This window comes from Wyeomyia smithii, chromosome 1, assembly GCF_029784165.1.
Source record: "Wyeomyia smithii strain HCP4-BCI-WySm-NY-G18 chromosome 1, ASM2978416v1, whole genome shotgun sequence".
In the NCBI taxonomy this organism is placed as follows: domain Eukaryota; kingdom Metazoa; phylum Arthropoda; class Insecta; order Diptera; family Culicidae; genus Wyeomyia; species Wyeomyia smithii.
This window is the reverse complement of record NC_073694.1, coordinates 166,473,162-166,545,250: the sequence shown is the minus strand read 5'-3', so window position 1 is coordinate 166,545,250 and position 72,089 is coordinate 166,473,162. Positions and strand designations below refer to the sequence as shown.

The 72,089-nt window shown below is 38.1% G+C and overlaps 4 protein-coding genes across 4 annotated transcripts; 2 read left to right on the top strand and 2 right to left on the bottom strand.

Annotated features, from left to right (window-relative positions):
• Positions 1–2,409: 2,409 nt before the first annotated feature.
• On the bottom strand, positions 2,410–4,290 carry LOC129728770 (homeobox protein Hmx). Its single transcript, XM_055687229.1, has 3 exons — positions 3,721–4,290; positions 3,016–3,455; positions 2,410–2,936 (listed from the first exon to the last, which is right to left on the bottom strand). The coding sequence occupies exons 1-3, from the start codon at positions 4,211–4,213 to the stop codon at positions 2,568–2,570; spliced, it is 1,302 nt and encodes a 433-aa protein (XP_055543204.1). The 5' UTR covers positions 4,214–4,290; the 3' UTR covers positions 2,410–2,567.
• A 26,443-nt stretch (positions 4,291–30,733) lies between these two features.
• LOC129717337 (protein 60A-like) lies at positions 30,734–31,996 on the top strand. The gene has a single exon (XM_055667207.1). It carries the CDS (start codon positions 30,734–30,736, stop codon positions 31,994–31,996), a length of 1,263 nt encoding a protein of 420 aa, XP_055523182.1.
• A 1,851-nt stretch (positions 31,997–33,847) lies between these two features.
• Positions 33,848–50,852, bottom strand: LOC129728764 (muscle-specific homeobox protein tinman). The gene is made up of 3 exons (XM_055687221.1): positions 50,347–50,852; positions 34,599–35,230; positions 33,848–34,536 (listed from the first exon to the last, which is right to left on the bottom strand). The coding sequence occupies exons 1-3, from the start codon at positions 50,529–50,531 to the stop codon at positions 34,004–34,006; spliced, it is 1,350 nt and encodes a 449-aa protein (XP_055543196.1). The 5' UTR covers positions 50,532–50,852; the 3' UTR covers positions 33,848–34,003.
• Positions 50,853–54,120: 3,268 nt separating this feature from the next.
• Positions 54,121–55,425, top strand: LOC129717336 (uncharacterized). The gene has a single exon (XM_055667206.1). It carries the CDS (start codon positions 54,121–54,123, stop codon positions 55,423–55,425), a length of 1,305 nt encoding a protein of 434 aa, XP_055523181.1.
• The last annotated feature ends 16,664 nt before the right edge of the window (positions 55,426–72,089 follow it).

The window sequence follows — 72,089 nt, the reverse complement described above, 5'->3', positions numbered from 1 at the left end:
TTTTGAAATTTATTTTTTTAGTGTTGAATCTCATATTCAATTTTGAAAATATTTTAATATTTGAAAAAATCTTCGGACCTTTTCAAATGGTAGTACTAATAAATTTGATGAAAAAGCAAAAATACTTAGATCAGTAAGTCTTAAACATTATTGAATCCGGAGAGGGTAATTATTTACGTCGTGTTATTATAGATGTTCTCTAACGGGTCGCGTCTGGGCAGGGAACTCACCCAGAACATCTAGAAAATGCTAGAAAGGAATTACCTAAAACAATGAATATGGGCGCGCGTGTCTGTGTACATTCTTTTTGCACTCAGGTCAGAATGGATGTTTATCAGTGATCTGGATCACAAGCGTGTTATGAAGGCGTCTACGCGAAATCCCAATGCTTTGGTCAGGGATGCGGCTAAAAATTTGAATCTGTCCAAATCTTTCGTTCAGAGAGGACTGAGAGAAGGCTCCAATTCGTGTCGAATTTTTTACAATTCCACAATTTTTAAATCCTGCAACAACTCAAACTCCGCATTTTTGTTGTCTATTACGTTTGAGTGTAAAATTTTGTCTCTGTAAGGCGCATTTTAATGACTATACGGATCCTAAGAATGTGATTATGCATTTCCACATCTTTGTATCCTTAGCAAATTTTATTCCATTACATATGAAGTGAGATTGAATTGTTTGTTCATTTTATTATTTAATTATTTCTTCAATTCATTACTTTCGTAATCGTAGTCCTTACACATTTCCACTGTTCCGGTTTCATACAGTTCATTTTTCCTTATGGTGCTTTCCAGTTTTACTCACCACTAGAATGGCTCTCAGTTTTTGAACGAGTCAGAATCAGACAAGTTCTAGTTTCCATTAGGTTTCTAGCGTTGACATGAATACTTAAAAAAATATTTGGACTGTGGACACTTTCCAACCTCCCCATTCCACCCTAAGTGTCCACGTGGTATATGGACAGTTCCTTATTTATGAAAGATGTCTGGCCTAAAATAAATGTGAAATTTTTCAGATCGATCGGTAGAAATATATTTTCCTGCCCGATTTTTTAGGTTTCCCTACGATTTTAAACGGGAAAATCCACTATTTTAAAACATATTCTCTAGAGATGTCAAGTTGGCTCCTAAAAATATATCGATACATGATATTTGTAGGAAATTTTACTGGGAAATTTTTTTCTGAAGACCGTTTGGCGCCAAAATGCTCGTAGAAAAAGTTATTCTCTTTTAATTAATTGAACATCTGTCGAACGGCTTAACATGAAGTTTTTCTAGCAGCAGCTGCAGATGCAAACTTTCTTACGATGAGAAACCATTTCGCGTACGAGTAGAAAGAGAGAGAGAGAACAATGAATGGATAAAAGAAATAGTATGATGAACAGAAGTAAGAGATGGTTGTAAAAAACAATAAAGAGAATATCAAGCGACATAAATAAAATGTGAGGGACAGATTTAGTGTAAATCGTGAGTAAATTGTTCATAAAACATTAAAAAAATATTTTACAATTACGAGAAGCTCCCACAAATATTTAACACCCAGGCAGCAAAATTTTACTCTGTCAGTGTTCAATCTTTTGGTTCCTGTATTACATGAGTCATTGATTTTATTGCCAATTCGATGATATGAAAGTGTTCGCTCATTCAACCTGAGTTGTTATTATTTACCTAAACATTCAATGTCTCATGATTTTCAATACCAAAAATTCGAGAATTTATGAAAGAAATTCTATGTTCTCAACTGGAATTTGTCTGAAAAAAAAATAGACGGATGAAAAATTATTTTTACTTCTCCAGAATCCGGATAATGTCGTTCGCCCTGTATTTTATATGAAAAATTTGTAAAAACTTCAAAAGAGAAATCGTTTTTTAGTGATCGAAGGCTGTTTAAAAATATATTTCGTATGGAATCAAAAATTTATCCTGCAAAAATATTAGTTTTTTTATGATGTTCTTGTGTTTGATTTTCCTTAATGTCAACTCGAAACATTATCCTCTTTAAATCAAAACAAACGATATTACAATTTATTCATTTAAGATAGTTTTTAGGTGCTCCTTTAAAAAAAATGGTTTGAAAAACCATGAACATGATATTTCAAGACCGTTTCTTTGAAACAAACAAAAAAACGAGTTTCATGAAAATTTATTGCGGCCGAGAAAAGGTAATAAAAAATAGTACGGTAAGAAGAGTAAGCATAAAAATGTAAACATCTTTGTGAACAGTTTGGAAGATCTTCATAAAGGCTAAGAAAAAAGTTCTATTATGAATGAATATTTCAATATTCAGGTCATTTTGTGATCAAGCTAGTACGACAGTTCAGCTCAGAGAAGAAATATAGTTTTTCTGGTTTATCCCTCTTCAAAGTTCAAACAATTGCTACAATATTCACAACAAAATTTATTGCCACATTTGAAACTTAGTAACTAACATCATTCTGGTTCCTGCTCACGCCTAATGCTATGATGTATGTACATTTCACTTTAATTATCTTTCATATCTTTGGTTCACTTCGTTTTTCTATTTTGTCGCATCATTCGAGACTCACTTTAAACAAACGTGTGTCAACTTTAATCGATTTCCACATTTTCACTCTCCTCTTCAACCTCTCCTGCAGACACCATTTCGCATTCGTGATGGCTGCCACTCCGTTCTGCCGTCGATTCTCGTCCGCAGGGGTCATCGGTTATTTTGCGCTCCCGGCCGGTATACGCCATTTCTTCGTCACCGGCTCTGGGATCTCTGATTTCCGCTGGCGACAAACGGCGCTCATGAGCAGCCGTCTGATCGATTGGTGGCGACCGGGTGGAGAAGTTTAGCGGCTGCTTTGAAGTCACAGCCATTGCCATTGCCGGAATAGAAGTGGGCAACTTGCTGGAAGCCGGATAGAAGTAGGAAAATGGCATCGGTGGTACTGGCATCCCGTAAGCCATTTGAATCTATTCAAATGGTAAGAATAAAAAAAATAAATAAAATATTAATTAGGCTGCTCCTATTTTGTTTCCGGAAACTCAATACCTGGTGACGATACACATTGAGGAGCGCTGGATCCAGTCCAGAAGCATAATGCGGTTGACCAGCCAGAACAGCAGCAGCTGCAGCTGCAGGTCCGTAGCTTCCGTCCTCTCGCACCAAAACCTGCACCGGAACTCGCTTGGTGGCGTTCAACAGTGCTGCCTCGTGCTGCTGGATCTGCTTTCGTTTGGTTTTGTAGCGACGATTTTGAAACCAAATTTTCACTTGAGTCTCGGTAAGCCGCAAATTCTTCGCCAGTTCGGATCGCTCCGGTCCGGAAAGATAGCGCTGCTGAGCGAAACGGCGCTCCAACTCGAACACCTGAGCGTGGCTGAAAGCAGCTCGAGAGCGCTTTTTCCTAGTGGCAGCCGGCAAGTCGTCCGCCGCCAGCATGCCGTTATGCAGTGAAAGGTGATTTCCGTACGGCGAAGGCGAATCACAATCTGTTCAGGTAAAGGACAATAAATTGACTATAAAAGGATTGTTTTTTTTTTTTTTTGAAAGGCTTCTTCTCTTGTATAGTTGCATGACAAACACGAATGAATCTGCTTTCCACGCCAACCGGGAAACGTTTTATTATTCACCGCGAAAATTTGTCACGTGCCTCCGTCCATTAAAACCATTATTCACCGTGCGCTAAAAGCCTTCTTTTAACCACTTGAATTGCCTGCATTACACTAATTGTTTACTCCACATTACTATGGTTACCTGATTCGTTCTCGGCCGAGCGTCTCATATCCAAGGGGCTGTCATTTCGACCGTTCTTCATCCGAAAGCATTCGCTGCTCGATTCACTTCTAGACTTTTCGTAGCGATCCCCATCGCAGTCACCCAACTCACTATGGCACCTGGACCCCAAACGTTGGTCACAACGTTCCGCAGGAACCATGAAACAGTCCAGCGATCCTCGTCGCAACGACGGATGTAGATTTCCCAAATTGAATCCATTAGTGTTGTTATTGTTGTTGTTATGGTAGTAGCCCGACATGTTTAACTTTCCATAGAATTCACCGTGATCCACCGAAGATCCACTTTTATAGTATCTCATTCTTCCAAGCTCACTTAATTCTTCCTCGTTTCCGGACGACTCAACCGAGCTTCGTCTTTCACTGTCACCGCGTCGGGACCTAGTCAGGATGTCGTTGATAGAGAACGGAGTCGAGGCGATCGATTTCGTCGCCGTTGATGTTTGCAAACTCATCCTTTAACACCAGTTTCACGCCAGCACATCCACGAGACACGAGTGGAGTAAGAAAACACAACCGCACTTAACGAGCTTCCAAGTGGAAATGATGAATTTTCCGCTTTTCCAACCGTAATCGTCACAATCCTCATACGACGTAGGGAAAACCCGAAAATAGAACCAGTTCGCTCGAACTCACCACCCTCCGCGAGCACGTGTGTTTCAGTCGGATTTACTGTAATGTAACAAGTGGCTGGAAAAAGCGAACGTGCGAGCAGGCAAGCAAGAGAAAGAGACTGTTAGAGAGGGCAGAAGTTATTCACCACCAGAACGGGCACTTTGCTGCTGCTTCGTCTGGGTCTGGAGGAAGCGAAGTGAGTGGGGAAGAGCAAAAGAATAAACAGCCTCTTGATTGGATAAGAGGCCGTACCGTGATTGGTTGGGGCGCTCCTGCTTCTTCATTATCATTTTCGCTTTTCGTCGCTTGCTGACACTGAACCCGTAGAGTGAGTGTGGTGAATTTTAACTCACCTATTGTTGTGTGAATTGCGTGGAAAGTATTGCGGTTTAGTAAGGGGTGAATAAGTTGGATTTTTTTCTACTTTATCTGCTTTCATCTGCCTGAGGCGCAATAATCCCTCAAAACAGCAATTGTTCTGTGCGTTTCGCTCATCAGAAAGCATATTGTGTTTGGCCACTCTCGCATCGAATGAAGCAAGCGCCTACTTCAGATGACCACTTTGTTCTCACTTACCGACGGCGATGCGTCCGTCCGTCTATCCGATGGGATGCTAATTCCTTTCAGTGGCAGTCGGCGTGCAGCAATTGCAGTCAACGAGATAATTGAGGATTCATTTAAATCCCTATTGTTGGCAGCATTGTTCGCGTTGGCTTACACGCTGGTGACTGGTGTGGTGACAGAGTAACACTATCGAGACGTGACGAATAATATTGTTTAGCCTGCGGCTTGAAGTTCTCACAATTCTTTACGTTGCTTGCTGGTTTCGGGCGGGGTGATGAAAGCAGGTTATCAGGACAAGAAAGCGATTATGACGGGGTACTGTGGAATATTGTTACTGCTAATTATTCGGGGGTAAATTGGCGTGTGTTGCGGATGTAATCACTTACGTTGTACTTCCCATTGGTGGCAATTGTTTGCCTTGAATGTAATTGTCATACAATTATTCGTTTATCACCCGTTCTTTCAATAATTAAGACTACGTGCTATAAAAAACCTCATTTGTTTCCCACAAAAAAGCGGCGAAAACTTATGTCAAACACAAAAACTTTGGTGTTGTACCGTCTCAGACAAATTTGTAGTGAAATTAAAATGATTCGTTCAGTTAGAATCCAGAGTCACTGCTCGTTCTACAACAGTGCTCCTAGTGATCGTGTCTGACAAGTTTTGACAACAGGTTTGTTTTAAAAAAGTTTTTTCAGGTTCATTCCAATTACAAAAAAAGGATGCATTGATTTTGAATTTGATTATGTTCAAAATATTAATAAAGAATTAATAATTTGAAAAAAAAAAAACATTAGGGCGTAGATTAAACACCTTTTTACAAATTTAACGTCATTTTGTTTTAATTTATAATTTCATTAGTTTTTTAAGACTGAGGCGAATGACCACCGGTTGAACCCCAACAAAAATAAATAAATAAATAAATAAATAAATAGTTTTTTAAGAATAATGTAATAAATGAATTTTTGCGTTTCGGATTAGTAGTACTTGTAAATGTTTCTAACAATAAAGAAGCAAATTTCAGTAGCCTTTACAGGTCAAAATAAAGTATATCTATGGTACAATGAAAATAGTCAAATAATCAGCAGCTATAATATAGTGTTCCTCATGTCAAGACCTCAAAAAATAATTTCATAGAACTTTGTTTAATGACATGTTTCTTATTATCAGTACCCTGTAAATTTGTTAATTTTTCAATTATTTAATTCAATTATCAAGTTTAACAAAGATTTGGTGCTTCGGTATTTGATCGTAATATTAAAAATGTATAGGTTGAAAAAAAAAATAAAGACCACGTGTACAGTTATATTGTGTGAAAAAATTTACTTCGTCTACTGATGTTGAAGAATACCAGAACTTGTACAGAGTTTTTTTTTTTTCAAACCCCGAGCCTAACGTGATCACTTGAATAATGATAGTTACTCAAGTGATCACGACTCCCGTCAAGTGTCTATGGTGAGCTCCAGTCTCCAACCTGGTAAGTTTCATTCACTTACGGTCCTCAAGTGGGTCGCTAGCGCTGTTGTTGACATTGATTCGGAATGCGACACATCGCAGTAATGGTTTTCTATCAAGCGATGAGCTGCGAAGATAATAGTTTCAATCTGGCTTCCCCTAAGCAGGAGTACTATGAATAATTCTCATTGTGTTCCTATCCCCCTCGGCCAACCCACCAGGCCAATGGGAAAATCTTCGCTCCTGTGATAATTGATCTCTTCTTTATGCGAGCGATTTACTGCCGAAGCGTAAACAACGAAGAACGCCCTACCCAGCAGTGCATTCAAGTCGGGAGTAGTTTTTATGAGCTGCTAAAGATTGTCTTACAATCCGATAAAACCCATAACGGGAAGAAGGAAAAACAAGTGCGGAAAAGTGTTTACATTATGAATCAATACCAGCTAGCGGCGACGGCAGGCGTCGTGGGCTCTTTTATCGAAATATGATTCGTTTCGGGATGCGGGACATTAATCACGCGCTAGCATTTTGTTGTTTGAACTGGCGCTGCTTTTGATTCAATTAAGCGAAGTGATCACTCATCTGGTGCTTGCGGATCGGGCGCTACAATGGCACTTGCTAGAGACTGTTTCTGATCCCGTGCTGTGCGATGTGGGTCCATTGAAGGATCAAGTTTCATTAGATACACTTGACTTCGAGGAAAGCTAACATTCTGTGCTTTTAGGAGTTTGGTAAAGTACTTTTGGGTGAAAGGTGAACCAGCAGACTAACTGAGCTAATGTGCGAGAAAAGCAATGACACCAGAATGGCAGATATCGGCAGTTGAATTGAAGAGTGCCACAAATTAAAAATTGGCAGTTGTAGCCTTTGAATGGCAAGTGATGCTAAATACTATTAAGTTTCATCCCACAAAGACCCGTTTCAAATATCACCAAAAACCAGATTTATAAATAGATGCGTTTCAAAAGAGATGAAAATTACGGTTTCAACTCGTACATCTTGTTTATTATATGCACATAATAGACCCAAATAGGTGCTATGAAAATAGAAAGGATTAAAATTCGAGGTTTTCGTGAAAATGAAAAAAAAAAATTTAATGTATTATGTGTTGTTTGTCTGTATTATGTGTTGTACCGAAAAGTATTGATAATGGAGATTTCATATAACCACATTTTTTTATTTACCACATGAGAACGTATATAGTCATTTTTCAAGGCAATTCTTGTTTTTATCCCGCGTTCATTTAGAGGATTTCCACAGTTATTGCTTTGTTGCGATTCAGTTAGGATTTTTCATTTTTCACGCAGACCAAAATTTCATATTATTTATCATCTTACTCTCTTTATACCCCGTTCACACTACACCGCATATCACCTGATATCAGGCGACTCACCTGGTATCCCATACAATCGAGCTGTTATCGGATATCATCTCGGCTACATGATATCGCGGATATCATGTTCGAAAACCAATAGAAACCAGATTTGCAGCAGCTGGCAACACGGCCAAAAGACATTTGACGCAACCCTACAAATTCCGCAACTCGCGTTGCATGCGAAAAAGAAAGAAGTAAATATTTTTGCTTTTGTCATCAAAATTCATTCAGCGTCGGAGGCTCGACAAAAACAGACGTGCAAATTGGTCGTTCCGTTATAACTCGGTCTGTGTGTACGAATAGCCAAAGTCATTATTTCACTGTCAAAATACTTGGTTCCCGTGCTTTCGCTCTCGTTCGAACAAGCATAGTCGAGCCATCGCCAAGGCATTGGAAAAAACCAAATTAAATTTTACACTTTTCACATGCGGCACATTACAATGAATAACTTCTACATATATTTATTTTTTTTTATGGGAAAACCACCGAAATTTACTAATTACCGTAACGGTTCAAAAGCACGATGCGACCGTTCATTACTGTGTTGCCAACCTTAATCACAACACAACTAAGGCAGTTCACGCAGCTTCGCAAATCGATGCCGATTTCGCTGAGTTTTTTTACAGTTATTCCTTTTTGATACAAAGGTCTCTTTATGATATCAGTTATTTTTGTAGACTAGCGACTGCTGTTTCAAAAGGACCTATCCAAAATGGTGACTGATGGATAAATAAAAAGTAATTCAAGAGCAAGATCGCGCCAAATGACCGATGGTCGAATATCGACCATTTTTGATTTGAATGAAACTTTGCACACGTATTTGGCTCAGCAAACTGAGCATTTTTCACAGATGGAGAGATTTTTTACACCCATGAGTTACATTCTGAAAGGGCGTATGCCTTTTGGCAAAGGTTTTATTCGAAGCATTGTAGCCCAGAAACCGTTGGTTCTATAGAAAAACTGTCTGAGAATGAGTTGTAGGGGATTAAAAATGCACCATAAAAAATATACACTGTACAAAATAAATTTTTTTTGACCCAAAAAATTAAAAATAAACATTAAATTTCAATTTAAAAAATAAGAGTTGAATTTTTTTTTATTTTTTTTTTTAAAGAACTTGACGTTAATACGCAACTTAAAAAAAAAGTCCAGGATGGAGAAATGCAAAATAATTTTTTTATGGTAGATTAATTTTTTTATAAAAATTCTAATTTAAACATTTTTCAAAATATTTGTAAACTGATGATTTTAAAAGATGCAGAAAGTCATGTTGAATCAAAAAGCTCTTGGTAGTTAACATTCTTAAGGCATTGGTTTTCGAGTTATTTCTAATTTAAGCTCGAAAAATTATAATTACTTAAGAAAATACATGGTTCTCCAGCGAAAACCATACGTTCATTGGAATGCTTGATCAAAAATATACAATTTTTTCTTTGACAACAAAACGATTGGATAAATAACTCAAGCACTGTACCTTATCCTACCTACACGTTCCCCCTTGCCGAATGTTTTATAAAAAATATGTTTGTCGTGCAACACTACCTACTTGTTTACTAATAATAACTGTTTGTAAAGTACGCAACCAATAACTACTGGGTTACCTATAATATCTTTTTTCGTAAATAAATACGATTGCACTTCTCCAGATGTGTTAGTAACAGTTTGCATTTTGTGAAGATGAATAAAGTGAAAATGGAATACACCAAGTCCAAATGCTGTAAACCCTTTCCTGATCATCGGTGCTCATCAAGCTTACGCAAATTAAACGAAAACGTTATTGCAAAATTAAAAATATTGAACAGTCAAGCTCATATTAATACGTCTTTATCAATTTGTGATTCGTGTAGTTATTGGAATGATAGTCAAGCCACCCTTCGTTGTTTACCATTCAGAATCTGGAACACTTAAGAATATCAGCTTCATCATAATATCGGAAGTACTTTAACATGATACTGTTGCGGTTCAGGTGTTCATTGCCAAATTAATGAGTTTTTTGAAAACAACAATAGAAGTGAAAAAAGTGATATTAATGTCTGATGGAGCTGCCTCACAATATAAAAATAGAAAAAACTTTGCAAGTCTTTGCAAGTTCAAAACAAAATATAACGTCGATGCAGAGTGGCATTTTTTGCGACTTCTGATGTTAAAGGCCCATGCGATGCAATTGGTGGCATATTAAAACGAATGGCAGGAAATGCAAGTTTAGCTAAAGAACATGAACATCCCAGTACAAGCGCAAAAGAATTGTATGATTGGTCTAATCAGAACAGTAATAAAAATTCATCAAAAATGTCATTTAGTTGGGTATCATATGAAGAATATGAACAAGGAGTAACAGAATGGAGCAATATTTTCAAAAAATCTATAATAATAGCTGCCACACAAAAGTATTACTCTTTTGTTCCGATTTCAGAAAATAAGATACAAACGAAGCTGTTTTTAAAAGATGACGAATCATTTACTTATGATGTATATAAAATATAAAGTGAAACTAGTTCTGTAAAGTATCTATGTCATAAAAAAATATGTTCCTAAGATAATAAAACTCGAAAATAAATATTTGATTCTTATATGTATTTATATCGCTTAGAACATTTAACTCTTTTCTTGAGAACCGTTCGCCCAATCGTTTTGTTGTCAAAAAATGAATTGTATATTTTTGATCAAGCATGTCAATGAACGTATGGTTTGCGCTGGAGAACCATGGGCAAATTAAGAAAAACGTGTATTTTCTTAAATAATTATAATTTTTCGAGCTTAAATTAGAAATAACTCGAAAATCAATGCCTTTAGAATGTTTACTACCAAAAGCTTTTTGATTCAAAATGACTCTCAGCATCTTTTAAAATCATCAGAATACAAATATTTTGAAAAATGTTTGAATTAGAATTTTCATAAAAAAATTAATCTACCATAAAAAAATTATTTTTCATTTTTCCATCCTGGACTTTTTTTTTAAAGTTGCGTAGTAACGTCAAATTTCTTTAAAAAAAATTAAAAAAAATTTAACTCTTTTTTTTTAAATTGAAATTCAATGTTTATTTTTAATTTTTTTGGGTCAAAAAAAATATTTTTTTTGTACAGTGTATATTTTTTTTATGATGCATTTTCGATTCGCTACAACTCATTCTCAGATAATTTTTCTATACAACCAATGGTTTCTGGCCTACAATGCTTCGAATAAAACCTATGCCAAAAGGCATACGCCCTTTTAGAATGTAACTCAAGGGTGTAGAAAATCTCTCCACCTGTGAAAAATGCTCAGTTTGCTAAGCCAAATACGTGTGCAAAGTTTCATTTAAATCAAAAATGGTCGATTAAATTTTCGCGTATTTCCAGGCGATTTGAAATGATTTTGCTCTCAAACAAAACACAACACAGAGAAATGTTCTTTTAACAAAATTACCTGAAATGAACGGATCTACAAGTTTACCAAAGAATATGTACAGAAATTTCAAAAATTGATAGAATAAATCCACCAAACTGTTTCTGTGCATAATTTTCGAATAATTAATTAAAAGTGAATAAGTTCAATTGATTTTTATGCTGTTTCGAAAAAAAGTATATATCCAGTATTTTTTCACAATAAAGTACAATATTTGTTCCTACAAATGGTGCCAGAAGATATTTTCCATGTTTGCCACAAACGGAGATATAAATTTTTGAAAACGGCCTATTTTCAAAATTGAAACGTTTATAACTCTAGATAAACATTTCAAAAGGTCTTATCTGCTTTCATCGTTTTTCCGAAGCGTCTTCTCATTTTGGTAATGGTTTAGCTTCAGTAACTCTCCCAAGCGTAGTTTTCGTTCAGAAAGCTAGAGTGATCCCTCCGCTATCAGCTTGCGCAAATAACATGTCATAAAAGATGTTTAATAAGTTGTGGTGATTGAATGAAAGTGATCGATCAAAATTCTATCAAAGCAGATAGGATTTTTTGAAATGTTTCTCTAGAACTCTTCCAACTCTTCCAACCAATTCTTACTCACCGATCTCCAGAAGCAAGGTATTATGGTTTTTTTTTGTTACCGGTAAGGACAACCGCTATTGGTCAACCGGTTTCGGATTTACGGCAGAAACAAATTCCTGAAACATAATAGCCATGATCATTGCAGTACTTAGAACGACAAGCAGGCCTGTCCCGGTTGTGTTCCGGATTAAACTGTTTTTCTAACAGAAGTTTTGGTTTATTTTAATTCGTTTTGACTTCTTCGAGATAATCAGTATAACATAATTTTTTATTAAGTATATAACAAACGCCGACTAACAGTCTAAAGACAATTTTTAATATTTTTCGACGTCACATGTATTATGTACATTATATTATATAGAAACTCACTGTTATATACTGAGATATTAAAAATTTAAATTAATTAGCTCGATCATCCGGAGCGAAATGTTTGCCAAAACTCTGAACAATCAAGTCCAACTTGTAAGTAATTCTGCAAATAAAAATGTTATTTATTTCATTTCGCCGATTTAAGGACCACCCAAATTTTCATTCGCACATAAATAAAGGACTAACTATGAGAAACATTGGTGGAACCCATTGTGGTCCCCGTGGTTCTATGGTTAGCGATGTCGGTCGGCTAGCTATCCCACACGGTTGTGATGTCGGGTTCGATTTCCGATCATGTCGAGGAGCTTTTCGAGCTGGAAATTTTCTCGAGTCAGCACTGGAGCACGGTGTATCGTTAAACTTATCCTACAACATGCAAAATGTGCCGAAAACAATATCGATAACGAATTCTCTCAATTAATCTAGTTGATCGAGACCGTATAAGCCCCCCAGGCTAGTGTGCGATATTGTTGTATGAGAAACAAATTCTTATGAGAAACTATGGATCTAAAACCACAAATATATGCATATATTTTTCTTAGAACCGCAATTTTATTACCTACAACTTTACTTAAGACACTATTTTAATCAAACAAGCCGTTTTTTTGATACAGGGTATTAGTATACGAGCTCGACGTGAAGACTCCTAATATTTTTGACGTCGCTCGGTTGCACGCCGACCAATTGTTGTAAACGTTCGCCGTGTTCTTCTGCAGCTAAGACAACAACCATGGCTGGTAGCAGTAATGTATTGCATGCAAGCCCACATTTTGCTGTGTTGGTTCAGGGCAAAATGGCGCTGCTGTTTCCTTCACTAGTATACAAGTGGGTGAGGTCTGCGCTAGGAAATATAGGAAATGCAAGAAGGAATTGATTGAAATATGTAGGTGTCTAATTAAATATATTCTTAGGGTGTTTGTAAATTCTGGTGAGATGTAATTTTACTGGAGATCAAAATTTGCAATATTTCCCGATTTCCTTAGGAATGGAATATTTGAAACCCCCCCCCCCTCCCCTCTCCCAGCTGACCACGTGGAATGTGGATGTACCCCAATGGATCGGAAATATAATATAATAAATACTTGTGACTGATAATTTTAATGAAATAACCCACCTTTGAGCGATTGATGTAGTTCGGATTCAATGGTAGTTTCTTTGCTACAATGTATGGCTGAGCCTTTATGAATGAAATATATCAGTTTTTTTAGATCAGTGAGGTGCGGGGCTAACACTGATTTGTTTATTATTCAATCTGAGCACTCAGTAGAATCTGAAGAGTCACTAGTATTAACATCATTGCCCGTGTACGAACATTTCACTCGCAACATTTGCATTACTACGAACGAAAAATGTTTGACCGTTTTTTTTATATTTCATGCAAAGTAGGAGTCATTGGATACCAAGGTTAAAGCCGAATGTAGAGCTAAGCAGTTTTAACCCTCTAGTGCCCAATGTCGCCATTTGGCGGGCTTCAGTCGAAGTTCCGAAAAGCTTCAATAAATACTTAAAAAGTGTTTATAATGGTTTATAATGATTTTACCGAAGTCCGTTTAGAAATTAATTTGGGCACTAGAGGGTTAAGGACGTAATCTGTTAACTTTGATGTATATATGTCTTGGAACTAACGCAAAAACACTGCCGGAAGCTGAAAAATTGAAATTTTTCGATGATTTTCAAAATGATGTATCTCACGAGTTCGGATTGGTTCGGATATTCTAATACTACCAGTTTGACCAGAAACATACAGGCTTTCATTTGCAATTTTTTTTTTGTTCACACAACATTTATTTGACACGGCACAATACAAATCAATGTTTTACGGAGCCAATTTAGTCTAATGCCTTATGGTCTAAAATATCTTATAAGCTAAAGGCAAATTTTTTATCCTCGCTGCCGACTACGAGCTGGAACTAAATCTATTACTAAAACTAGCATGGTTTTTGCCTTTCTCCTAGAAAGGTATAGCAATCACTTGCAAAACCGAAAGTATAAAAGTGCTCCAAAAGGCCAAATGGCATATATCACTCGACTCAGCTCGACGAACTGAGCATTTTCTGTATGTGTGTGTGTGTGTGTGTGTGTGTGTGTGTGTGTGTGTGTGTGTGTGTGTGTGTGTGTGTGTATGTGCAGATTTTTATTCTCACTCACTTTTCTCAGAGATGGCTCGACCGATTTTCATGAAATTAATTGCAAATGAAAGGTCTTGTTGTCCCATAAGAACCTATTAAATTTTATTGTAATCGGATTTTTAGTTTAGAGGTTATGTATCAAAATGAGATAATCACGCAACACCATTATCTCGAAAACTACACAACCGATTTGAACAAAATCGGTTTCAAATGAACGGGCTACCTTAAAAACCCTTAACTTTTGAACTTTATGAAGATTGAATTTGTGGTTCAAAAGTTATGAAAAAAAAACGTGTTCTGAAGACTGTTTAATCTCACTCATGTTTCTCAGAGATGGCTGGACCGATTTTCATAGAATCAATGTCAAATGGAAGGTCTAGTTGCCCCATAAGACCCTATTGATTTGTTTTGCAATCGGACTATTACTTTGCCTGTTATGTTTAAAAATGTGAAATCAGGCTATGAAAAGGAACATATTCCGAAGACTACTTGGACTCACTCACTTTTCTCAAAGATGGCTGAACCGATTTCCACAAAATTAGTGTCAAATGAAATGTGTAGCTGCCTCATAACACCCTATTGAATTTTACTGTAAGCGGACTGTAACTTCGTCTGTAATGTATCGAAATGTGAAAATCACGAAACTTCATTATCTCAGAAACTACACAACCGATTTCAACAATATCGATATAAAATGAACGAGCTAGTTAAGGGGTAACTGATGAGTTATGATTGAACACGTGGTTTAAAAGTTTGGCTGCCCTATACGTTCCAATTTCATTTAATTATAATCGAACTTAAGCAACCGTTATGTATTAAATTGTTAATAAAACAACGGTAGTCTATTATCTCAAAGATTACATGACTTATTTGAACATAACTAGTGTCATACGAACGAGTCATCTCTCGAACTTACAAATAACAAACTTCATAACAATTTGATATGTGGCTCAAAAGTTATGGAAAGCGAAGAAATTTAAAGACTATTGAAAACTATACCTGCTTTGATCGATATATGTGGCCTCAACATAATTTAAATGTGGTATCGTACTATTTGAACGTTCCAATTTAATTGATTCCTTGCGATGTGGTAATAGTCTGCAAATGCACGTCGAATCGTCAAATAACAAATCGTTTGAAATGATTGGGTTTATCGAAATGACAATATCCTCGACTTTTGGCTTCTGTACATCGTCTTAAGTCTGAGTATATTCATATTGGGTGGTATTCGGTCATTTTTAGCAGATTTTCTGGCATCAATCTGACACCGGAAATACCCATATTGGGAGGTATTTAGTTACTTTGGTTGTTTTCCAGAAACTAAAAGTGGTCATCTTTAAATTCAAAATGGTGTCCAGGGTCAAATGTTTAGAGCATCATCTCGATTACAGAAATATTCATATTGAGTATTATTCAGTCATTTTCGACTGTTTCCCAAAAGTTGCCATTTAGCAATTCAAAATGGTGCCTGAGGTTAATTGTTAGCTCATTGCATCATTCTAGTTCCAGATATACTCATATTGGATGGTATTTGGTTATTTTAGGCTGTTTTTCACAAAATAGAAGTCGCCATCTTGGATTTCAAAATGATATTTGAGATAATTTCTAGCCTCTGAGCGTCATTCTGGTTGAAGAAACACCCATATTGGGTGTTATTCGATCATTTTCGGCTGTTTCCCAGGAATCGGAAGTCGCCAACCTAGAATCCAAAATGGGATGTGTGGTCGATTTCAGCTGCTATGTATCATTCTAGATCCGGAGATACTCATGTCAGACGGAAATCGGCCATTTTTGGCTGTTTTCCAGAAACCAGAAGTTGCCATCCTACAATTCATAGTGGTGTTCTTGCAACATGCTGGCTCCGGAGATACTCATATTGGGTGGTATTTGGTCCCTTTGGGCTGTTTTTCAGAAACCAAAAGTCGTCATTTTGAACTTTAAAATTGCCTGTGAAATCAAGTTCTGTCATCTGGGCGTAATTCTGGTTCCGAAAACATTCATATTGAATGGTATCTGGTCATTTCCGGCTGTTTGCCAGACACCGGAAGTCACCATCCTAAAATTCAAGATTTTGTCTGTGATCAATTTTTAGCTTCTGTGCATCTTTCTGGTTCCGGAGATACTCATATTTAATGGGAATCGTCCATTTTAGGCTGATTTCCAGAAACCGGAAGTTGCTAGCTTACAATCCAAAATGTTGCCTAAGGTCGAATATGGAACATATTTTTTACCACTAAAACATTCACCTTCCAAATTTCTCGAGATGTGCAGAAATTTGTGTTTCATTTGTATGGCATCCCTCCCTTCCAAAAGAAGGAGGGGTGTCAAAACATTATGGACATATTTTTTACCCCTTAAAACATCTACATGCCAAATTCGGTTTCATTTGCTTGGTTTGTTCTTGAGTTGTGCAGAAATTTATGTTTCATTTGTATGGGACCCCTCCCTTCCAGAAAAGGGAGGGGTCTCAAACTATCATGGGAACCTTTATCGGCACCAAAAACCCCTACATACAAATTTTCACGCCGATCGGTTTGGTAATTTTCGAGCTTATATGGATCAGACAGACAGACAGACCGGAATGCGTTCTTCCAAATATATTAAATACCAATATAGTTCACTTACGTGAAATTATGAAGACAAATTGAAAATGACAGAAGCGTTAGTCACCTTTTCGACCGCTAGGTGCGCGACTTCCGATTTTGTTCTACACGACATGCGAAAAAGAGTATCTTTTGACAATAATATTACCCTAATGAATACACTGAAAAAAATGCACATTTTATTGTGAAGTGGACTCGGCCGAATATTTTATAATAATAAAGTTCGCCTATGTATGAGGCAATCCATGGGTGGTGTTCCACGGTTTGTACGTTTGTCGACCTCCGACAATATTTTGAGTTCTAAAATGGCGACTTCCGGTGACTGGAAAACTGCCGAAAATGACCAAATACCATCTAATATGGGTGTTTTTTTAACCAGAATGACGCTCAGAGGCCAGAAATTGTCTCCAAATGCCATTTTGAAATCCAATATGGCGACTTCCGGTTCCTAAACAACAGTGGCAAAAGACCAATTAACACTCATTATGAGTATTTCCGGGATTGTTATGATGCACTGAAGCTACAAATCGACCTCAGATAACATTATGAATTGTGAAATGACGACTTCCGGTGAATGGGGAACTGCCGAAAATGACCAAATACCACGATGTCGGTCGGCTAGCTCTCCCACACGGTTGTGATATCGGGTTCGATTACCGATCGAGTCGAGGATCTTTTCGAGCTGGAAATTTTCACGACTCAGCACTGGGGCACGGTGTATCGTTGTACTTATCCTACACATACAAAATGAGCCAAAACAATATCGATAACGAATTCTCTCAACTAATCTAGTTGATCGAGACCGCTATTAGCCCCAAGGCTAAGCGTGCGATATTGTTGTATGGGAATTTCTTCAACCGGCCGATTTCCATCCAATATGAGATGCTTCGATACCAGAATGATACACAGGAGCTAGAATCGACCACAGACACCATTTTGAATTCTAAGATGGTGGCTTCCGGTTTCTGTAAAACAGCCGAAAATGACTAAATAACACCTATTATTGGTGTTTCTTAAACCAGAATGAAGCACAGGGGCCAGAAATTGTCTCCAAATGGCATTTTAAAATCCAGGGTGTTGACTTCCGGTTTCTGTAAAATAGCCGAAAGGGACCAAATACCACCCAATATGAGAGTTTCTTTAACCAGAATGATGCATGGAGCTAAAAATTGACCTCAGACACCATTTTGAATTGTAAGATGGCAACTTCTGGGAAACAGCCGAATACTACTGCATATGAATATTTCCGTAATCGAAATAATGTATAGAAGCCAAACATTGACCCTGGACACCATCTTGAATTCGAAGATGACCACTTTCAGTTTCTGGAAAACAACGAAAATAACTGAATACCACCCAATATGAGTGTTTTCGGAATAGAGGTGATGTACTAAAGGCAAAAGTCGAGGATGTTGTCATTCCGATAAAACCAATAATTTCAAACGATATAAACAAATCGCAAGAAATCAATGAATTTTGAATGTTGAAAATTATTAAATTAAACACAAAAATAGGCGGGACGAAATTTGCCGGGTCAGATAGTAAATACATAAATATGCTGGTTAAATCAAAGCTGCAAGTGATGAATACGAAGATTAGAACTCGAGAGCAAAAAATTCGGAGGAATAAAAAAACAAAAAAATACTTTCAAAACGAAGAAAACTAAACATTAAATAATAGTTTTTGCATAACAGTTGTTATCACTAATTATGTTTGTTTTGTTGAATATTTTTTATATATAATTTAATAAAGCTTTCAAACCAATTACAACATTATATGTATCAATACTTAAATTGTTAAATTGATAGAACATTCAAGTGTTATCTAAGCTAAAAGTTGCACAACAACCATATACGGCTATTGACAACCATCGTGCGGTTTCTCTTTTTATCTTTTTCACGAGGTAATTGAAATATTCATTTAATTGTACACTTCGTGGCCTGATTATTGAGCTTGAGCTTGACGGCCGCACATTTCGTAGTTGCTTCCCGTGATGGATCTGAGCTAGTGAAGTAACCTGTGTGGAACCACGTATATAGCAACTTGGGACTAGTTTACCATTTACACGTCGTGGCCTGATTATTTAAATATTTCTTCTTACATACAAACAATATACGCACGAAATCTGCAACATATTTTTTTCTGTGAAAGTATGAAATTGAGTCAACTAAATCTAAAATTGAGTAAATTCAGTTTCGTGTGTGAGAACGTCACACGCTCACAGAAATTCAACAACAATGCACAGTGGTACAGTAAGGCGATTTTGTGGTTTTAGAGTAAAATTTTTTTCTAAGAACTAGTTTCTTATATTTAGTCTATTTTTTATGTGCAAATGGAAATTAGGGTGGTCCTGAAATCGACTAAATGAAAAAACTAACTTTTTATTTGCATAAATATATGTATACATTCATCGGCACAGTTGTAGATCAACTAATTTTAAGCATCGGTATTTCTTCACAATATTTATACAATATTTGTTCTTTCAAATGATACCAAAAAATATTATTTATGTTTGCCCAAAACGGAGACATCAATATATCAAAAGGGCCAATTTTTAAAATAGAAATAGTGAAAACTGTTCATCTGTACAATATATCAACAATGTTTTTTCGTCAAAATTGGCGTATCTTTGATTAAAGTTACCGAAGAAAACTTTGTTTTCAAATTGGAATTGAAAAAATAGAGCGAAAAGACTGTTTTTGGAAACCAAATTTCATGTCTACAAAAATGTTTTTTTTTAAAGTTACTTAGAATTAGTTGGTCTACAAGTTTGCCAAAGAATGTTTACAATTATTTATGCGAATAAAAACAAGTTAGTTTGTTTTTATTTCGTTGATTTTAGGACCACCCTAATTTTCATTCGCACATAAATAGAGGACTATGCATAAGAAACAACTTTTTACAAAACCTAAGGCTTTAAACCGCAAACCAAAATCGCAACGAAAAGCTTATGTCCGCCTAAATTGCCTTACTGTACCACTGTGCAATGAGTTTAGCTACCTTTTTTACCACAAGAGGGGGGGGTTCCCTGTCTGTCTTCACGGGAATATATGGGAAACTCGAGAGTGAACTATATTGTTATTTTATAATATTTGGTTTTTCTATGTATAGATTACAACATCAATATTTTTTAAGAGTGAATATACATTTATTGGATTGAAGCGTTCATGTAAATCTAATTTTACAAATAGAAGTTTGAATGAGAAAGGCTGGGTCTGACCGCTAGGTGGATTAATTTAGGTTTTTTTTATCCAAGATTCGTTTCGCTGTTAAATGGGCACCTTGATGCTCTTCAAATAGCTGTAAACAAGTAGCATGTATGGCAAGTTTCGCTGAGCGAGGATATCACGAACTGGCACATAGGGCTGTATTCCTCGAGCCTTGAGGGTATCCAAAAGGAGAGATCTGGCGCCGCGGAATTCAGCACACACCCAAACCACGTGTTCAATGTCTTGATACCGCGATCCACAAACGTAATGATTACTGCTCGCCAGCCCAACACGCAGGAGATGTGCATCTAACCCGTAGTGGTTGGACATAATCCGAGGCATCATGCGAATGAAATCTCGTCCTACATCCAACCCACGAAACCAAGGTTTGGTGGAAACCTTGGGGATGATGCTGTGTAGCCACCTCCCCAGTTCTCACTTATCCCACGAGGCCTGCCAGTTGATAAGTGTATTCTGACGTGAAAATTTTAAAATCTCATTGTAGGCAATTGGTCTGTTGTAAATATCACCGTTTGTTGCGCTCACCTTGGCCAAAGTGTCCGCTTTCTCATTGCCCGGAATGGAACAATGAGAAGGGACCCACACTAAGGTAATCTGAGAAGATTTTTCGGATAAAGCACTCAGATGTTCCCGTATTTTCCCCAGGAAATACGGAGAGTGCCTTACATCCTTCATCGATCGGAGAGCCTCAATAGAACTGAGACTGTCCGTAAAGATAAAGTAATGGTCCGTGGGCATTTTTTCAATAATCCCTATGGTATACTGAATTGCAGCCAATTCTGCGACGTAAACAGAAGCAGGATTATCGAGCTTGTAGGAGGCGGTAAAATTATTGTTGAAGATACCGAAGCCAGTGGACCCGTTGAGAAGTGATCCATCAGTATAAAACGCATTGTCGCAGTTGATGTTTTGCCTTTCTCCTAGAAAGGTATAGCAATCACTTGCAAAACCGAAGATATGAAAGTGCTCCAAAGGGCCGAATGGCATATATCACTCGACTCAGTTCGACGAACTGAGCATTTTCTGTATGTGTGTGTTTGTGTTTGTGTGTGTGTGTGTGTGTGTGTGTGTGTGTGTGTGTGTGTATGTGAAGATTTTTATTTTAACTCACTTTTCTCTAGGGTTTGCAATCCCGGGAACGATTTCCGGGGAATTGCCTTTTCCCGGGATTCCCGGATCCCGGGAATAGGAATATTGATTCCCGGGATCCCGGGATTCCCGAGCTCCTCGGAAAATTTTCCATACAATATTGGAATAAAACTAAATATCGTATCGAAACACGAAACTTACGTCGTAGAAGTGTAGAGCAGCTTCATAGTGTGCATTATACGAAGCATATATTTGCTTGAAACGACGATCAATATTTGCTTGCCGTGAAATATCAAATTATTTGCTTAATTTATTTGTCAAAAATATATGTTGTCTTATTCAGTAAACGATAAATTAAGAAATATTTTCTACGTCTCATGTCTTTTTTTGCTAGGGACTAAGCTACTACTACTAAGCGGATAGTTGCTTGATTTTTATTTGTTTATTGACAAACAATTTTGAAACCTGGAAATTGATAAAAAAAATTAAAACCCGTAAATCAATGCGACCAGAAATAAATAAATAATAAAACTCAGTCAGTGTAACTTGGGTCGTGGCTGCGATTTCACATTATTTACGAAGGCATTCAAATGCTCTAAAATCTGGCTGCCAAACATTCAGCTTTATCTTCAACAAACTAAAAGTATTGGACTCTTCAGTTTCTAATGAAATGTAGCAAGAGCTGGCATCGGTGATTTAGAAGTATTTTAGAAATCAGACACCAGCGGTGATTCAGCGATTTTAAGCAAAGTTTTACAGAAGGGAACTACATGATTTGGGCCTAACGTAAAATTGTCAGCGGAACTGAGGCGATTGATAGACGATTGTTCGAGAATTTCTGGAATGAACTTGAATAATTTTTGTTCTTCAATTGATAATTAAATTGTAAACGATTGTTTGAAACTTTTTATTAATAAACTTTATTTGAAATCTCATTTTTGCTAAGGATTTTTTCCTTTCCCGGAAATTCCCGGGAAATGAGATTTTTCATTCCCGTTTCCCGGGAAATCTATTCTCAGGAATATTGCAAACCCTACTTTTCTCAGAGACGGCTGGACCGATTTTAATGAAATTATATGCAAATGAAAGTTCTAGTTGCCCCATAAGACCATATTCAATTTCATTGTAATTGGATTTTTATTTTAGAGGTTATGTTTAAAAATGTAAAATCACGAAACATCGATATCTCAGAAACCACACAACCGATTTCAATAAAATTGGTATCAAATGAACGGGCTATCTTGAAAACCCTTAAACTTTGAATTTTATATAGATTGAACATGTGGTTCAAAAGTTATGAAAAGAAACGTCTTCTGAAAACTGTTTAATTTCACTCATGTTTCTCAGAGATGGCTGGACCGATTTCCACAAAATCATTGTCATTTGGAAGGTCTAGTTACCCCTTAAGACCCCATTGATATTTTGCAATCGGACTATTACTTTGCCTGTTATGTTTAAAAATGTGAAATCTAGCTATGAAAAAAAAAACAGACCGAAGACAACTTGAACTCACTCACTTTTCTCAGAGATGGCTGAACCGATTTTCACGAAATTAGTGTCAAATGAAAGGTCTAGCTAACTCATAACACCCTATTGAATTTTACTGTAATCGAACTGTAACTTCGTCTGTAATGTACCGAATTGTGAAAATCCCGAAACTTCATTATCTCAGAAAGTACACAACCGATTTGATCAATAGTATTATCAGATGAACGGGCTAGTTAAGGGTTTACTGATGAATTATGATTTAACACGTTGTTTCAAAGTTTGGCTGCCCTATACGTTCCCAATTCATTTGATTATAATCGAACTAAGCAACCGTTATGTATTAAATTGTTAATAAAACAACGAAAGTCTATTATCTCAAAGATTACACGACTTATTTGAACATAACTAGTGTCATACGAACGAGTCAACTCTCAAACTTACAAATAACAAACTTCATAACAATTTTATATGTGGTTCAAAAGTTATGGAAAGAAAAGAAATTCAAAGGCTTTTTAAAACTATACCTGCTTTGATCAATATATGTGGCCTCAATATAATTTAAATGTGGTATCGTACCATTTGAATGTTCCCGGTATCGCTCGAGATTGAATTGTTCGAAATTAAGAGTCATTTCTTTTATTTAGCTATTTCTTGAGCATTTACATCACGTTAAATTTCATATTTTATACTTCAATTACAACATAATTATTTTAGAACCCAAAAAGTGAATACACATTTATTGGATTGAAGCGTTCATGTAAATCTACTTTCACAAATAATAAGTTTGAATGAGAAAGGCTGGGTCTGACCGCTAGGTGGATTAATTTAGGTTTTTATATTTGTTATAAAATATTTTAGGGATCTGCTGCACGCGTAAATGATCCGGGATTCCACGAGTTTCTTCCATCATGGATGTATCGAAAAACACAGTAGAAACAGAAGTATCTAACAAGTTGACACGATTGGAGGTGTATGAGGAAGGATTTATACTTTGAGACATGTGATTGAAATACACAGTCATGAAACGGGTTTGAGAATTAGGTTCAACTAGCCTATCGAAATTTTCAATTACCAAGGGGTTCAAAACCTCACATTTGATGAGAATACGAGTAGTTAGATCCCAAAAGCGGTCTTTCAATGGAAGAACGCCCGCCAAAACTTCAAAAACTCTTCGTATGGGTCGAATGCATGCAACCTAAAGCAATACGCAAACAACGATACTGCAATCGTTCCAGCTTGATTAAATGGGTGTTTGCAGCGGAGCGGAAGCAGAAACACCCGTACTCAAGCACCGACAATATCGTTGTTTGGTAAAGCCTTATAAGGTCTCCTGGGTGGGCGCCCCACCATGATCCAGTTATTGTCCGGAGAAAATTTACTCGCTGTTGACACTTTTTCATCAGATACCTCACGTGACAACCCCAGGTGCCTTTAGAGTCGAACCAGACACCAGGATATTTATATACCAAAACCTGAGAAATCGTTTCACCCATTAACTGTAAGTGGAGCTGAGCAGGCTCGCGCTTCCTAGAAAAAACTACTATCTCAGTCTTCTCCGGAGAGAATTCGATACCTAGCTGTAAAGCCCAAGCAGACAAATTGTCCAAGGTATCTTGCAATGGTCCTTGCAAATCGGCAGCTTTGGCTCCTGTAACAGAAATCACGCTGTCGTCTGCAAGTTGTCTTATCGTGCATAAATTTGCCAGACATGCGTCAATGTCATTCACATAAAAATTGTAAAGAAGGGGGCTTAAGCATGAGCCCTGGGGCTAATGCGAAAAGTTGCCAAATCACCATGCGTAAAATGCATATGCTTTTCGGACAACAAATTATGCAAAAAGTTGTTTAAAATTGGTGAAAATCCTTGTCGGTGAAGTTTGCCCGAAAGAATGTCAATAGAAACGGAATCAAAAGCCCCCTTAATGTCCAAGAACACAGATGCCATTTGTTCTTTGCGAGCATATGCTAGCTAAATATCTGTAGAAAGCAACGCAAGACAATCATTCGTTCCTTTGGCACGGACGGAAGCCAAATTCGACCCAATGGTCTAAAAGACGGAGTATCATTTTTTCCATCAATTTCCGGATACAAGATAGCATTGCAATCGGCCTATAAGAGTTGTGATCAGAAGCTGGTATTCCCGGTTTTTCGATGGCGATCACCTTCACTTACCTCCAATCTTGTGGTACAATATTCTGCTCCAGGAACTTATTGAATAAATTCAATAAGCGCCTCTTGGCAATGCCGGGTAGATTCTTCAACAGGTTTAATTTGATTCTATCTAACCCAGGTGCGTTATTGTTACAGGACAGGAGGGCAACTGAAAATTCTGCCATCGTAAAAGGTGATTCTATCGCGTCGTGGCCCGGAGACGTACCGCGAACAATGTTTTGCGCAGGAACAGAGTCCGGACATACTTTCCTGGCAAAATCAAATATCCACCGGCTTGAAGACTCCTCGCTTTCGTTGAACGTTATACGATTTCGCATTCTTCGGGCTGTGTTCCAAAGAGTGCTCATCGATGTCTCCCTCGACGTTTTGTTAACGAACCGACGCCAATATCCGCGTTTCTTTGCTCGGACCAAGCTTTTAAACTTGGTTTCAAGCTCCAAATACCGCTTAAAGTAGGCGGGTTCACGTTTCACCCGAAAGAAGGCCTTAATCGCGTCGGATTTTTCTGTGTAGACATCGGAGCACTCTTTGTCCCACCACGGAGTGGGAGGCCGTTCTTTGATCGTCACGCCAGGATTTTTTTTTCGTTTGGGCTTGCAACGCGGCGTCGAGAATCAAGCCCGCGAGGAGGTTGTATTCTTCAAGCGGTGGGTGATGTGGGTGATCGACTCGACAGCTTCTGATATCATTTCCTCGTATAATTTCCAATCGATATTCCGTGTGAGGTCATACGGAATATCAACTGATCGCGTGCGAGTTGGACCGTTATCAATTGAAATTTAAATAGGCAAATGATCGCTACCGTGGGGATCAAGGACTTCTTAATCCCTAGAAGTACTCCTCCGTAAGGGGTGTCTCGGTCAAGGCGAATTATATTAAAATCATGGAAGTTAAGATCTACATTTGAAGTGAGCCAAGTTTCACAGAGAGAAAATGCATCGCATTTATGTTTATTAATTAAAACTTCAAATGAATCAATTTTGGGGATGATACTTCTACAATTCCACTGTAAAATAGAGATAGAATCCTTCATCTCAGCCGATGAATTAGCCATCGAAGGATACCATCGCTGCAAGGAGGGGCCATTTAGCAGTCAACTGCTTCAAAAACGTTTTAACTGTTGTTAGAAATGCCAGCAGAAGACTTTTAAGAGGATCAGTTATGTTGAAAATTTCAAAAATCCAGTCCACAATATCTGAAAACTTCAGCAGTCCAGATTCTGGCTGAATCTTGGACGAAAAAAAAGGAACAGTTGGGTTTTTTGATGTTCCTGGAAGTGCCGGAAACTCCTTACTTGAATTCAGTTTTGCCAATCCCGGAGGAGTTTGCTTCGGATTTTCTACAGCACTTTTTTGTTTCTTAGTATCAGTCACTTCAGATGGAGACCTTCTCTGTCTTTTCCTAGGAAGCCTAGGGGAAGAAAGGTTTTTTCTCTTCCTAGATTTCCCGGGTTCAACAAAAGAAGGTTCCCCAACTGAATCGTCAGAATCAGACTCATCGGATGACAAGACCTCAAAAAGATTCGGGGAAACCAGTTTGGTGGCAGCGGCCTCTTTGAGCATTTCTGCGAAAGTGCGCTTAGAGCGCTCTTTCAGAGACCGCTTGATTTTCTCTTGGCGCTGTTTGTACGCGGGACATGCAGACAGCTCATGCGGAGTCAGCCCACAATAAAGGCATTTTTCAGCACCCTTATTACAGGCGTCATCCGCATGTTGCTCTCCGCACTTGCCCGCACAAAACACGTTGCTTTGGCCCAACCGTTTGCACTTTAGGCAATTCATTACCCGCGGTACAAACAAGCGCACGGGTAGACGCACCTTGTCCACGAGCATATAGCTCGGCAGAGCAGACCCGGCGAAAGTCACGCGAAAAGAGTCTGAAGGGGTGTAAGTTTTTACACCCTTGTCGAGCGATACTGAATGCAATTGCTTACATTCAAGTATCTTGGCAGGTTCAAGGCTATAATCCTTGAAAAGGCCTTTTCCAGCCTTTAACAGGTCCTCGACAGTCAGACTCGATTCGCTGACCACACCGTCAATCTCTACTACGCGAGCTGGAATGTACACATGGTACTCCCGCGTGAAGAGCTCACAAGCAGCAATCTCGTTTGCTTGCTTGAGGTCGGACACCAAAACACGCAGCTTATTCGGGCGTACTTTTGTAATTTCAGTCACGGCTGTAAACCATGCCAGATCTTTACAGATTTGCATTGTGTTCAATGCTTTCACTTTCGGCCGGAAAAATACAGCCCCAATACCAGCTTCGCCCTCCGGATACTGCTTAAGCCGATGGGTAGCTTCCTGCGGGGCTCCATTTTTAACCCTTGGAACCTTGTATCCGGGAGGGCTAGGCGGTGGAACGAGCGGGTTTTCATCCCCGCGTTCGTCGTCCATGTTGGACGCGTGAGCCAAACACGCAAAATGCCAATCAGCAAATATTATTGTAGAAAAAAACCAATAAAAAAAACTACTTAGCTTCTGCAGCCGCTCTCCACCACAATCAGCGCACGGGCGATGCCAATCTCTCCTTGCTGCTTCCTTCCTTGGTTGTCCGATCGACCAATACAGCCAAACGGCCGAGCGCCGGCTACCGAATTTCTTCAGGCAGCGACACAACGCACGGGCTATTGTTGACTTCTTCTTCTTTTTGCTGTCTTTAACAGCGACGACGGCAACGAGCAGCAGAGCACAATGCACGGTGACCTTGAAGGCGAATTACTGGTCGGCACTATCGAGATCGAAATAAAATTGCGACCGAACACGACGAGACCACAACTCGGAATGATCTCATTTGCAATTGACTGTTTACATTGAAACTCATTGATACTTGACTTACTTCATATAATATGACATATAAAAAAGCTCATTTACAGCATTTTTGTGTTTATTAAAATGTTCCCTGGCAATATCGAAACTGTTTATTAGTCTTTTAAGTTTTAAGATTGATTATACTAACCTTCTTTGACAATAACCATAGTTGATTTGATGATAAATCACTACGTTGCACTTGATAGTTTTGAAAAAAAACAGTGAACGGTACGGGAGCATCGAATGCAACAAGAAAAAACTAAAATTTCATCGATTTCAACCAGCTGTAACAAAGGTTAACAATACTTCCTGATGCTCATAAGCTGTCGAAAGATTCAGTAGATATTACACTTCAAAATGAGACTATGCAGAACATGGTTATTGAACTTTTGCTTTTTTGACTTTTGATCAGGTTTTTACTTGATTTACTCCTTATTCGACATTTAGATTTCGGCAGCCGCTTTGCGACTATTCATTTTGTTTTCATTTTTAGAATCCGGATTCTGATTCTCTGCTTTGCAACTATAAGAGTGGTTTCTTAATTGTTAACTAATATGTATTCAGGTTTTGGGCGTTCAACTTCAAATATTTGGGCTTTGCGCAAATATTTGAAGTTGAAAGCACAAATTTTATTTTTCTATCTTTAATAAATTACGGTTTCTCTAGTTTATTCTGTTTCGGTTATGATTTTTTACCTTATTTCTGATGTTATTTTCGAATTCTTAAAACTTGGTTTTTCATATCGACTGATTATCGGTTTAGAAAGCTCCTTATTCCTTATTGAAACTTTCAGGCTCCATTTGCTGTATCTGCTGTAAATCTGTAAATCCATTTGTTGTAATCTGCTGTAAACCTGCGATTTCAATTTTAGAATGGTGGCTTTTAGTTTTAGACTTTTGATCTTCGGTAAAGTGACCAGCGTCCCGCGTTTCAACAAAATGTTCCGCGTAGAAAAACGTGCCGCGGAATATCCCGGAATAACCACTAGATATAACACTTCACTGGGACGGTTGTCAGTATATAGTTTTTTTTTATGCCAAATGTCTTAGAAATGCATGAAACGTTGGGATCTACTACTATCTAAAAAAAAAATGGAAAAATTTGACTTGAGCTGAGGCCAATGGAGAGTTTTCTAGTTTAAAAATTCCTAAGACTCAGAGAACCGATTTTTGTCGATTTTTTTTATAGATTGCACCAGATCTCGACGTTTTATGCATTTCTGAAACAAGGCTGATACAAATTTCGAATTCTTTTATGTCCAAGGTTATCAAAGTTAGCAGAGGGAGTGGCAAAAAATAAATAACACCGAGACGAAAAAAAAATCTTTGATCAAAGTTTGTGTGCAAGTTATGACGTTTGTAACTTGCACTCAAAAATACGTTGAAAAATAACACTATATTATTATTATTTATTTCGCTTGCCTTTCGACGACACTCTCGCTGTCACCTGACTTGTTTGTTGCTAAATTAAGCATTTATGCTGTCGGAAAACCAAGAAAAAGAACAAAACGGTTTGAGCTTTTTTTTCTTCCCCTTCCAATATTCAAGATTTTTGAAAGGGTGGGGGGGGGGGGGGGGGGTGGGTGACATAAAATGAAAATAAAATTTGTAACGGCCCAATTGGCATAAAAAATTCTATACTGAACATTTCATGAACTTTAGCAGTCAAAAAGTATGAGTAAATTGTTCAAGAATATGAAAGATTTGAAACTTATTGCTAAACGAAATTCAAAGATCAAATTTTTCCCATACAAGTCATTACCACCATACTATGCAGAAATAAACTGTTGTCCCGCGTTTAAGCTCCAACTATCTGGTCACTTTATTCTTCGGAATCAACTTGCGGCTTCCGAAATGTTAGTTCAGAATACTTTTGACTTTCAGCTTTTCTGCTTTGGATTTTCTGCTTCCTTATTTGATGCTCAATCATTGAATTTTAAGGTTTTGGTCTTTCGCTTTTAAAATTCTGCTTTAGATGTGTTTTTCGACTTGATTCTTTCTTCGGTATTCAGAGTTTAGCTCAGTCTCCTGATTACAGGTTTATATTTCCAGCGTTTGAAATTTAGAAGAACATTGCATGTAGTTTTGTTATTTTGATAAATGTCAAAAAGTAGTAAACAACAAGAGAATATAAAAATTTTAAAAATTAGGAAGAGGTTATTGCTTTCGCAGATATTTTATCTTGAATATAAACAGTAAATTTTGCGAACTTAATGTAGAAGAGCGATGACTCTGGAGTTACATTACGAAAGCTTTATTTTTTTGTCTAACAACTACATTCACGAATTCGGAAAAAAGGCACTGAACTGAAAAACCAGAATTCAACATTTCATTTTTAAAACTTTTAAGTAAGTCTTCTTCAAATTCCGCTTCATAGATCATAAATGTTGACTCTCAACTTTTGGTTTTCCATTTAGAAAATGTCTCGTATTTTTTTGGTTTCTGGATTTAGTTTTAGATTGGAGATTTGCAGTTTTAGATTCTAAGCATGTACATTTTATCCGGATTTTCGATTTCTTCGATGATCGAGAAATGAAGACCTGGGACCAAATGTTTTTGGTCCCAGGTCTTCATTTTTTTTTACTTTGAGCTTTTAGTTTTCGACTATAGAATATCAGTTTTGAAACTATAAAGTCTCAGTTTTCTTTATGTTTTCCGAATTGATACTGAAAATTAAGACCTTCGGTTTTCAAACATTTATTTTTGAGGTTGTAAAAGCGAAAATTAACTTATCAGACTATTAAACACAGTCTATTTTACCATATATCGATTTTTACTCTTGAAAAAAGTATTTTTTTTTGTTTTTACTGATTACAGTACAAGTAAGAAATATTTGTTCTCAAAAAGAGCCTAAGTTTTCACATTTTTGCTCAACTCTATTGGTACTACCAAAACCAACAACAAATCCGAATCTTTCCAAGGATTGCATTCGATAATAGTAAACAAAGCATTGTTATTCGGTAGTAAAAAATCATATAGGTAAAGTTAACGGAAACCAGGTTAGGTGTGTAAACAAGACTATAGGTAATAAACAGACAGCAGAATATCTTGTTATGTGAAGTTTTGAAAACTTTTGCCACATGAAGTTCTCATTCCATTCTCGCCACAGAATGTTCACCCTACTGTTGCTCCCGCTTTTGGTGCATCCCGTTGTGGGTTTTTCATCGGCCACCGGTTTCTACGTGGATAACGGACTGGATCAAACTATTCAGGAGAAAAGTGTGACGCTCCAGGACCGGCAGGAAATCGAACACGAGATTCTAGAGCTGCTTGGCCTGCCAGACCGACCAAATGAAAAACACATTCATCCCTCGCTGAGAAAGTCCGCGCCGCAATTCCTGCTCAACATCTATCGTAAATTTTCTCAAGAAACTACCGGCGTAGTTCGCCAAAAGCGGAGCACCATCTACAGCCGGAGTCTGTTCACGATTGCGGACGAGCGAGCGATCGAGGAGAGCGATGTGATCATGTCGTTTTTGAACAAAGGTAATCGGAACATGCCAAAGGTTCGACATCGGCGGTATGGCGAACGATTGTGGTTTGACACTCGAGAGACGCAGGAGGATAGTGGAAAAGTTGTTTACGCGAGTTTGAGAATTTACAAAAACGCCACAATTGATCACTGGAATGCGATCACAAGCGGGCGGCTGGTGACGGTGCGAACGTCTATAATTCGAGATTACGATTCGGAGCGTGGTGAACATGAGCTGGAGTTTTTGGCAGATCAAACTGTACCGTACAACTATGAAGGCTGGTTGGAGATCAATGTGACTAACGCGATGATCCGCTGGATGGCCAACAATATTAGCAACAAGGGGATCTTTGTGGATGCCAGTTACACCGAGAGTCCACAGAAAAACGTTCGACCCCAAGATCTGGGGTTGATTCTGTCCAACAAATTCGGTCGCTATCAACCCTTTATGGTGGTGTACTGCAAGGGTCGTGAGTTGGTTAACCCCAAAACTCATCCAAATCGTTCCAAGCGAAGCGTTGTACGAGAATACAAGAAGACAGTGAAGCCGAAGAATCCGTTCCTGGAGCGATGGGTGCAGCGGGAGAAGAGTTGCCAGATCCACACGCTGTACGTCAGCTTTCGTGATTTGCACTGGCAGGACTGGATTATCGCACCGGAAGGTTTTGGGGCATTTTTCTGCCACGGTGAGTGCAGTTTTCCGCTGAATGCCCACATGAACGCAACCAATCACGCCCTAATACAGAGCCTGGTGCACTCGATCAGTCCGGGACGCGTGCCGAAGCCGTGCTGTGCACCGACGCAGCTGAATCCCATTTCCGTGCTTTACCACATCGATGATGCCAATATCAATTTGAAAAAGTATAAGAACATGGTGGTGAAAAGTTGTGGCTGTTTGTAGGGATAAGTTGGATGTTCTCCTTGAAAATGTGTCTAGGAAGGGTAACAAAGTTGGCATTCCAGTGTTATTGCAATGATAGCGTTATTGGCCTTTGTGTTGAAATATACAACGATAATTTGTAATAGAATCTTCAAGTGCTAACAACATTATACTTCATACATGAAACGTATATATTTTATATTTTAATTAGGAATATTCTGATGAACTAATCAATGAATAACATTATAAACTTATGTACAAAGCGGCAAATAAATACGCATTTATTTTACAATAACATTACAATATATTTTTACTAAATTCAAGATCTATACACTTTGTATAATCAGACCCATAACGGAATGGAAATTTTGTGTCTAAAAATAACTTTAAAAAACCAGATTATTTATTGTGATATACTTTGAAACAGCTTGAAATAGGTAATAAAAGAGAATACAGTGCCGTTTCGATTTTATCACGGTAAAAAAAAACACTTTCCTGTGAATCTAGCGACACTGTGGATACGGGGAAATGATGGAGGCTAGTATTTTTTGTTGAATAGCATTGAAATCTAACAAAAAAACTGATTTTTATCATTTCCTCATGTCCACAGTTTTGTTGGATTCACGGGAGGATGTTTTTTTGACCGTGATGAATCGAAACAGCAATGTATAACCTGGCGGCGAGAAAATATAACCAAAATGGAGTCGAATTTTAAGTCAATAGTCGAAAGCAAAAATTGGCTAACCACAATTAACTTAATCTATATTGAAACCTCAATTCTTCCGTCGTTTACAAATTTCGTTAACTTAGTTATAAATTTTGTTATCAAGTCTCAATAATTGTGGAGCCCAAACCCGGCATAGAACATTTCACACTTTCACAGTGGAACATCTTACACAGGGACTTACACAGTAAAAAATATATGCAAAAAACGAACAGTCAAACAAGGGTGCCCATTTGCTCGGGAGGAATTTCTTTGTTTGCTGTGCCACCGTGACTCTTCTCGACGGAAGCCAGAAGGGCATCTGCTTAACGTTCTGCTATAAAACGCTCTGCTCCGAGAAGATTACGATAACCTCGGTTTTCAGTGCACAGCTTCCTCCTTCTTCTCCGCTTTCCGAGGAAAAACAAGGAAAATTTATGAAAGGAAAAAAGATGATAAAAGCTTGCTTGTCGCCGTCGAGCACAGCACCGGCAATGGAAGATGGATTTCTGCTATTTATTTCGAATAAAGATAAAATGACGGGCGGATGCGTCTTTTGCTCTGCTCAGCCGTGAGTAGTTAACCCCCATAAAAATTAATTTTCCCAGCTACTGCCAAACCAACGACGGAGTTTTTCCCGAGATTTCAAGTGCTACACACGAAAGGGGTACATAATTCCAAAGCAATAACATTCCACGGCGAAAATAAGGGGGAAAGTGCAGGGATTTATGAAGTTGGTTAAGCAGTAAATAACACCGAACTGCCACTAATTTGTTGTTGGCAATAGTTTTATGGTGTCATTAGTCGACCCAGCGGACATTCACATCCATCTGCAGAGACACGATTGACTCATCATATTTGTAATGTTTCAGATGTTTTAAACGTCTAATAGGAAAAAAAAACCAGTATCGATTACACGCCAAAAAGAACCAAACAACAACCGATCTAATCAATGAACTCCATTTAGATTGGCGCTCAGCAAGCTAGGATTTTTTGTTTACTCTCATCTTCGGTCGCTATGGATCGAATTTCGTTGCCGAGTTTGACGCGAACGCGACCCAGAAAGAAAGTGTGACGCACAGTGATCTCTGTTTATTGTCACGGGATTGAATTTCTTTCCGGTCCGGAGCCACGCAGGACCACTGACTGACTGAAGTAATTCTCTCGGTGTTTTATTGTTCATTTCAACTAACGTAATCTATCTAAGGCAACACATTTCACTAATACAACATTTGGTCTAGCATTTTGGTACGTCATCGGTAATCTAAGGTTAAAGCTGTGTAGATTAAGACTATTTACAAAATTTCCCCTAAGTCAGATCCGTTTTACCAGTATCCTTTCTGGTCGTAGTATGGATTCGAAGGAGCCGCATATGGCTCACTATTAGCATACTGAATCCCATATGCCGCCGGGTAGGGCGGTGGAGGAGGAGGAGGTGGAGCTTGTGATTGTGGTACACCCGTCACTACCGAACCGAGTGATCCGAACGCACTCTGATAGCTACTGCCCGGTTCGTCAGCATATTCCGTCAGAACAGCGGAATTTTTCGGTGTGTCAGAATCTTTACCAACTCCAGTGGATGCTTCCTTGGCAGCCGTGGCGTTCTCGATTTGTATCCGCTTGGATTTATAGCGACGATTCTGGAACCAAATCTTCACCTGAGTAGGGGTGAGCTTCAGTACGGTGGCTAACGTTTCACGTTCCGGTGCCGAAAGGTAACGCTGCTGTCGGAATCGACGTTCCAGCTCTAGGACCTGCCCTTGGGAGAATAAAATTCGTGGTTTTCGCTTGGCACGCAGTTTACCATTCTTGCGTAATTCACAACGGGAAGAGGTTACAAGCTGGGAGTTGCATTCTTCTACGAGAGAGAGGAAAAAAAGTTCAATTTTGCACGTTTTCTAGACATAAAGTTAAACTTACTTTGCACCAGTTCTTCTTCACTGTTGTTCATTTGACACAGACTATCGAGTTCCTGTACATGCTCGGAAGTCACCCGATTGGAGCTGTTCGATGTGCTGCCAAAGTTTGGCTCATCCTTGAGCTTGCGGACCGGAGTTGACGGAGCCTGGCAGGGTGCGCTTTCAGGTGGGGAACCAAGCGGACCGTCGGTGTTCATTCCGTTCATGTCGATCGCCGCTGGATTCGTGGATCGGACATCCTGTATCTGAAAGGAGCACTCTTTTGGTTCGTTGATGACCCCGAGTGTCATCTCCAGGTCGGAGTGAGAGCTGCCACCATTGCTGGATGTACCACCTATCAAAGTGGGCGAAAGATGATGATGGTGGTGATGATGATAGGAGTTGTACGAGGGTAAAGGGTGGTGGTGGTAGTGAGGCGGTGGCGGAGGAGCCGTCGCTGTTGCTGCTGTCATCGTGTGAATCGCGTTGTAATCGTAGCAAGCGGTGGGCGATGGGCTGTAGCTGGAGTATTCGTGATGATGATGTGACGCAGGGATGTAACCATGGGGGATCATCTGGTAGGGATCACCGTGGCTAGAGTAGTTGTTGTCGTAACCGTTGTAGGTCAGTCCGAGGTGTGATGTGTTTGGGGAACTGAAGTAATGAAAAAGCAAAAAAAAAAACGTTTTATTGTGAATTACTGGCGCTCGGAATTTTTTTTTATTCAATTAAACTATTATTCAAAAATCATGGTCGTGGTTGAAAAATATTTTTCCCTACATGGTTAAGACTATTTTTCTGCAAAAAATAGTTTTTTTGATGAGGTTCTAACGCTATTCTAGCTCATGTTTACTTCTTACACGTTAGTTATGAGCTTTCGAGAGATTCTTTTGATTACATCTGTTTTTTGTTTGTTTTCGGCACAAGCAGCAGAAGAAATATTGCCAAATATGCATAGGAAAGAATCTAACGAGCTCTGCCAGCACGGCTAACGTTGTTCGCGTGTGAATTGTCTGCTTAGTAAAAACTAAATATTTTTGACCAGTTGTATGTGCTAAAATAAGAGTGTTTCTTGTTAATAATTGCTACAGGCTGTGGAGGCGCGCGAATATGCAATGAATGTAATAGATTTAGTCAAATAAGTACAAGTTATCGCTTCAAATTTGTGAGCTGACATTCACATACCCAATAAAAAATATTCCACGCTTTACCTTACAACCGATTGTGCAGAAGTCGCAAAGTAAATTAAAATATGAAGATTTTTTCTAGTGTTATTTTTAATTGATTTTCATACATTCTTTATGCGTTTACCTCCGCACACTTGCAAAGTATGTAGCCGCGTAAAAATGTTTTAACCCGAATCAGCCTAGAATTCCCCGTGAATATTTCACTTTTTTCAACTTTCGGTAGCTACTGCGTTCACGTACACAACTAGACTAACTTGATGTGACATCTATTGGTGTTCATAAAAGTATTGCCAAATGATGGAAATAACATTGAATTTCATTTTAAGTTGAGAAATATTCAATGTGTCAAATGATGCCATATGGAATCATTGGGCTGATTCGGGTTAATTTTCCACAAGCTGTAAATCATCGCATCTCGTTGTTTCGACTTTTTGTCACTTTCTGCCAATGCACAATGGTCCAGAAACCAAATTTAAGAGGATATTTGGGTCTAAAGCTCTTTAAAAATATTTTAGAGAAAAACTTTCTTCTACAAAGTTGTTATATATAGGGCGGGGGTTTAGCGTGGTTGGTAACGTCTCCGCCAACCACGCTCGACGCCTGGGTTCGAATCCCAACGCCGACATAGGTGTCGATGGTTGTGGGGTGGCGTGATCCACTCACAACCAACCCAACTGGTCTAGATTCAATCTTAGTCGACACCGGGAGATTTTCTGAGGCGTAAAATCTCTGGAATCACGCCTTCCATCGCATGAGGAAGTAACAACAGTGGCGGAACTAGACTGTCGGAAAATAAGCGAGAATAAAAAAAAAAGTTGTTACATATGATAAAGCGGTTATTGAAACACTATCAAAAATTAGTGTGACCCTAATTTTCGATGAAACAAGTATCTAACTTTTGTATCTTTGTGGATAGAAGAAAAAAATGTTATAGCTCCGTTGATTTTAATTAACTTTGTAAAAAAAGTTTTTCTCTATCTTTGAAAACACCCAATTCGTATAGAAAAAACACATTTTGCGCTCTAATTTTTTTATTTCAATTTTTCCTAAAAGTCGTTTAAATACAGTTTTAAGGTGAAAATTGGGATAAAAAATTAAAGCGCAAAATTTTTTCAATGTAAACCGGTTGTTTTCAAAGACAAAGAATTTTTTTTTACATAGTTATTTAAAATCAACGCAGCTATACTAATGTAGAACAACTTTTTCTTCTATTGATTATAATTTTCCAATAACCGCTTTATTATATGTAACAACTTTGTAGAAGACAGTTGCTATAGAGCTCTAGATCCAAATTTCCCCCTAAATTTAGTTTCTAGATCATTGTGCAAATCTTCAGGAGGGTTTTCTGACAGGTAAACTTGTTGGTCACTTAATTTTATGTATGTATCTTGAAGCAACTTTTATCAGCTTTCCAATGGTGATATAAAATTAAAAATCGGTTAGCGCGCATATTGGAGTTTTTCAGATAAAATCCAAGGTGGCGGTGACATCCAACATTTTTCTATTCCAAATGAAAGCTCCACCATTCTTTTTTAATACGATGTACTGTAGAGATATAGATTAATTAAAAGATCAAGAATTGCTAAAAAAATAACATTTTCGAAAATTGATTAATCTGATTTATCATCTTGAACTAAACAAAGGGGTTTGCTCATAACTATCGCTAACTTCAGCAGAATTTGAATTTGATTTGATTTACCAGTGGAAATTGCGTACGCGTTTGAGAATTGATTCCACGGAAGTGGCTTTTTCCGTATATTTATTCGAGTGGAAAAAAGCGACACAGAGAATTTTTAAGCGAAAATTTGTATTGTTACTTTAAAAGCAATAACAAAAAGTTTTCATTGGGTAACACATTATTCTCTAAAGAGCAATGAAATTCTTCTCCAGCCAAGTAACAACACATACTACCATTTTTTTTGCACATGTAACGAGAGCCTAATCTAATAATTGTCGTTACAACCACACGCAAAATTTTCTGTTGATTCTTTAAAAGCAATAACGAAAAAACCACCCTTTCTATTTCCGGTTTATAAAAAGTAACACATACTGTTGTATATTTTGCACGTATCACTAGTTCCTTTGATCACCAATTCACCTGGTGTGCGTCTATTAGTTGGTTCGTCGTATAAATCCTGAGTAAAAATAAAATATGGCAAGAGCTGCCTGGTGGTATTTTTTCTCTCCTTAATACAGTACCCGGACGAACACATAAGATTAGCATGGATTCCGTAGGATTCCTCACATTGGAATCGTGAAGCGTCCTCGATAAGGAATCCTGAAAAAAGAATCCTCGAGAATGCCCAGTCTATAGGGCTAGGGTTCCTGAATGAGAATCGTGCAATGAGAATCCTTCAGATTCCCTTGGATTCCTAACATTAGAATCGTGAATCGTCCTTGATAAGGAATCCTGAAAATAAATCCTCAAGACTGCCCTGTCTATGGGGTTGGGATTCTTGAATGGGAATCGTGTAATGAGAATCCGTCGGATTCCCTAGGATCCCTCAAATAGAAATCGTGAAGCATCCTTGATGAGGAATTCTGGAAAAGGAATCCTCAGGAATGCCCTGTTTATGGGGCTAGGATTCTTGAAGGAGAATCGTGTTAGGAGAATTCTTAGGATACGAAATCTTTCGCTTCAACCGTTATGTGCTCGACGGGGTTCTTGGGTACCCTACATTGAAGTACTTGTAACTTTTGCAATTTTCATTCGATACTTGATTTGATACTTGTAGCACCAAAAGATTCAATAACTTATTTACTTTCTAATCAGCGTTAGCAGTGCCCCGAGAAATTTTCTCATAGCCGGATATCCGGTTTGTAAGGGATATATTCCGAAACTGGGGAATTTTATGCATATTTGAACAGAATTTTACAATTAATAGTTCAAAGTTCTTAAAATTACTTTCACAGGCCATTTGCTAGCTTTTGAGTGTTTAAGTGATATGGCTTCGAAGCGGTCCTTCCGGAATAGATTCCAGAAGGGCTTCTATTGCCGTTAGAAACCATTAAATAAAACAAGGTTGAATACCATCAAAGATGAGTATTTTCAGGACCGGGATGATGCGCCGAGGCCGGAATATACCAATATTGGAGGGTATTTGACCTTGTTTTATTTATTTGTTTTGACGTTGACTAACGTCTATATCGAAGTTAGGCCCCTGAATTTGAAAATCTAGTAATTCAACCAGGGAAAACCAGGGAAAAGTGGTCAGGTTTTGAGCGCTTATTTTGCAGTCATCTATAATCAGGTTTTCGAGGTTTTGGCATCAATCGATCAGAAATTCTTTTACGGTTAAATTTATGTAACAAAAACAAACTATTTTTTGACACTGTTGAAAAATTGGTAATCAATATCGATTGTCTAAATCATACCGCGCAGCCAATCACTACCTCTCTTCCCAAGCACAGTCGACACTAACGGATACAATCGATCTGACTTTGTTGTTATTGTTGTTGTCACTTTCTGTTTCCGATGTTTATGCTGCTGCTAGCGGAAAAAACCTTGCAAATATGCATCTTTTTGTTGGTGTTAATTTTACGACAGCGGCCGGCGCCCCATCATTTTGATTCCAAAACCGCACCAGTGACATGTGGACGCTAGGTGTTAGCAGCAGATAGGAGGAAAGACAAAAGAGTACCGGTCATCTCGTGCCGGTTTCACCCGTAATGCTGGTGGCTGTAAGTAATACATGGCTGCTGCAATATACTAAAATGACTGGAATTCTGGACGGAATAACCAGTAAACGAGAATAATCGGCAACTGGCACCTTTTGGTGCCTCGATGTTTTATGATAGAAGCGGTTAATTGAATTTTCTGTTTTACAATATGCTGTTGCTAGCGGAAAAAACCTTGCATAAATGCATGTTTGTGCTGGTGTTAATATTACGACAGCGGCCGGCGCAGCTTTCAAGAAAAATTTTTCCTTACCATTCCATCATCTACTTAGCTCCTCCTTCTTTCTAATTATCTGACGAAGCCTTGGTATAAAACGTACCGTTCGAACATTTCACCCCATCATTTTGATTCCAAAACCGCACCAGTGACATACCGACGATACGGATTTTTGTAATGAAGGTTTACAGCTACAGTAATTTGCTAGCAGTTTCGTCTAGTGCTAAAACGAATATATTGAGAATCTTCGCAATGTCTCGACACATGAACATGATCTATAAGCGCAATTTTCGGAATACATCGAATTTGTCAATTCTAATGTTTGTCTTGTCATTTCAAACAACGAACAAATGCTTTTCTAATTCGACTACCTGGGAAGCGGGGATGCCAATATAAATAAGGTTTCATCCATATATGTCATTTATATTATTTATTAATTATTGTTCAAAGCGCTCTAATGTCAGCAAATAAGAGAGCACTGTTAGATGAAAAATATAGAGTCCCACGTCATGCGGTCGGGTCTTTAATACCACCCTCCTACTATTTTAAATACATGAAGTTATATGCTGGACTGGAGCTAACCTAGCATGAGCTTTATCTATTTAATGTCAAACAATTTCTAAATTTAAATTTTTTGCTTGAATCGTTCTGGTCTCCAATTTCAGATAGTTTCGTTGAGTTTGCTTAGATAGGAAAATTTTACCCAATTCGCTAAATTAAATGATTGTCTTGGTAGTGCAGTTACGAACAAAGGTTTGATTCGAATATGTATGAAATGACAGCGATTAAATAAGAGAGATCCATTCTTCTAGTATATATTATTATTTATAACGTTTTAACGTCTCAGCATTCAGAAATGCACTGTTAGATAAAATTGCAACAAATACTGGAGTTGCAATTCCCATTACTATTTGTTTTAATGGAATATAAGAATACGGTAGTCAACGTCATGCGGTCGTGTCTTGAATACCACCCTCCTACTATTTATGGTCACTAGAAGCGCCAGTGTAATCTATTCCGGAAGGACCAAAATACCCAAAACCATACAAATGGCCTGTTAAAGTAATTTTGTGTATCTTGAACCTATGTATCTTGAACCGGAAATCCGGGTATGAGAGAATTCTTGGGCACCGCTGACGCTAATTTCAAAGTAGAGAGGTTACTGGATCTTTTGGTGCCATCGAAATCAAATGAAAATCACAACAGATATAAGAATTTCGATCATAAAACGGTTAAAGTGAAAGGTTTCGTATCCGAAGAATTCACATAACACGATTTTCACCCAAGAATCCCAACCCCATATACAGGGCATTCTTGAGAATTCTTTCGTCAGGATTTCTTATTGCGGACGCTTAACGATTCCAATGTGAGAAATCCTAGGGAATCTATGCGAAACCTATGGGTGCGACTAAAGTATATAAGAGTTTATTCTAACCGGGACGTCAGTCATGCCGAATAGTCTGTCCCTTTAGAGTCAGTTGTTCAAATTTGTAATTCGGTTCGCATATTCAAAGAAGTTTCTTTCGCATTCTAATAGGTTGAAACAACTTCGGCTTGATGATGCTAGAAGGACGCAAGGTCCATGTACAGTCGCAGTGTTACTTTGGTGATACCCATATATATTTGATTTCTGATCTTTCTGAATCATATCATTTGAGGTTCAGATCAGAGGAAGCCAAAAAGGGGTATCTAGTTTGGCTGAAATATAATAGGGGTCTTCACATCGAGCTCGTATACGAATACCCAGCCGCAATTTGTGTATCTTCTATTACTCGTCAATGGAGGTGAGTATTTTTACGGCTGGGTATTTGTTTACGATCTCGACATGAATACCCATAATAAATGTTACATTGAGCGTATTAGTAGAACAGAATTAGATATTCAGAATATGCAATGTTTCCATTTAATTCTGTTACATATTTCGATTATTACTTATAACCATCGTCAGTGCTTATGTGGACTGCTGGAAAAGAATCTTTTTAAGAGAGAAATTTTCATTTATTAACCATCAGTTACAGGATTGTTTGGTCAATATCAACTAGAGACATAGGTTTTGTATACTCCTAAAGTAGAATTACCAAGTTACAGGATAAAATTAGGATGTAGAACACTCTGAGAAAGAAATAACTAACTTTCTCAGAAACGCAATTTGATCCAAAACGGGAGCAAGCTCACCGTCTCTCGTGATGAGTATAATATTCATTATGATGTTGGTTAGATTCTACAATTTCATTTGGAAAAGAGATAGACACATTACGACATGTTTTCCTCAGTGTTATGCTATACACTCAGTTTTTTTATGCTGGGAATACGTACCTCGTAAAAAACCACGATAAATACGCGAAAATCAAATTTAAGTTGAAAAACCGCGGTAACTCGAAATCTCGCGCCTGAAAATACGCGTTCATTCAAAATACCGCGTAAAAAATATCCACGTAAAAAACCGCGTAAAAATATTCTGTCCGGATCGTAGAGACGATTCCTCTCACGATTCTGTCGCCGAGATTCCTACATTTGAATTGAGGTTTTCCATAAGCGATTCGAACAGATTCTGTCCGTATCGCATAAACGATTCCTCTCACGATTCATTTGAATTCTGAAGGATTTTTGAGCAGGTTTTCCATATACGATTCGTATAGATTCTGTCCGTATCGCAGAAACGATTCCTCTCACAATTCGTTTGGATTTTTAAGGATTCTTGAATAGGTTTCCCGTATGCGATTCGAACAGATTCTGTACGTATCGTAGAAACGATTCCTCTCACGATTTCGTCACCGAGTTATGGGAATCCTGGGAATTCTTACTCAGGATTCTCAGTGTGTTAGTTAGGGTATGCATACGTTAATGATTTCAAAGACTTCACCTGCTTCGTATCACATCACGATTTGTAAACTGCGTTTGAGAAAAACACAAACATTTGTTTTTTTTTGCAAGCGGATGCAAGCCCTGTTGAAAACACACACTCATTGGTTCATGGAAACTCTTTTGAATTTGTTTAATGATACCAAACTCGTACCAAACTAGAATACTCATATTCGCATCCCCGACTACTCTGGCCACACGGTATTACTCCTTTTACAGTCAGGTTTTTACGCGGGGATACGTACCTGGTAAAAAAATCCGCTTAAAAACCGCGTCAATTCGAAAATCCGCATAAAAACCGCGCTAATTCAAAAATCCGCGTAAAAAACCGCATTAATTCAAAAATTCGCGTAAAAAAAACACGTTAATTCAAAAATCAGCATAAAGTGAACTAGCAAAAAGGGCTTTGAAAAAACCCGAGACGCTCTAGAACCAGTATTTAAAATTGTCCTCTTTGACGGTCATTCCGGATCTTTCGGAGGGCGGTGAGTATTTTTTGGGCTAAGTCTTCTACTAGATAAACACTAAATCGTTTCTTATTGCAAAACCACGTTAATTCGAAAATTCGCGAAAGAGTTTTTGTACTAACGCGGCATCGCGTAAAAAAACGCGTTAACTCAAAAAATTGCGTTAAAAAATCGCGTTAATTCAAAAATCTGCGTAAAAAAAACTCGTAGAAAGATCCGCGTATAATAACACCGCGTAAAAAAAACCTGACTGTATTTCAGAATAAACAGTGAGGAAGGAAACAGTGGTGTTTCTAATTAGACTTTTGAGGCTGAGACGAGCCGGTAAGATTCTGTTCATGCGTGAATGATGGGGATCGGAATAAAGCTGATCGTTGCATCAATACAAATGCAGCGAGTGAAGTCTCGGTAACACATGCATTACGGCTTTCAGTTGTATGTTTTCCTACATAAACACATACAAGTGTGTGGCCGTCATATATTTTGTTACTTTTTGTTACTAAAAGTAACAAAATCTTCTCCGTTTGTTATAGGTGTATGTTTTGCTTACATTTAGAGATAAGTTACGATATGATAAAAAATGTAGTACGAATTGCAAAGAACTAGAGCTGCTTTACAAAAAAAAAAAAAAACAAACTGACAATATGTTTTTTTTTTAGTTTTTTGACTGAAAACCTTCTCATAAACACTAAATTTAAATTTACAAATAAAAGAGTTGTTGTTTTCTTAATTTTTTAAGAAACTTGAATTTTTCCAACCTAATAGCTTCACTTGATATATACAATGTTTTGTAAGTTAATGACGAATATTTTTTGACAGTTTTTATTGAACACATGAAATTAATATGTTCATTGATAATGATGGATTTTTGTTTGAATATAGTTATATAATAATTAAAAGTAGAGTTAAATGTTAGAGTCGGCTACTGTATGACTCTATATAACATTTTAATTCGGTAAATCGACCAGCTCAAACCGATGTTGGGTTCTTATGCCAATTTGTTCGTTATTCGAAGACCCATCTTTTGGTATCTTTCTTTTAGTTGTTACTTATTCGTACGTTGCATAAAATCAAGAAAACAAAATGACATATGCACCATTTCAATACAAAAGGGACAAGTAACCCGTTCTTTTTTGGGCCGTATTGAAAAACTGATCAAATGGATGTACGTCATAATGTTGTATCACGGCGGACCATCATCGTCATCATCATCAATATTAGATGATCTTATAAATGGATGTATGCAGAACGTTGATTGCCAAGAGCTTCATGATTTGAAATTACTGTTGAAATCATATTGCATCATTGAAATTTAATTATTCTTATATCTCATTTCATTTCATTTCTCCATCCAGAATTTTTTATCAAAAATGTGGGAAAATATCTAAATTCAACAAAAATTACTTCGATAGGAAAATTTGATTCTCTTATACATAAAGCATAGTTTACTGTTTATTTTTGCAATTTTCTCAAATTATATTCAAAATAACTTGGAAATGGATGTATTAAGGACATTTGTTCCATTATTAATCTCATTAAACCGATAATCACGAAGAATGCAAGGATTAAACATCACGAAATCAAACAAAATACGCTTACATGGTCTTATGGAATCGCCCAGCAATGGAAATTTAGCAAACTTAGTTAGATTCACCTGAATTTTGTAAAACAAACCATTTCTCACAACGCTCCCATACCCGTCTCAAAATTTAAATTACTGCTCCATTATTCATCTCACGACGCCCCCATATGCATCACACTTTGGTGAATGAGAAGAGCCGCAAACCGTCGAAGTAGGTCAACTAGGTATCTGCTGTAGTTGTTTACGCACGAAATTGGTAACCTAAGTAACCACTGCAGTGCTGTCGATTTGGTTCAATTATATCGGAATAATTCAACATTGTCAGTATGATTCGTAATACACGAAATTGATTCGGGATTTTTTGATTATCTTCAACGCAGTGAAAACAGATGGAAATACATATAGCCGAAACTTAAGATTTATAAAACTTCATCTCATAAATTTCTGCTAATTAAAGCTTGTTTTTGGAAATTTAAGGTGAACATTTTGAAGATTAAAGTATTCTTAGTGTAGTGAGTGATTTTGTTTAGTGATTAATATAAAAGTTGTCCGCAAATGACGAAAAAAAAAACTTTGGTCGGCAGCCGGACGAATCCCGTTGTAGCCGTATAGAGCAATGCGTGGAATTTGCTTTCTGAGGTAGGTGATTGAAATAAATGAGTTTTCGAGTGCAGATGCTCCACTATGATATCAAATTTAGAGCTTCTAAGTAAGTTTTTGAGGATTGATTTTATGTAAATTTTTGAGGAGGTCGATGACTATTACTCAATTTCTAGTTCATGTGCTATGGAAACGCTCTTCAGTTACTGAAATATATAGTCTTTTAAATTTTAAATCGGCTTATACAGTTGTGTCTATTTTAGGCCTGGGCGTTCTGAAGAAAACCTGCAAAACAAATTGCAAATAGGTTCAGGGTGAGTCTAATAGTGTCCCTCGATTAAAAACTACAATTGATTACTGTTAAAATTTGCTCAATTAGTTCTGTAAGCTAGAAACAATTGCTGATAGAGAGAATGGGAGTAAACAAATTGATATACTTATGTATATATTTCACTTTACATATTTCGAGTGTTTCGTTTCAATACAAGGAAGCTCCATAAGCTGCTTAAAACAGGTTCCCTACCTTACATACACTGTCTGCTTTTTGAAGAACTTGAATGTTCACTCTAACGTATTACAATTTTCACAATCGACTGAAAGACGAAGTTGACTCACATGTTGCAAAGATCGAATATTTATCGCCGATTACGAACATTGACACCCATTCTACCGACAGTTAGCTTTTGTTTATAGAAAATTCCATAGAAACTGGTCAACTATGCGTAAAACGAAACTTTGAAAGACGTTAGATATTACTCACAATGCACAGTGGTCCAGCAATGCAATCTAGCGGAACAAAATTAATAACTCCGGATTGTGTTGATTTTTTGAGATAGTGATTTCGGCAATGTTTAGTAGAATAATAAAGAATTATTTTTGTATGAAAATATTTGTACTAAACGTGTACTAAATTAGTACTAAATTGTTTTTGTCTTCATTTTTTCAATTTAGAAGGGTGGTTTCTTCTACAAAGTTGTTTATTAGCCAATAATATGAAAGTCTTCCAAAGTCACAACTATTCAAGAATGCATCGTGTATGAGATATTGATTTTTTTTGGACAAAATGGACAAAAAAATGTTATTTTTATTTTATTTTTATTTTTCATAGGTGTACTAACAACTTTTATGAGTTTCTAATCATAAACCCTTTAAACTTTGATCTTTGCCGCAGAAAAAGGATGTCTATGGCGAGTAGTTTATAAGATATCTACAAAAATAAAAATTTTGATGATTTTTTCAAAATGTCATATTTCCATTAGCGCACAAAAGCGCAACCTGAACCCTCAGGGCTAAAGGAATATTAAACTAGGTGTCTGTAGACAAAATTTCAGTCCGAAACTCCTTGGAACTTTTATTTTGTGAGTAATTTTGTAAAATTCTAAAAAATTAGTAATAAACGTGCTATTTTGTTTCCAATATTATGCCCAATGTCTACGGAGATGTTAAAGAGAATTAAATATGAACTCTTTTGGTAAAAAGTAAAAAATATTTAGTTCATTATTTACAATGAACTAATGAAGTCTTATGAAATGCTTTTTTTTTAAATAGGATACTTTTTAAGATGCTAATCAATAACGCATAATTGAGTTGTATTCTTCTTACCAGTTTTCATCGACAATTCAGAGACTATTAATGTACGGTACATCTATCACCAGGCATTGTATTATGCTTATTGGTATGATAGCAGAAGAAGTTCAAGAGGCACGGAATAAATCCGTCAAAAATTATCGAGAATTTCACTCAAGAAAATTCAGCCGCCTAGTGAACATGGAAGATGTTTTCAAATGCCTTTTACTCATATATGATCCGATAATTTCTCTAAATCACTGAACAGAAGACCATTCAATTGATGATCTTCCAAGCGAAGTTCAAAATCTTACAGTAGATGGAACTGGATTTTGAAGAGGTTTTTTTTTAATGTATAGAGAAATGAAGAGGAATAGAAACAAATCAGTTTTGAACAATGATCTCTTTATCTTATTGATTAGTATCTCAAAAAGTATCCTATTTGATTAAAAAATCATTTCATAAGACCTGAACAGTTAATTTTGAATGTTGAACTAATTTTTTTTAGACCAAAAGATTTCATATTTAATTCTCTTTAACATCTCCGAAGACATTGGGCATAATATTGGAGACATAATAGCACTTTTTTACTAATTTTGAAGAATTTTACAAAATTACTCACAGAGTAAAAGCTTCAAAGAATTCTGGGCTGAAATTTTGACTGCAGACACCTAGTTTAATACTCTTTCAGCCCTGAGAGTTTCAGGCGCTAATGGAGATATGACATTTTGAAAAAATAAAAAAAATTAGTCTTTTTTATATATCTCAAAAAGTACATGCCACAGCCATCCTAATTCTGCGGCGAAAATCAAAATTTAAAGGATTTAAAGGAATCTCTTCAAATCATAGAAAATACATGGTTTTTAAATAATTTTGGGACGCTGAGTTCAAATTTGATGTTGTTTTTGCATGAAAATGAGTATTTTTGACACCAGGGGAATTTTTATGTTTTTTGTTTATATTATATGAGGAAAATTTTACGTTGGTTCAATTTTTTGCAGAACAAAATGCATGATGCTTGAAAGATTTTCATTTGCCATAAAAAACATAAAAATATTATTCATTTATTAAGAAAACAAAAAAAATTAACAATCAAAAAATATGCTTTGTGATGAAAATTACTTTTGACTTGGTTTTTTCAAAGTGATTATATTAAATTGCGTCTTTTTATCGCATTCTTCTTTTTATTCACTTCCACCTTCATCTTCATTTTTGTGTTGATTTTTAATACAGTTTAAATATCTTCAATGAGAGTTTTCAAAATGCAGTTTCTAACGTCAATATAATAATATTCTATTTGTTCAGAAGAAATTAGCAGGTTATTTATTATGTCATGGTTTGTGTTTACACGATTGTTTTTACATGTGACTGATATGATACAAACTTAAATTATGATTTTGGTACTCAGTGCTGGTGATACGAAACATAAACAATGATTAGTTTTCGATACTGCGTTAAATATCGGATTATTGATGGGTTAAACTTGTTAATATGAAAACAGTGTGATTAATCCTACTGAAACATGTTTGAAACCGTTGTTATTATCAGACTCATACGAGCCATTTGTTATTCTGTTGACTGTTTGCAGTGTGCAATTCAAATTTACATTTTCAAAATCCGATATGTGCCGAACACTTGTTGTTTCTCTTCGAAAGAAAGGTGCTCTGCGCAACTCTGCGCAGGATCTGACTAGATGCTTTTGAAAGCATTTTTTCCAAGCTATAGTTTAAAACTAGTGACAATAGTGCCAAACTCTGCCATCTAAACTTAAAACCCTGTTATATGCAAAAAATACGTAATTTTTTGATTCCGCCTAATTTTTTTGAGTATTACAATGAGATTATACATTATCCAATGATGAGGATTTATTTTCCACCATTTTACAGACAACTTTTACTTAGACGTCATGAAGATACAAGTTACCCTTGAGGCTGCAGCAAATTTCGCAACATTGCATTTTTTTAAGAAAAACGCTAAAAAACGCTGACTCAGTACACTTTGAAAAATCGTAGAAAATTCAAATTTTGTCGCAATGATCTAAAAATTTGGATTCTGACACTTTAATAGTATACAACTATAGGAAAAATATATATGTAATGAAATTCGCATTTTCATTTTTGGGTCGATGGCCAGCGATTCCCCACTGTGCGGTGCCCAACCCGTCGATGTAAACGGTGGCCTCTTGCTAGCACTTCATTAAACATCCTGACGATAGTAAGACAAACTTGTCGATAATAGAACAGTTATCATATACTGTTGTACCTACACACCAAATTTTTATTGCTGGAAACCAGCAAAATTTTGCTGATTTTTGGTGTGCTGTATTTCCAGCAACCTGTTCAGCAAAATGAAATTTGCTGATCATTCAGTATGCAAAAAAGTCGTTTGCCGCATGTAGTAGTAAAACAAAATACAACTTGCTGGTTGCCAGCTGTGACAATTTGTTGTACAGTCAGCAAAATATAAATCAATTTGCTGGTTAAGCAGTTAGTTTAGGGGAACCATGTTTCCCTCAGGTACCAGCTTTTATCCACCCATAGTATCATAGCCAAATTAATGTTGAACTAGAGATGTATGTTTATCAGATCAACTTTTAAGTGCATCTAGCCCAACTGTAGCTTAACTATGGTCCAATATCCGCTATCAAGGTGATGATCCCGTACCAGCTGCACAGCTGTTTCGCTAATGACAGCTTGACGTAAAATTTTTTGACATATCTATTCTTTGCTGGATTCCAGCAAAAATTCATTAATTGTTTTCTGTTCAGCAAATAGTTTGCTGTATTTACGCAAATCACTGAATCGATTACCGATTTTCGGTAAATTGATCAATGAAATACTGGTTTACAGTAAAAATAAAATTACTGAACGAATTTCAGTAAATTGTAGAACTGAACTACAGTCACATTTAAAAAGCAGCAAACAAGTGGTTTGATAATACGCTTCCAGTACTGCATTTTACTGAACAATTAAAAGAAATTTTGGTGTGTAACATTCTGTAATTGAAAAAGTAGTTTTGGACTTGACCTGGAAATCGGTCAATTATCTAACTAGTAGTAGGCGTAACAAAAAATATCTCGCGCTCGAGAGAAATTCTAATTTTTTTTTCAAAAAACCCTACAAAAAATGGGGTGTTTCGAGAACAATTGTTGAGTATAATGAAACGGATTTCGTATCGACGCAGAAAATTACATACTCCATGCTAGTGTATACCATAAATTAAAGAGTATAACTATTGTAAGAACCATCGTGAACTTCTACTTAACGAAATTATTGAATCTTTCCTAATTTGACTATATAATGCAAGTCAAGCTATTTTTATTTTCATTTCAAGCAGTAAATGTCTGCCTTGATGAACAGTTAATGTGGGGTTGACGATATTTTTCGGAAATTTTATACTATTTCCCTAGTTAATACATATTTCAATCGTCAACCCAAAATATACTGTTCGAAACGAACATTTTGTCCATTTATGTTTGTAAATTATTTTAACTTTTAAGGAACTTCGTGATTGTTCATGTGGAGCAATTAAGTAAGGACTGCAACGCGAAAGTTCATGCAAAGTTCTTCGCTAATTTGAATGATGAACAACATGAAACAACTAGCACTCACCTGTCCATCTGGCTTCCGAGGTAATCAGCATCCACTGCGGCAGCAGCTGCAGCCGCAGCTGCCGCATTCTGATCCACCAGATTGAGTATATCCTTCACCGAAAAGGGCGTATTATTGTTCGACTCACTTCCGGATGACACTTCCGAATGTGCTTGCACTACATCGTAGTAACCGTGTTGCAACATTTCATCCACTTTCTTTTTGACTATCACACTTCTTTCCAACAGGAAATCCTTTCCGAAACAATTACTTACTAAACACACCAGTAATCACTTCAACCCCAACGTCATTTGATTGATCGGCTCTTTTCCACTGCTGGTCTTTGCGGGGAGGCTTAACCCGACCAATAAGGGGAATATCACTTCACTTTCACCTTTGTCAAGTGTGCAGCACTTGGGGTGGCAAATTTAGACGGTTCGTCTCGCGGCGAGTAGCAGAAGTAGGGCAAAAAAAATGTTGCAGGCCAATGTACGCAAATTAACCCGGCACACATCCACTCGCTGGTAACTCATCCGACCAACTGAACCCGAGCAGCCATCGAGAGGCGGACCGCTCCTGGGTCCAATTTGTCGTCCTCACATGCCGCCCCGCAGCGCGCGCTCCTACCGCATCCGTCGGTGCACTACCGTTGCTAACCGCCACTTGAGTCAGTGGAAAATTGAGCAATTTGATGGTCGTTTTGATGTTGTTTTTTTTTCTTCTCTCATTCTCCATGCCCTGCCTACAGGCGCGGGTGGCGCCCGGTTCTTGCAATGGCAAGACGGACGGATTGCCCGGAGAAAGAAAAAATAAACCGAAACGATACGAAGGCAAGATGCACGCGGTCGGGAAACCACTTGAAATTGAGAATGATGGTAGCGAATCTGCTGCCAAACGCGTGTTCGATGGCATTCGCCTAGCAGGGCAGATTTGGAGAATCTGTTCAAGTCAGGCTTACAAGCAGGATACTTTTAATTGTAATAATATCTAAATTTTGATACAATTTCAAGCGATTGATTAAAGCTCAAAAAATCATTTGCTGGGGAATCTACTGCAATCGAACAATTTTTTAATACATAGTGTAATTAGTGACTTGATATACTCGCAAGATTTCCCAATTATTCTATGAAGTTTCTCACCTGACCAAGACAATTGTTTTAATCATCGATAAGTTCCACATGTCCTTTCCCGAAGATCTGTGTTGTATGAATGTTCGGCGCTCTTAGAGCACGTGTTCCGAAGTTTCACTTCCAAAAGCGCAAAAAAGGCTTCTTAAGATGATACTATTATTAAGCATAAAACGCACAAGGCTTTCCTCATGATTTGATTTTCTAGATTATCAACATTGGCTTTCGACAGTCCAGGCAGCTTTAATCGTACCATTTTCCAGCTTACCAAGTTACGTTTTGATATCGCTAATCGGATATGAATAAAACTCCATTGAAAGACTCCGGACCCAAAAAGTTAGTGAACGGCCCTAACGTTATTAGCGAGTCTGATTGCCCATTACCCATCAATCCTGCAGTGAACACGGACCCAGTTGGATAACAGGTATATTTTAGACCGCTTTAGAAAGAGGCTGTAGAATTTATTGGAAACAAAAAATTTTTTCGACACAAATAACAGCTTTGTCATACGATTGTAATATGAACTAGTTTTGAAATTCATCGTTCAATAATTATTTTAAAGTATCCTAGAAATATTAAATTTCCTATGGAGTACTAAAAAGATATTTTAGAACACCTCTATATTTGTGTGGAAATATTTCGGACTAATCATATTTTATAACCCGTTTACACTACAGTTGATCAGTCGAGTCAGTTTTTCCGCAAATCCGTAGTCTTGCATGAGCTGCCATAGCTGCTCTCGTTCGAATGTTTCATAGGCCGCCGTGAAATCGATGAATATGTGGTGTGTGGATACGTTGTACTCGCGACATTTCTGTAAGATCCGTCGGATTGAGAAGATTTGGTCAGTGGTGGCACGGGCTTCCATGAAGTCCGCATGGGCCCACGAACCTCCTGGTTAAAGGTGATAGACGACAGAACAGGATCTGTGAGAGTGTTTTGTTGGCGGCATTGATAAGCGATATACCGTGGAAGCTGTGGCACTCCAGCTTGTTACCCTGTTTGTAGATGGGGTAGACGACTTTCTCCATCTACTCGTCTGGCAGTTTTTGCTCCCCCCAATCCTGAAAAGGCCCCATTGTAGCGCTCTAGCCGACGCCTCTCTTCCTTGTTTGAAGAGCTCACTCGGCAGTCCGTCTTTGCTTGCTGCTTTTTTGTTCTTTAGCTATCCGATCTCACAAAGAACTTCATGAACATCGGGGGCTGGTACTCGGTCATCTGCTTGTGTTCCTAGAACAGTTCCTGCTCCGATTCTGTTTATCGCCATTCAGGTGTCTATCGAGGTACTCCTTCCACCTGTCAACCACCTCAGTGGTATTCGTGAGAAGGTTTTCGTCCGCGTCGTTGCCCATGTCGACTTGCAGTATATAGCCGCTACGAGACTGCTTTACCTTCCATAGATCATCTCCGTATTACTGACACGGTACAGCTGTTCTAGCTCCTCATGCTCTCGATCCGATTCGTCTGACAATCGTGGTCATGTCGTTCCATGTTCGTTTTTAATTAGCCTTGTTCTCTCTCGTCGACCTGCCCTGGAATATCGCCCGGTTCTTCTCATTCACCCCTGCCTGTCATACCAGTCGTTTCTGCCACTCGGTGCTTCCACTCCTAATGTCGTCCCTGATAGCCATGCGAATGCTGCACCAGCCGTCCTCGAAAGGCGATGCGCCAAGCCCCTCTGCCGTGGCTAGTACCGATTCGAGCTTTTGCGCATATGCCTCCGCAGTGTGGGGTCTTGAAGCTGGTTGATGTGGGGTTCGGCGATGTAGTCACATACGGTTTTCAGCGCAAAGATACAGCAACTAGGTACTGGTCCGAGGCAATATCCGCACGCGATTGGAGCGTACATTTGTAATGTCTGAGGCCATCGATAAGAACATTGTCATTGAGCCCATTGCAGTAATTCGACTAGTACAGCGAGGTGCTGATACAAGCAATTTTTCGTACGTATCGTATAAAATCGGATTGGACCCGGATGTGAAATCCATTGCCCTGGATCCTGCTTCTTGGCCAGTTGGACTGTTATTTAGGGAATTCGTCGACCGTCCAAAAAACTAACTCCTGGAAGCAGAACACAGTCTGCTACATCATTTGCTGTAACCAAACCTACTATTTTGCGTTCTTTCATTGACGGTGGGAGCTTACGGGCTCCCGCCAAAGGCGAGTATTCCGTAAATTCTTTTGCGCCCCCGTGCTGTATGGCTCGTCTTTTCAGAACACCGTTCGTGATGTGACCAACGTTAGTATGTACTACCAGAACGTGCGTGTATTGAGAACGAAGATTGACGATATCTTTTAGGCGACCAATGACTGCAACTACGAAGTGATTATGCTAACCGAGACGGGATTGAATGACAGTATACTCTAACCACAACTATTCGGCAATGCCTTCAACGTATTTCGATGCGATCGGAGTCCAATAAACAGCAACAAACGTTCTTTCGGAGGTGTTTTGATCGCTGTCGCACAGCATCACACTAGCACAATCTTTGAATCTGTACATGCAAACTGTCTTGAGCAGGTATGCGTAAAAGCCTCAATCCATGGCCTAAAACTTCTACTATGCGCGATATACATTCCTCCTGACAAGAGTAAAGATAGTACTATCGTTGATGCTCACGTCGCTTCCGTTCGAGACTTTTTTGCGAGCAGCGCAGATTGCACGTTGATGGTATGCGGCGACTATAACCAACCGCGTATAGCATGGTATAACTGTAATGGTGTCATTAAACAGGATGAGTCTACGCAGCTACCGAATGCAAGTGCTACTCTCATTGACGGCATGGATTTTCTGAATCTAAACCAGGCAAATTTAATTCGAAATCACCTTGGACGCGTGCTTGATTTGGTGTTTTACAACTCGGACTGCGAAATTTCCGTACAGGAGTGTGTTGCCCCGATGCTGCCCGTTGATTTACACCATCCTCTATTGACAATCTCAACTCCCACCACTAAAAATGCGATTGCTGGTTCTAGTCTCCCTTCCGCGAGGCGAGTATTAAATTATAGACAAATTGATTTTGATGCTTTCAATGCTTTTATATCGAACATTGATTGGCCAGCACTGTGGCCAGACAGTAACGATGCGGACTCGATGGCAGCAAATTTTTGCGCACTTGTTGGATCATGGCTTGCAGATAATTTGCCATTTGTTAGACGACCTTCTTCCCCTGCTTGGAGTAATCACAGTTTGAGAGTTTTGAAACGTAAACGAAACGCATGTTTGCGCAAACTCCGTCGTTTACGGTCAGATGAATCGAAGCATGATTTTAAACGTTCAACTGAGGAATATCGACGACTGAACCCAAGTCTCTACAAGTCATACGTGTTGGGAGTTCAAACAGACCTGCGTAGAAACCCGAAAAAATTTTGGAATTTCGTTAATTCAAAACGGAAATGCTTCTCGACCCCAACGGACGTGTATTTGGAGGAAATGGTACCCTACTCGGATTCTGATTCTTGCGAACTTTTTGCGAAGTTTTTCTCTTCTGTATTCGCCTCCGATTGTGCCTCGAATGACGATGCTGCTCGCGCCGCTGCGAATGTACCTGCAGATCTCGTTGATCTTGACATCTTCGAAGTTACACATGATATGGTTACTGCTGCCGCTAAGAAACTCAAATGTTCGTACACTGTTGGTCCCGATGGAATACCTGCCGGGCTTTTGTGCCGTTGCATTGATATTCTAGCCGCTCCACTTTGCACCATATTCAACAAGTCTTTGGTACAAGGGAAGTTCCCCGAGGTCTGGAAGCACTCCTATAAGTTCCAGGTCTTCAAAAGTGGTGATCGTCGTAATGTCAAAAATTACCGTGGAATAACCAATTTGTCTGCCGCGTCTAAACTTTTCGAGATCGTTGTAAGCTCTGTTATATTGAGTAGCGCACGCAACTACATTTCTTCGGACCAGCATGGTTTTCTCCCCGGACGATCTGTGACAACAAATCTCATGCATTTCAGAACTCGAACGTAAAGTACAAGTCGATGTCATTTACACGGACCTCAAGGCTGCTTTTGACCGAATCGACCATAAAATATTGTTAAACAAAATCTCCCGTCTTGGTGCCTCATCTCGGTTCGTTAAGTGGCTTGAATCGTTCCTGCGTGATAGAATTGTACAAGTCAAGCTGGGATCCGGTGTATCGTCTGCGTTCACAAATAAGTCTGGTGTACCACAAGGTAGTAACCTTGCGCCGCTTCTCTTCATTATTTTCTTCAACGATGTCGCTGATACTCTTGGGATCGGTTGCAGATTAGTTTGCGCCGATGATTTGAAAATATACTTGACGATTCGCAACACCGAGGATTGTTATCGTTTGCAATCACTTTTAAATACATTTGTGACGTGGTGTAAACTAAACTCTCTGATTATAAAAGCAAAGCCTTGGTGCTACATTCCGATTCGGAATTTGACCTTCTGTTTATTTATACACAGACTTCGCAGCCGACTATTTAGTGTACAGGACAATTGCGGGGCTAGCGCTACGATCCTACTGACACTAATAGTCTCTCCCGAACCGAGACTCGAACTTACGACGAATGGCTTGTTAGGCCAGCATCGTACCTCGAGACCATCTGGGAGATCTCTGATTATAAGTACTGCAAAATGTGAAGCGATAACATTTTATCGCACTCAAACGCCAATCATTTTCAACTGAACTGTCGATGGAGAAGTACTGCGTAGAGTAGATTGCGTAACTGATCTTGGAGTTATTCTTGACCGAAAGCTTACTTTTGATAAACATCGAGCTGCAGTTATTTCGAGAGCAAATAGGCAATTGGGATTCATCGCTAAAGTTGCGCGCGACTTTAAGGACCCTCACTGTATGAAAGCACTGTGCGCCCCTTACTTGAAAACGTTAGTCCGCCCCTTACTTGAAAACGTTAGTGTAGTCTGGACTCCGCACCAACTTTCATGGAACCTGCGCCTTGAGCGTGTACAAAGACGATTTGTTCGACTGGCCCTGAGAGATTTACCCTGGCGGGATCCTACCAACCTAACACCCTATCCGGACCGTTGCCGCCTACTTGGACTTGACACTCTTGACCGCCGCCGTAAGTTACAGCAGGTTGTATTAATCGCCAAGACTTTGAATTCTGAACTGGATTCCCCGAAGCTGCTGTCCATGATGAATTTCCGTGCATCACAACGCATGCTAAGGCCCTCTTCTATGCTTGTAAACCAATACCATCGTACAAACTTTGGTTTTTTTGAACCTGCTGCGTTTAGTGTAAGAACTTTCACGAGTGTAGAGCATTTGTTTGAGTATGGTGAGCCTAGTCATATTTTTAAATATAGATTAATTAATTGTAGAAACTTTTAATGGCTCTTTAACATTCATTGAGACTTGTCGAATTGGCAGCTAGAACCAGTTAATCTAGCAGTACCCGGTTGCCATTGTTCGTAGTATTTCAATATTTCGGCATGCTACCTTACTAGGGCTGCGGATGCCTAGTCTCGCGACGGGCGGCCGTCTTGGGTGTAGCTGGCGAGACACCGCATTCCATGGTTCAGCCGTCCGCTCCGAATCAGACACTGTTTGAGCCGCCCCCTAACATGGAGAACAGACGCTCAGGCAAGCTACCCTCCTAAGAAACAGCTCCCCCTTTCCTGCCAGCATGCGACTAAGTTCCCACCGACTCACCGATCTTCTTATGGTTGCTCGTAATCCAGTCGGTACAACGTGGAGGTAGACATGAAAAATATCAATAAAAAAATTGAGAACTCCCAATATTAAAAGCTGATTTGAAATTGAAAACCAAATTCAGTGAATCATTTCTAATTCATACATAGTTTGCACAACTAGTTAGGGGCCATCCACTTACCACGTGGACAGATTTTTAACGATTTTGACACCCCCCCCCCAACACCCCAAAGCTGTTCACTTGGTATGTGGATGGCCCCTTAGGAGGTTTCAATTGTTTTCTTACGCGAGTTTTTGTTCTTAATCTGTGGTCAGTCCAAAATTTTATATATTTTAATTATTGCTATTTCAAGTTCTGCGTTATTATCAGGCTCGGATTCAGGATTGTTAGGGCCAGGGGTCTAGGTACCTGGTGGAGGCCCGCTCAGTAGTAAAAAACTCAATAAAGAGAATCTCATACAAAAATATAAGCTTCCTTATAACAGGAATTTGTTAGTTTCATTAAAATTTCTATTAACTTTTATCAATCTTTTTCAATTTTTTTTTTTTGTATTTTGTATAAGAAGTAAACTTTTTTTGACGTTGACTAACGTCTATATCGAAGTTAGGCCCCTGAATTTGAAAATCTAGTAATTCAACCAGGGAAAACCAGAGAAAAGTGGTCAGGTTTTGAGCGCTTATTTTGCAGTCATCTATAATCAGGTTTTCGAGGTTTTGGCATCAATCGCTCAAAAATTCTTTTACGGTTAAATTTATGTAACAAAAACAAACTATTGTTTGAGATACACTATTGAAAAATTGGTAATTAATATCGATTGTCTAGATCATACCACGCAGCCAATCACTACCTCTCTTCCCAAGCACAGTCGACACTAACGGATACAATCGATCTGACTTTGTTGTTATTGTTGTTGTCACTTTCTGTTTCCGATGTTTATGCTGCTGCTAGCGGAAAAAACCTTGCAAATATGCATCTTTTTGTTGGTGTTAATTTTACGACAGCGGCCGGCGCCCCATCATTCTGATTCCAAAACCGCACCAGTGACATGCGGACGCTAGGTGATAGCAGCTGAAAGGAGGAAATACAAAATAGTACCGGTCATCTCGTGCCGGTTTCACCCGTTATGCTGGTGGCTTTAGTAGTAAATGGCTACTGCAAAACACTTAAATGGCTGGAATTCTGGACGGACTAACCAGGAAACTATAATCGGCAACTGGCACCTTTTGGTGCCTCGAAATTTTGGTACAGAAGCGGCTAATTGAATTTTCTGTTATACTAAATGCTGCTGCTAGCGGAAAAAACCTTGCAAAAATGCATGTTTGTGTTGGTGTTAATATTACGACAGCGGCCGGCGCAGCTTTCAAGAAACATTTGTCTCTACGATTCCATCATCTATGTAGCCCCTCCTTCTTTCTAATTATCTGACGAAGCCTTGGTATAAAACGTATCGTTCGAACATTTCACCCCATCAGTTTCATTATTAAACCGTACCGGATACATACGGACGCTCGGTGTTAGCAGCTAAAAGGAGGAAAAACAAAATAGTACCGGTCATCTCGTGCCGGTTTCACCCGTGATGCTGGTGGCTGTTAGTAATAAATAGCTACTGCAAAATACTAAAATGGCCGGAATTCTGGACGGACTACCAGTAAACGAGAATAATCGGCAACTGGTACCTTTTGGTGCCTCGCAGTTTTATAATAGAAGCGGTTAGTTGAATTTTCTGTTTTACAAAATGCTGCTGCTAGCGGAAAAAACCTTGCAAAAATGCATGTTTGTGTTGATGTTAATTTCACGACAGCGCTAGGTGTTAGCAGCTGAAAGAAGGAAAGACAAAATAGTACCGGTCATCTCGTGCCGGTTTCACCCATTATGCTGGTGGCTGTTGGTAATAAATGGCTACTGCAAAATACTAAAATGGCTGGAATTCTGGACGGACTAACCAGTAAACGAGAATAATCGGAAACTGGTACCTTCTGGTGCCTCGAAATTTTGTTACAGAAGTTTTGTAAAAGAAGCGTTGCAATTACCTCTACTATTTGCTTCAATGGAATATTTTTTTTTTTTTTATAAGAATACGGTAGTCAACGTCATGCGGTCGTGTCTTGAATACCACCCTCCTACTTTTTAAAAATAAATGATATACTCTAATGAAAATCAAGCCTAATAAACATTGAAATAATTCACAAGTGGTTCGGAGTGAGTTGTGAATTATTTTAAGAAGTTAAATATTCACGTTTGCCCAGAAAACAGTTAGGTTCCTGAAAGTCGTGTTTTGGGCAAAAACGTTTTTTTTTTTCAAGATAACACTATATCTGGACGTTTTATGCTTTTTAAGGTCATCTGGTATTGACTAAAATATATCGATTTTTCCAATTTCATGTACACCTCCCATGGTAGGTTTTCAAGAGTCAAAAATCTTAACTCTGAGCGCTTTGAGGCACTTCTAAATCATGTCTGATTGTGCTGAAATTTTTCACAGGTCATTTTTTCGGGTCAATAAACAAAATTCTGTTCAAACTCTGCATCCCGTTGTGACGAATTTCGTCTGTGTTTTTCATTAGGTTAAATTTTGCGATAAGCGTCATTTCCTGGGCATCGATGTGCGAAGAACAAACCAAGGATTATCTCTGAAACAAAAAATGTACATCAAGAATTGCTCGAATGATTTCGAATGCAAGGTGCGAGTTCGTCCGAAATTCCCCTGAATTCCGGTCACATCCGGACAAAGGAGATCGATCAGGTGAGGCGCAAGAAAGCAATCCTGTATGACGCTGAGCAGTACGGAGAATGGATACGTAGCTTTGACTGAATACTGTCCAGAATCCTGGTGGATTCAACGCATATTACAAGGATTATCCGTGACAACTTCAACATCGCTACCTGACAGAGGAAATGGTGGACGACATTGAAGGGTGTCCCTCATCAAATTGCTTCACGGAAAAAATACTGTAGAAAATCACCTATTGGGTATTTTACCTTGAAAATTTGGGTAAAAACAGGTTAAAGTGTACTTTTTACACTGTTTATTTATCGCTGTCAGTTCACCGCAAATTGGAGAATATGGCATCAGCCAAAAAGAAAAATTCTAAACTCTCTCAACAACGTGCGATTGAACGTTACTATGAAACTCTAAGCACCGAATGGAAGGAGAAATGCGGTCATAATGGATCTTCTATTAGTGATCAGGATCACATGTATGTCGTGAAAGGCTCCAAGCGAAATCCCAATGCTTCGGTCGGGGCCGAAAAGTTGAATCTGTCCGAGTCTTTCGTTCAGACAAGCAAGTACCGGGAACAGCAAAATACAGTAGAAATATCACGGACCGGAAGCTGTACACCCAGATGTTGACGAAGTCTGATTGTCTCATTATTGATGATGATGATGATGATGATGATGATGATGGTCCCGCCACATACCCCAACAAAGGTTTGAGCTGGACGATTTATCTATAGATAATTAATATAGTCACATTTAAATCAGTTATACAAAAAAATACGAACTGATTTTACTCCCAGATATAAACTTCTTCAAAAACTGTTAACTTGATTCACATCGGTAAAAATGTGAAGAGCTATAGAGCTACACAAAACTAGCACAGGGTTTTCATGACCTTCAGCCAGACTAACCACAACTACTTCATGATTTTTCTCTAAGCATTGTTGAAGAATCCATTTATATCTGAATTCCGCGCGCGAGGCTCAAACTTATGTGGTCACTTTCTATTATTTTTTAAAGCTACAACAATATAAAGGAAAAATTACATATTAAAAAAGATCTAATATAAAATATGAATAAAATTTTACAACACAATGATAAGGTGGACTGCGGGCAGCTTCCAGGGCTACTGTTCTTCACCGTCCAGCACAAATTTGATGTTCCGAAGAAAGTAACGTAGCAGAAACTTTCGAATGTTGCCATTAAATACATGATTTAACAAGCAAGTTGTTCTTGTGGTAAACGGAGTGCGCCGTTCGTGGCTACCGGGACTGTGAACGGGGAGGTTTACCCCAAGGAGTGTCTACAAAAGCGTTGGTTCCCTCTCTTGAGGTAACACATAGATCCTACGACCCTTACTAACACGCTGAGAATCCTGAGTAAGAATCCCCAGGATACCTTTAACTCGGTGACGGAATCATAAAAGAAATCGCAAACACGTTCCGGATGATTCCCTTTCAGGATTCTTATTCAAGAATCCTAGAGCCATATACAGGGCATTCCTGAGGATTATTTTTTCAGGAATCCTTTTCAAGGACGCTCACGAATCCAATGTGAGGAATCCTAGAGAATCTATGCGATTCGTATGTTTTCGTCCGGGGATCTTCTGGTCGGATCTAGTTTCGTGCCGCTATTCAAATTTTATCCTAGATTGGTTGCGACGTGGTCCTATGGCCTCTCGAAAAATACTCGGCTTTTATGAAGCAGGCACTACGAAACATCCCAATGAGGTCAAACCTAATTAAGACATGAATATAAAGTGGGTTGAGTTATGTGTAAGGTGCGTGCGTACGGTTATGGTATTGAATTTGACTGAAATAAATATGCTAAAAGCTAACTAATGGGTTAAATTTTATTGCATGAAAGTTTAAAAAAAGCAGTGATTTCTTATAATATGAATTTATATTAAACGGATGCCAAAATGCTCTCTCCTCTTGAGCAAATTTTGCTCGCAACATTTGAAAATTATATTGAATATATCATCACAAATAGTCCACAGTTCCAAAACTGGAATACAAAAAATATCGTGTTTTCGATATAAATAATTATAGCATAGTGTTTTTTGTATGAACGAGAAGTCTTTCTCAAGCGAGAATCGTACAGCCACCATAAAAGAATTATGATGCTGTAGTTCATAAAACGATTTCAGATGGACTTCTGCTCGTAGTAGCTCGACTCACCAAATGCCAAAGTTAACAGTTTGACAGGACTGGTGCGCTACTGTTGATCGTGTGCTGCCACGCACCGGTCAGGATAAACAAATGCGAAATTCATATCAGTCGCTTGTGACACAGTGTAATCGATACGTGACAAATCCCCACGAGGCTGAATGAAATATTTTTTTTTCTTCTCTTCAAGTCGTGTTAATATTTTTTTCGAATTTTTCGGAAAAAAATCACTCCGAAAGGTTTCTCGATGTCGTCACGTCACTTTGACGAGGATGTAACAAACAGTTTGTTGCGGTGGTACCTTCAATCAACAGGCCGTAATTTTTCTCTGTCTTCTCCGTACATGCCATCCTCTGCGTAGGCAAAGTAGGCCACTTGAGAAAAAATGTCCTTGCAGTACCGGACCAAAACAGAGCAAAACATTGTGAGCGTCAAATTACGTAACTTCGTACAAAAGCGATCCTTGTTCGGCGCTTTTCCCCCTTTCTTTCCCATGCATCATCTGTACTGTTTCGTCTAGACGGCCGACACTGCATTGGGATGGATGAAATATTTCCCTCGTAAAATTGTCATGTTTGAATGTACCTACTTTTAGGAGGAAATCTAGCATTCTAGCCATTGGAGGTCCTGTCTGGTTTCGGTCCCGAGAACATAACAAATCAAACAAATTGGACAATTTCCATTGCTATCAGATGGGCTCGAGCAAGTGCAGCGCAGTACAATGCGGCAGAGACGGCGTCAATCGCTACGCGACCGCAGCATAGCAGGCGAGGTGCATCGAAGCGTTTTATGACGGTGACTTTCGTTGCGCTCTATTGGCGGCGGCAGCAATAACAGCAGCAATAGCTCCGATTCGCTCAGGTTGTCTGGTAGGAGGAGGTGGAGCCAACGCGCGGTACATGCAACCGATCGCCGCTAGCTGGCCCGTGTTTAGCTAATTGAACAAATGTGTGGTGTGTGGCTTGGAGGAAAATTGCCCTTACTGCGCATGAACGACATGCGCGTAGGAAAGCCGCGAGGGGTCCGATTTGTGTAAATGTACATCATGAAGTGATCAAAAGCAATAAAATTACGTTTTCTTCCTGATTTTTTTCTGGCTTCGAAGAATGTTGAAACAGTCAACAAAAAATTTGCCATTCGTGACTAATAAATTAGCTGCCACACCGAAAAATGCTACAGTTGAAAGAGGTTAAAACAGATTCCGTACGGAAATATATGTCACATACAGTAGAACAGGACACAAACTGCTTTCAATGGCAGGAAAACTTCAAAAGGGACTAATCCTCCCTCTCTCTCTTTCTCTTGCTTCCCCTAGTACAACGTCAACCAGTCGCCGCGGCAAAGTGAAGTGGCGCCAAATATTTGCATTACGCTCTCACTGCAGCCCGCTGACATGTGTTCCATCGACGGCGACGTTTTCTGCTGTCCTGCCTGCCGGTCGGATGGATTCACAGTGTGGCATAGTAAGGACCTTACAGCGAGTTGTACGCAATCAGCTGAGTAGCACTGATTTACCAATAGGTATAAACTTTGTCAGAAATTTTTCTGCTCCGGTTGAAATGTGGCTCGAAACGTTCCAGAATCAACATTCCCGAGCGTTCTAATAGCCCAGCAAAATGCAGTTGGCACGAAAAGGTTAGTCCCACTTGAGAATGCTATTTTCACGCGGCATTCCTATTCCTTCGCCAGTCGCTCTCGCTTGTTTTCGTTGCTTCAAAGCTACTGTGGTCTGGTTTTACACCGGCCTACTAGGCGGCTACTAAAAGATACCGCACAACCTCCGCCTGCTGCGGACATGTGACGGAATCCCAGCAGCCAGCCAGCCGTTGGGAAGTAAGAAAAGAGTTATGGAATTCTATAGTTTTGCCAGATGCCAGTTGCTCGAATGTCGGACTGAGTTTTATGACTTTAATTGATATTTAATTCGGGCAATAAAGCTGATAAGTGACGCGGCCGCAATTTGGTTACCAAATCTGTGAGTAATTCCCATTTCAACGCAGTTGGCGGTGTGCTTCTGCTCTTGTTTTTTTTTTTGGGAATTTCGACTTAATCTGACGGTTCTGCGTAGTTATGTTGGTTGCGCAATCATCAAATTGCTTCCAACTCTCTGTTGCCGTTTTGTTTTGTCGCTTTGTTTTCAATCTTGAAACCTGAAATAAATCAAGATCAGAACAATCTAAAGAACTCATCAAACAATTTTGTTGGTTTGCAGTTAATTGAACGGATTTCGGCTGAATTTAAGATTATAGGCCGTTATTCAACGAAATTGTTTGTTGGGAATCTAGCAGTATTTTTAGGGATACCATCCGTCCTGATTTAGTAGCGAACCTATACATTAGAGAAAAGACAAGACACTCACCGTTAAGGCAACTGTCAACATAAAACGGATAACGGCAATGAAAATTTATACTGCTCGCCCGTTTCGATGTTGACAGTTGCCTTAACGGTGAGTGTCTTGTCATTTCTCTAATGTATAGGTTCGCTATGATTTAGCAGGACATGTCCTGATTTCGAGACCCATTTGGAGCGTCTTGATTTATTTTTCATATTTTAGCATTTGTCCTGATTTTTCTGAATTAGGCCGGATGTTCAGAAATGTTGAAAATTGTTTAGTACTTTTACTTCGACTCCGGAACGAAACGGACTTATTTCGAACGATTTTTTTTTCTTCGGTTGAATTTTGACGAGAGAAATTGTCTAGTCGTTGCAACCCTCAACTATCTGACTTTTGGGTCCTAAAGCTATCCAGCTTTTTACGCACCATGATGGCGGTCGCTATAATGCGTGTTCGTAATATGCGAACCTCTCTGCTTACGTCAGTTTTGGGATTTCTGAGGTATTGGCAACACAAATGTTGTCAAATTTATTTCTCTTTTGGAAAAATACGTGAAGACTTCAATATGACGTAAGCAAAAATGTCAAAAGGGTGGATGATTTAATACGAACTTTGCATTTTAGCGTCCGTCATTATGGCGCGTAAAAAGCTGGATACCACTTTTTATATATCATTTGAAAAAGCCGCTTTTTCTGAGCAAAACGTGATTTAAAAAAAAAAAAGTTTATCGTTTTCCATCGATTTTTAATGAAGAATAAAAACCTGTTCTAAATGACTTAAATGACATTTCGCACACGTACAGTATATGGGAGAACTGTCATTTAAGGTATTTCGAGCAGTTTGTTATTCTTCATTTAAAAATCGAAGGACAACGATAAGCCTTTTTTCAAAGCCACGTTTTGCTCAAAAAATTGCATTCTTTCAACTGATGTATAAAAAGAAGAAAACCTTGTAAAACTTTAGGACTCAATTTTAAACCGTTTAGGTGTGCCTCATGTTTTTGGTATCTTCTAACGCCTAATGAATCAAAGTTGCAAAATTGGATCGTCCGAGAAATACTTCAAATAAATAAATGAGTGTTTTGGCGTATTTTGAAGAGCAAATCTCAAATAACGTGTTTTGTTTATTGATACCTCAAACAAAGAAAACACCCCATATCAAATTTGTACCGGAAAAAATTGTCCTGATTTTTAACCCCGACCGAATGGTAACCCTAAGTATTTCACATAACGTAATAGATATGTTCAAAAGTGATGTAGGTTTCCTAAAACAACTTTTGATTTCGTGAGCTATACATATGTCTGTTCCAGCGAACAATTTAGGCGAGATAAATAAAACCACTGCCGAAAACAGTCGATACCCCATTAAAACGTTTTTTTAAGTTGAAAAAAAAAAAAAAACAATTGCGACTCAATGCGACTAATTTGGATCGATTAAAGTATAGAAAATTACACACTCATAATGTAACGTTAGGAATAATTCAGTGTTTATGAAAATCTAAGAATGTTTAATTGATTTATTGAACTTCTTATCTGGTGACAAAATATCATGTTTACAAATTATGCTGTTCCAAAAATCTCTATATATTAAGCTGAAATGACGACGATATTTATCAAAATTTCAAAAAAAAAACATCCCAATTTTTATAAGCAGTCAACAATCTTTCAGACAACATAAAACATTTGAAAACTGTCATAATATCAAGTACTTTAATAACTGAATATGGGTCATTCCATACGAAGTGACCACGAAAAAGCACAAACTTGGACACGACCATCACAGATTTCGCTCAAAGTTGGGAGAATTATTCATCTACTGTCACTTTGGAAAAATCCCAAATTTGGTGTCGATTGGAATACCCCCCGCTCTGTGGGACCCCCCTGTTTATTGCAAAGTCACGCATTTTTTGTTCAAAATCTCTTTTTTCTTTTTCTTACAATTCATAGACGTAAGTTGTCCGAAAAATACTGATAGATGATTTTTAAAGAAAATAAACCAAGGAATCCAGAAAAAATATAAGTTTTGACCGGAAGTGTTGCCAGATAAATTATTTTTGTATTTGAACAATAAATTTACATGTTTCGGCAAATGCAGACATTTTGATTTTATATTTGATAATTTCGTCGTATTCCTTGGAAAATTTCACATAAGAAACAACTCTCATCCAGAGGTAATATGAGCCAACCTCGAGATATAACAATTTTACGAAAAAAGTTGTAAACTTCGTAATTAATTTTTTTACAATTTATAGATGTAAGACACCCGAAAAATAGTGAATTTTGAAGAAAATAAACCAAGGAATCCATAAAAAATATTATTTTTGACCGCAAGTGTTGCCAGATAGATTATTTTTGTATTTTAAAACTAAATTTACATTTTTCGGCAAATGAAGCCATTTTTATTTCAAATTTGATCGTGTTTCTTGGAAAATTTCACATGAGAAACAACTATCATTCCGAGGTAATATGAGCCAATCTCGAGATATAGCATTTTTACGAAAATAGTTCTGAATTTCGTAATTTTTTTTCGTTAAAATGTTATGTTTCAAGATTGGCTCATATTACCATGGGGTGGTAAGTGCTTCTTACGTGAAATTTTTCGAGAAATACGATGAAACCATCAAATTTAAAATAAAATTAGCTGCATTGACCGAAAAATGCAAATTCAATTTTAAAATACAAAAATAATCTACCTGGCAACACTTCTGGTCAAAAACAATATTTTTTCTGGATTCCTTGGTTTATTTTCTTCAAAATTCACCTATCACTATTTTTCGCGTATCTTACGTCTATAAATTATAAAATAAAATAATTACGAAATCTACATCTTTTTTCGTAAAAATGTTATATCTCGAGATTGGCTCATATTACCTCGGGATGATAGTTGTTTCTTATGTAAAATTTTCCAAGAAACACGATGAAATTGTCAAATATAAAATCAAAATGGCTGCATTTGCCAAAAAATGTAAATTTAGTTTTCAAATACAAAAAAAATTTATCTGGCAACACTTCCGGTCAAAACTTATATTTTTTCTGGATTCCTTGGTTTATTTTCTTTAAAAATCATCTATCAGTATTTTTCGGACATCTTACGTCTATCAATTGTAAAAACAAGAAAAAAGAGATTTTGAACAAAAAATGCGTGACTTTGCAATAAACAGGGGGGTCCCACAGAGCGGGGGGTATACCAAGCGACAACAAATTAGGGATTTTTCCAAAGTGACAGTAGATGAATAATTCCCCCAACTTTGAACAGAATCTGTGATGGTCGTGTCCAAGTGGCATGTACACTTCATATGGAATGACCCATATTTATTTCGAAGATCTCTCAAAAAAAAAATAAAAGTCCCAACAAATTCTTCCAATATCTTCGAAATTATTCAAAGAAATAATCACAAACCGTTTCAATAACGCTTGATAAAAAAAAGAATGAATTGAAAGTTTATTTGAAACAGTCCACTGGACTGGACTGGATTATAGACTGTACTGTGGACTTAGGACTAGACAATAGGCTGACTGGAGTGTGGACTGAACTGTGGACTTGACTGCGGACTGTACTGTGGACTGAACTGTGGACTGAACTATGGACTGGACTATGGACTGGACTATGGACTGGACTATGGACTGAACTATGGACTGGAAGAGAACTGGACTGTGGTTTCGATTGTGGACTGGACTGAGGTTTGGATTTTGGACACGACTTTGGGCTGAACTGTGGATCAAGGAATGGACTAGACTGTAGACTGGATTTTGTACAGCACTGTGGACTAGACAGTGGATTGGATTGTGACCTGGACTGCGGATTGAATTGTGGACTGTACTGTGGACTGGGCCATGGACTGGACTGTGGATTGGATTGTGCACTGGACTGTGGATTGCATTATGGGCTAGAATGCGGTTTAGAATATGGACACGACTTTGAGTTGAACTGTTGATCGGAGTGTGGGCCAAACCGTGGGAAGGGCTTTGAACTGGACTGTGGGCTGGACTGTAGAATGGGCTATAGACTAGACTGTGTATGGGATTGTGGATAGAATTATGGACTGGACCGTGGACTGCACTGTGCACTGGACTGTGGTTTGGATTGTGTTCTGGACTGTGGATTGAATTGTGGACTGAACTATGGACTGGATTGTGGTTTGGACTGTGAAATATACTGTGCTCTGGACTATGGACTAGAGTGTGGACTAAACTGTGGACTGCACTGTGGTTTGAATTGTGTTTTGGACTGTGGACTGGACTGTGGATTGAATTGTGGAATGCACTGTAAACTGCACTGCGGACTAGACTGTGGATATCATTTTTGACTGGACTGCGGTTTGGATTACGGACGACTTAGGGCTGAACTGTTGATCGGAGTGGGAACTAGACTGTGGAATGGAATTTGAACTGGACTGTGGACTATACTATGAATTGGATTGTGGACTGGATTGTGGACTATACTGTGAATTGGATTATGGACTGGACTGTGGATTAAATTGTGGGCTGAACTGTGGACTGGACAGTGCACTGGACTTTGGACTAGAGTTTGTACTGAACTGTGGTCTGGACTGTAGACTGGACTGTGATTTGGACTGTGGACTGGACTGCGGTTTGGATTATAGACACGACTTTGGGCTGAACTGTTGATAGGAGTGGGGACTAAACTGTGAACTGGACTATGGTCTGGACTATGGACTGGATTGTGGACTGGACTGTGAGCTGATCTGTGGCCTGAATTGTGCATTGGACTGTGGACTAGGCTGTGGAATGGACTGTACATTGGAATGTAGGCTAAACTGTGGTCTGATTGAACTAGACTGTCAAATTTTGTCAAGTTCATGCTTATTTGATAACTTTGCAAAATATTTTCTTAAGTTATTTACTGTTAATTATGTTAGTTTATTCTTTCGGCTTCATTGTTCTTAAACAAAAAAATAATATCGTAGTTTTAAACTGTTCATATTCTCAAGTTTATATTTATCAAAGCTCTACAAACAAATACAGTCTAGACTCGGTTATTCAGTTTCGAAAACTGTTTCACTCTGGATAACCGAACTCTATAAAAAATCGAATTGATTTTTTATTTTCTTTTTTTCTTTTTAGTTTTCATTCATCGATAACAGTCAGTTAATAAAAAAATATTATAGTCGGTGAATATGCCAACATAAAATATAAAAATTTAATGACACAAAAAATCTCTGGGACCACGCGTTAAGGGGTTATATACCTTTTTAGTTTTCAAAAAATCGAAAAAATTTTTATTACATTATCTTGAACTACAACATCTTAAGAACATTTAAACAAATTTTCATAATGATCTGAGCAAAAGGGAGAAAGTTATAGCGATTTGCAACACGCCTCGCTACGGCCGCATAAGCTAAACTTGAGACTTAAAACGCGATTAAATCGGAATAGTGTTTTTTTCGAAAAATGACTTTGCCGTGATCCTGATTGCGGGAAAAATTACTGAACCGATTTCCTTCATCTTTTTTTTTAATTTTCGTTATTAAATTCGCCAGTCCTTGAACGATTGCTTTTTGAAACATACAGTTACATTTTGCCGCAAAAAAAAATTTAATGCAATTTTTAGCGCTTGAAACGTGCATTTTTTGGGAAAATCGTTCCCGTTTGCACTGAAAACAAAATACTCATAAAAGCGATCGTTCAAGGACACGGCACACTTATAAACTAATGAAATAATATGAGTTTTTTGAATTCAGTTGACCCACTGAGTCATCATCAGGATCACCGCAAGCCTCTGCGAAAAGAAAAGCGTTTCGGGAAAACGGCCATTACTCCAGTAATAATTGGTATATCTTAAAATCAAACGTATTTTTTGTTGTTGATAAACTGTTTTTTCAGAAAAATACCACTTTGATGCAATAAAAATGGCGCTGTGCACCTAAAAATAAATTCAAACTTTCCTCTTTTTTCTCGACCAAAATGGTTTATAACCCCTTAATCAACGGGTTGTAAGTTAGAATCCTGGGTGGAGTCGCCTCCCCGAGCGTCGGTGATTGACGTAGATCCAAGTGATCAGTTTTTCAGTACGGCCCAAAAACGAAAGAATTCTTCGTCACTTTTGTATGGAAATGTGTGCCAACGTCACTTTGTTTTTTTGATATGATGCAACGTACGAATAAGTAATAACGAAAAGGAAGATACCAAAAGATAGGTCTTCGAATAATGAACAAATTGGCATGAAAAACTCATATTCGAGAAAGTGGCACTTACGTCACTTTGTCATCTCACGGCAGTATAGCTTGCGTTTGGAATGAATCCATCGCTGGTCAATTCATAAATAACCTCCTCTTGTGCTACATTAAACATGTATTTTGTGAGAAGCATAACACAATGTACCAACTGCGCCGCTCAAAATAAAATTAGATTCTGTTTTTACATTTGATTCTACTGATAAATTCAAAATCAGTTTAGGAACTTGTTCTAAATTTTCCTGAGAGCGGTCACACGTTCGTGACGGCGCTCGTCAGCTTCCAGGTAGCAGTGGAAGCTAATATGGAAGAACACCTATAGCTTAGGAAAATGTTTTCTCCGTTAAAACAGCCAAGTAGCGTATCGAAGTATTTGATATGACTGACAAATTCTTCAAAGCGAAATTCACGACAATAATTGAACAATTCTTAACCACGTCTTTACATTAAATACGGATAAAATACGAAAAGTAGTATTTACTAAAGAATGTTTTAACTAACAATACTGAAAGAAGCTACTGGTGGAAACTTTGTCTTGAAAAAAAAAAAACATTGTACTATCAGCTAGAGCCGCACGATGTAGAACGTGTAAAATTCAATCAAACCTCCTATCGAATTACACTTGGTACATCTAATTCTAAACCTGAAGACCATAAGTTGTGGTAAATATCACATTTTTCATAATCATTATTGGCTGTGGGGTTAAATTGCGAAGATTTTTCCTATGGGACCGACTTGCGATCACTTTTGCTATGGGACAAACCGACTTTCTATTTTTGTCATAGTTCCTCAGAACGAAGTATTCAAAAATATTTGTTTTATCGAAAGTAGATATAAAAAGGAATTGATTCCATAAATAAACTCAAAATCGATAAAAATGCAATTAGGACGGACTTGCCATGAGCGGCAGTACCTGTGTGACCTCTCTTTATGCATTAAGTTAACTACGTAGCATAAAGCACAAAATACTGCAAACGGCACTAATGTAAGCCAAATCCGAAATTGATAAAAAAAAGACTCCGGATAATCGAACCATTTGCTCTGTATAATAAAGCATCCGAATAACCGTATCTCCGGATAATCGAGTCCGACCTGTAATAAAGAAAAACAAAAAATAGTTACACAAATAATACACCTAATGTAACATTATCGATAGGATTATTTTTTTGTACGTTAGTTATTCATTCGTTTCCATAAGGTCTTTATTACCGTTTCGATAAGCCTGAACTTAATAGAGATAAGTGACTATTCACCTACGCACACAAAGAAACGTGGAAACTTGTGTAAAGTTGCTTTTGTTTCCTCCAAACTGTAAATCACCGCATCTCGTTGCTTCGACTTTTATCACTTTTTAACATTTTTGGTCGATTATGTTCAGCAGCTTTTTCCGATTTCTGATCACGAATGAAAAAAATCATTCAGAAACAAGTTTAAAACATATAATGAGTGTTCAACTGAATATTTGTCCAGCTGCTAAAAACATAGCATTGCAAACAAAAAGCTATTTGTAAAAATTTTCCCCAACTAGTGGCACTAATACATTCGTACGTAAAAAGGTCTATAGACTGCGCTGCCAA

Coding starts and splice junctions, on each gene's coding strand:
- LOC129728770 (XM_055687229.1), bottom strand. CDS start 4,213: ATGAGTTTGCAAACATCAACGGCGACGAAATCGATCGCCTCGACTCCG. Junction 3,456..3,720: donor CTCGGCCGAGAACGAATCAG/GTAACCATAGTA, acceptor TTACCTGAACAG/ATTGTGATTCGCCTTCGCCG. Junction 2,937..3,015: donor TCAATGTGTATCGTCACCAG/GTATTGAGTTTC, acceptor CCATTTGAATAG/ATTCAAATGGCTTACGGGAT.
- LOC129717337 (XM_055667207.1), top strand. CDS start 30,734: ATGTTCACCCTACTGTTGCTCCCGCTTTTGGTGCATCCCGTTGTGGGT.
- LOC129728764 (XM_055687221.1), bottom strand. CDS start 50,531: ATGTTGCAACACGGTTACTACGATGTAGTGCAAGCACATTCGGAAGTG. Junction 35,231..50,346: donor CTCGGAAGCCAGATGGACAG/GTGAGTGCTAGT, acceptor TCATTACTTCAG/TTCCCCAAACACATCACACC. Junction 34,537..34,598: donor TGAAGAAGAACTGGTGCAAA/GTAAGTTTAACT, acceptor TCTCTCTCGTAG/AAGAATGCAACTCCCAGCTT.
- LOC129717336 (XM_055667206.1), top strand. CDS start 54,121: ATGGTATGCGGCGACTATAACCAACCGCGTATAGCATGGTATAACTGT.